Source organism: Polyodon spathula, chromosome 12 (assembly GCF_017654505.1).
Source record: "Polyodon spathula isolate WHYD16114869_AA chromosome 12, ASM1765450v1, whole genome shotgun sequence".
Lineage (NCBI taxonomy): Eukaryota > Metazoa > Chordata > Actinopteri > Acipenseriformes > Polyodontidae > Polyodon > Polyodon spathula.
The window spans coordinates 45,300,000-45,372,088 of NC_054545.1; the positions used below are offsets into that span (position 1 = coordinate 45,300,000).

Below are 72,089 nucleotides of genomic sequence, written 5' to 3' on the forward strand. Positions count from 1 at the left end.
TCTGTAAAATACTGTATAGCAGTCAATGTATGTCAGTGGGCTGCAGAGTGTGTGTATAAACATGAGGCCAGGGAAAGCCCTGCTAAAATGGGTTTTGGTTTGTTTAAAAATGAATGGTTTGTGAGGTTGCATTGTACTATGATTTAAAAAGAAATGTGTTTGCTTGGGGTTAGAAACACGATTTATTGTTACGATTTAAAATGTATTGTTTGCGTTTGTTTGAAGTGAGTGTTCTTGTTTGTTATTGTGCAGATTGTGGCCTTCGCCGAATTGATTCATTCGTTGTTAATTCGGAAACGGCAATGCGTTTATAAATACGTGTGTTTGAGGTGGGTGTTTAGAATGGTGAATGAGAGAGCTGGGAGCAAGTAAAGACAATTGCTACTCATGCTGGAAGGACCAGCACGATACTTTGTTTTGTTGGAGTTATTTTTGTTTGAGATTTGCTTTATTAAAAACTTTGTTTTGCGCTTTCAACCAGCACTACCTGTGTGTGTGTGTGTGAGTGTGTGCATGCGAGTGTGCATGCGAGCATGTACGTGCAAGTGTGCGTGCATGCATGAGAGTGTGCATGTGCGTGCGTGTGTGCGTGTGTGCGTGTCAGCTTCCTGGTCTGGGTATGTCACCTGTCAGCCACCCTGCCACATAATGCATTTCAATTAAAGCCTGTTGGAAATGGTCCCTTGGTTTGTGGGTAGGGCTTGAATGAAGCATGTAATCAGACACTTGGGTATGAAATAGCAATCCAGGCAATAAAACAAAGCAATTAAACTGAGCTGGGAACATGACCCTTGAAGATGGAAAATGCTCCAGAGGAGAGCTTGAGTCGTTGCCTGCTGGCAGAGTGGCACAAGCAGAAGATTATAATGACTGCTTGCTGGAGTCAGCGCTGAAGCTTGATGGAGGGTCTCACAGGACCAGTCCTGTTTATTCAATGCTATTAACAGGTTGGTGCGGAGCGCAAGCTTTTTTTATTAAGTCTCTTTTAATATATTGTACTTGCTAGCCTGTTAAAAAAAAAACCTGCCTTTACTACGTGCCCGTGGAGAAAGGGAGACTTTCTTAGCAGCCTCCCTCTGCGGATAACCAACCTTACCACTTCTCATCTCTCTCCTTCTCTCCAAGAAAAGAAATGAGTAAATTGGCGGGAGGAGACGTGCCAACATCACCTCGTCTCTCTTTCTCTCCAAGATTGGAGTAAATTATTAGCGACGGAGACGTGCCACGACCGCGCGTCGCCTCCTTCTCTCTAATTGAGTACATCGTCGGAAATTTGTCGCTGTGACCTGAAGTGGCAGGAGCAGAGAAAGAGAGGTTCTTACACTCATTTAATAGCCTCCCTCTGCACGGTGCTGGGCGAGCAGAGGAAGAGAGGCTCTTATACTCATTTAACAGCCTCCCTCTGCACGGTGCTAGTGGAGCAGAGAAAGAGAGGCTCTTAGACTCACTTAACAGACTCCCTCTGCAGTGTTGATGGAGCAGAGAAAGAGAGGCTCTTATACTCATTTAACAGCCTCCCTCTGCGCGGTGCTGGTGGAGCAGAGAAAGAGAGGCTCTTAGACTCACTTAACAGACTCCCTCTGCAGTGTTGATGGAGCAGAGAAAGAGAGGCTCTTATATTCATTGAACAGCCTCCCTCTGCATGGTGCTGGTGGAGCAGAGAAAGAGAGGCTTTTAGACTCATTTAACAGCCTCCCTCTGCAAGGTGTTGGCAGAGCAGAGAACAAGAGGCTTTTAGACTCATTAAACAGCCTTCCTCTGCAAGGTGTTGGCAGAGCAGAGAACGAGAGGCTCTTACACTCATTTAACAGCCTCCCTCTGCATGGTGCTGGTGGAGCAGAGAAAGAAAGGCTCTTATACTCATTTAGAAGCCTCCCTCTGCATGGTGTTGGGGGAGCAGAGGAAGAGAGGCTCTTATGCTATCTTAACAGCTATTGTACCCTATGATAAAGGCTGAATTATTCTTTACTGATGCAATCTGTAGATTAAGGATTTGGGCATGGCACCAAGCGATTATCTGCACATGATTAGATACATGTGTACATGGGGGCTGGCATCTGTTTGCCTAAGGTAGTACAGAGATATTTCTAACCACATGTAATGCTGATGGTTTTTCTTTCTTTCTCAATGTTGCATTTTACGATTGTCCCACGCAGCAGAAATCCTTACAATCTGAATAAATGGGTGCTTTTTTGAATTACAGCCTCCCGCTTAAGAAAAATGCGATTTGCTCTGGTTTATCTCATCTGATCATTTTCTTTTTAAAAACTCAAACTAACAAGGGTTTTAAACCGATGCTTCAATCCTAAAGCTGCTGGGGCGCCAGAGCCCATGTGATGAGTCTTCAATCGCTGTAATGTTTTTTTTCCACTGCATGGGCACAGACTAATGACTTCACAGCTTCCACACAGCCGCTGTGCCATCATTACTGCAGTTCCTTTGAAAGATTAAATTTATATATATATAGATGTAATACATATGGCGTGTTTAAGAGGCAGCGTATTCCCTACAGTGCCACCGAAAAATGGAGCAGGAACATAATATATTCCCTTGATATACTGTATGTCTGTATTGGGGGTAAGGGTGATGTGAAATTTCCTTTTTTTTTTTTAGTATGCAGCTGTTCACACCCATGCAGAGTACATCCGTGATGTTACAAATCTGTAAATCTATTACACACATCCTTCCCTTACATATTTACATAAACTGGCTGAGGACATTTCCATCTTCATACGATACGACTATTCCAAGGAAATCTGTTGTCTTTATATATATATATATATATATACACACACACACACACACACACATACATGCATACTGCATGCATTTTAGTTCCTGCTTGAGTCTCAAGTGCATACATTTATATTTATTATTATATTCATATTATTGAGACCGGATTTAAATAACCCACACTACCAACCAATCCTTCAACACCCCTGAGATTGCATGCTAATGAGCTGGAGAACAAATTGTGAATCATATGAAGGAGGCTTATAAGCTGTTGTGAGCGCCCATTCAAGAGCCGAGGTTATTTCAGCCCGAGGTGCCATGGCTCGAGGTAGGAGACTCATTAGCTGGAATGGCAGCATCAAATGTGGACTCGTAGATTACCAATGGCTTTTTCCAGACACTGCTATGAAAATCAATAGGGTTGTTAACAGGCAGATTGCAAGAGAAAGGGTGGTTGGGAAGGCAGTGCAATTATTCTTGAAAGAATAGTATAAATATACTTTTTTCTTATTTAAAAATAAATACAGCACTGTTTGCTTTATTAACACACTCCCTGTTACACTACATTAGGAACCTGGCAGCAGGTTTAGTTTGCTTCCAGTAAACGATTTAGCACACACTGCATAGAGCTGCAGGGTTTCCTTAAAGTGCTTTCAATGAAAAAGACACCAGCTGCATCAAAGATGGGAAATATTGTTATATTAAAGATCGCTCTGTCCAGTACAAGAAGAGGGACATTTCACACTTGATTTTTACAAAAAAAAAAAAAAAAAGAAATATTCTACAATTTAGTGTTTACTGTTTTTCATGTAAGCATTTCAATATTCAGGAACATTTCTTGTCTAAAAATTCTAGAGAAAATGATAAATTATGAATGTGACAACACTATATTTTCTGCTTTAATAAATATGATGTCTAGTTTTGTATCTTCAAAAGAGAAACAAAATAATAATGATTTTACTTGCAATAAAACCAGGCTTTGAAGAAACTGTTACGATTGCAGACCGACACCATGTTAATTGGAATTTGATAATGTTCGTCGATGCCTGAGTTTCATCTTGAGAGATGAATCCAATTATTCTTTATTTTTGCTGCGCAATTGATTTCATCCCAGGGAGCAAAACAAAGATGTGCAGCCCAAGAGAGAGGCAATAAGAAAAAAGAACAAAGTACATTCAGCTGACAAGATAAATGGACAATCACATTGCCGTGCTTTTTTTCTAAATGTATTTTTTATTTCTTTTGGGGCTGTACCTTATACTCGTTGCCTGACTGCACAGCAGCACTGCCACCTACTGGCCATTTGCAAGACTTCACCAACACAGAAGACCCTACCTATTTAATTCTGCAGCAACAACATCCGATTGAACCACCTGGAATTGATACCCCATGGCAGTGCCGTGTCAATTGTCCATTATTAGGGTTCGTCTTAATGCAGAGTTTTAAAAACTGTCCGAAGCCCACTTTGGGTGCACACGGATCTGTCTGAAGATGGCTGCGTTCCTAAATTCAATGCCGAGAAGCAACAACTGTCAAAATCGTTTCTAAACTCACCGTTGAGTGACGCGCAGCGTTGACTCAGTGAACTCACCGGATGCTTTGATTGGTTATAATAATAATCCAGCAGCGAGCACGCTGTTGGATTATTAATAGAAATAAAAAATATGTAGCGATTGTATGTGATTTTTTTTAATCCCACGGTATTGCGATATGGAAATTATCGATCTCTAACTGTGCTCGCCATCACTTCTAATTAATATAACCTTGCAAATACCCACCTAGTGGCTAAGAAGTGAACTACAGCAAACACATGATTATGCAAATACTGTAGAGTAGTAGGCAATGTGGTGTGGCAGTAACCAGCTGCCCCCTTTACAACATTAAATAATAAATGGGTTGCAAGGAACTGAAATATAATACAACCAATTGAGGGGTTCTGTGCCATTATAACTCACAAGAGCACGTGCTCTCATCAGAACACTGAATTATACAGAAAAAAAAACACAAATACAGAATTATAGTTACAACAGATTTTTAATAGTCCTGCTACAGTTTGTTAATCATACAAGATTCACAGTAGCCATTAACAGAATAAAAGTTAAGTTTTCTTGTTTGTTTTTTGAAGTTTTGCAGACAATAACCTTACCGTGTGCCCCAGTGATACGTTAAAAATGGTATGTTAGTAATAATTCCAGTTGCTATTAATCTATCAGTGGAAAATCCCAGGTGAAATGAACACTCGATGCACAAGATTTAGCTGAGGCACTATTCAAATCAGCAATTAAAAGTGCTTTGAGTTTTTAAAACCTGTTTGTTTAAAGGGAAAACAGGCCATTGTTCCACCTGCTTCAACACTTCCCCAACCAAAGAGCGAAGAAACTGTGGAACAGGGGTCACTGTCAAAGTTCAGCATGAGATCAGCTTGGTCTGGGGTTGGCATGACTGTGCCAGCAAAGATCAACTTGTGGGCTAGGCACAGACTCCACATTGGCCACCCCTGGCTATCAACCATCCACAAAGTGCATTGAACCAAAGTCCTTCAGAACAATTCCCGAGGTGAACGGAGGGATTGCAGGACTGTTTCAAGGTGGTTAGTTCCCAGGTGAGCCAGGGGGAGCCCTCCTCTGTGGTCTCTTTAAGTGCCCTCCTCCTCCTCCCCCTCTCCTTGTGCCGGGGTCAGCAGGAGCCGGCGTCGCTCTTGTTCTCTGCCTCAGGAATGGGCTCCAGCCCTGGCCGCATGCGGAGCAGGTCGGGGGAGGCAGAGCTGTCCCTGCTCAGGCCGCAGGACTGCGCTGCGTAGTGGATCTGCCGCAGGGTGTCCAGGGCTTCGTGCTTGGCATGTTTCAGCAGGTCTGCTTGGCCCTGCAGGGAAAGAGATACAAGATACTGTGCTGGGAGTAATAATGAGCTGGCTTAGATATCAGTACACCTGTCCTCAAATACCTTGTACAGCAGGACTACACTTACCACAATGCACTGGGGTGTGAGACAATGTCGTGACCTTATGTGAATGGGTGACAGTGACCCCGGACTACATCGAACTTTCGTTTCACTTGACATCGGCGACATGTATCACAGTTACCTTTGGAATAGATCTGATCCGCGAAATTTAAAGTTTCTGTAGGTTTCTATATATGAAACATCTTTTCGTGAGACAATTTCTGTTAATGTCGACATCCAAAGATATATACTTTTTGTAGAAGCCTCTGTTAAAGATATTAGTTTAATTTCATATAGCAAACAAAGCATAAGATGCAAGTAGAGGGCAAGCAGGCTATCAAAGCAGAACCAATATAAACAAACTAGAATGTCAACAATGCCTGATTCTGATGTAATTCACCTGGGGCCTGTTTCACGAACATGGTTTAAAGAGTTATCCGGCTAAATTCCAGGTTTAGATTTGAAATTCAGGCTTATGCGGTGTCACAAAACAAGATAATAATAACAACTCAGGCATAAAACAGGCCCCTGGGTTTTCACACTATCATTTAATCCAGATCGAAGTCTAGTCCACTGCTCTATTTGAGGTTGCCTGTCTTTCATAACTTTTGACACTAGGTGGCAGCATTGGAATTAAAAACAGGATACTTACTCGCAATACATAGGTATCAGAGCTGATCCCAAAACACCTAATGTGATGCTACAAGAATTTCCAGATAACTTACCCTCAAGATAAAGGGCAGCTGAATAGGGAGGAAGGTCTATAGTGATGTGATGTTTGGGGCTACATTGCTCTGATCTGTGATGTTACCTGCAGGGGTGATGTGGAGCAGTGTGCCGCAGGGGTGTGGTGGAGCGGTGTGCCGCAGGGGTGAGGTGGAGCGGTGTGCCGCAGGGGTGTGGTGGAGCGGTGTGCCGCAGGGGTGAGGTGGAGCGGTGTGCCGCAGGGGTGTGGTGGAGCGGTGTGCCGCAGGGGTGAGGTGGAGCGGTGTGCCGCAGGGGTGTGGTGGAGCGGTGTGCCGCAGGGGTGATGTGGAGCGGTGTGCCGCAGGGGCGAGGTGGAGCGGTGTGCCGCAGGGGTGTGGTGGAGCGGTGTGCCGCAGGGGTGTGGTGGAGCGGTGTGCCGCAGGGGTGTGGTGGAGCGGTGTGCCGCAGGGGTGTGGTGGAGCGGTGTGCCGCAGGGGTGTGGTGGAGCGGTGTGCCGCAGGGTTGAGGTGGAGCGGTGTGCCGCAGGGGTGAGGTGGAGCGGTGTGCCGCAGGGGTGTGGTGGAGCGGTGTGCCGCAGGGGTGTGGTGGAGCGGTGTGCCGCAGGGGTGAGGTGGAGCGGTGTGCCGCAGGGGCGAGGTGGAGCGGTGTGCCGCAGGGGCGAGGTGGAGCGGTGTGCCGCAGGGGCGAGGTGGAGCGGTGTGCCGCAGGGGTGAGGTGGAGCGGTGTGCCGCAGGGGTGTGGTGGAGCGGTGTGCCGCAGGGGCGAGGTGGAGCGGTGTGCCGCAGGGGTGTGGTGGAGCAGTGTGCCTTAGATCACTTAGGAACAGGACAACAACCTTTAACAAAGCTCCTGTTCCTTAGAAATATAATCTGATTGTACTGTATAATAGCCCTTAGAATCCATTCATTCAGGATGCAGAGCTGGAAATAACTCCTATTGCGTAGCAGATTCACCCACCCATGAACATGTGGTTTTAATATGAGCTTGATTAGCCCCAGTGCACGGATAACCAGCTCAGGTGTGTCTCTTAAATGCATAGTGAAACACCTCACAATCGCACTACACAACTGGCACCCACTCACAGTCTCTCTACAGCACAACAGTTACGTTTCCTATTTCCTTTTCTTCTATAATAGTATAATGTAAAAAAAAAAGCACAAAAAAAGAAACAGATTTTGAGAAATCGAGATCCTGAGATTTTATTTTTATATATTATAGTTCCATATCTTGAATTAACCATTTAGATTCAGTGTCGGGGTAAACTTTTGTCATATATAAATCTAAGTCATCCTCATGTATGATATTAATAGTCACTGCAAAGATTAACATCGATATATATATATATATATATATATATATATATATATATATATATATATATATATATATATAATCTAATATATACTAAATAGATATATAATTTATTATTCTCACTGAACCCATCATAATTCTGATTTTATATATATATATATATAGTATATATAATTAAGATTGTATATATATTTTTTCTGCATAATTATAATGGGCTAGTACAAAGCTATTGCATTGGAGGATTGTAATTATAATTTTATATGTATATACATTTTTTTTAAAACAAATGTCAAAAGGCAGAGATGTAATTTCCTTGTCAAAAAAAGGTAATTCTCTCCTCATACCCCAACTGAAGTGCTAATAAGAGGTGCTTCAATCACTTATAAATAGAACAATAATTCTTAATAGGCTTAGAGATCTCTATAAAAGAAATATCAGCAGATCGCATTTGTTGAAGAGCCCTTAAAATCTATGAACACAGGCTGTGATTTGAGTTCTGAATACTTTACTGAATAATAAAGGGAAAAGAACAAGGTTAGCCTTGCTGGCTGCACTAATTAGCTTTCAAGAGCAGGCTAACAGTAATGCGAATAGCCAGGCTATGAAGATGAACTACACTGCTATCCTATTTTTGCCTTTGACGTTTTTTTCTGTTTTTTTTTTAGTGTGGTAACGGGATTCGCTTCACCTTCTGAAGCCAGCGAGAAAATGTTTTTCTTTTTTACTCTCTAGGTTCTAAACATTGACCTCCACACACCACTGAGGAGAACCTAATATTCAAACATTCCCCTGGCTTTACTTCTCCCAGTCTGCTAAACCGCCACCCGAAATCCTATTTTATTACATCGTAACCCTGACTTCACTTGTTACAAATGTTTTAATGAAATGTCAGATACAGTGTTTCAGCTGCTCTCTCTCTCTCTCTCTCTCTCTCTCTCTCTCACATGAGGAGGCTACTCACGAAAGTTAGGTAAGTTAATTACTTCATGTGTGTGGCTTTCAAAATAAGAAAAGCTGTCCTTCCCTCACCTTTACCAACAAGTACCAATCAATGGCAATGAACCTGAACTTTTCTCTCACCTGGGCACTGCCACTTCTCCTGCTGAACTGCCTTAGTACGGCAGTGAAAATGTCAGCGCCCGGACGAAAGGAAAACAATCATCCAATCGCCTTTAAAACACTCGGACAGTTAACTGCCATTAAGGTGTATGCGTTGTGAAGGTGAGGGAAGGACAGCGGTTCTTGTTTTGAAATCGACACACTAATTAATAGATTTTTTAAATTTTTTGATACCTGCCGATTGAAATAATTCTTAAAGGCAATTCCAATAACAAGTATCGGCACACCTCAAGTAACTGGAACTGCCCTGGTTTATAAAACACACCTTCAATACTGTGATGTTCCAAGCAAAGCTCTCCACGGCTTTCTGCATCTTTGTTCCCTTCAGCCCCTCCTTAGCTCCTATCCTGTGCAAGTCTTCATGGAAATCCATCCCTGTGAGAAACATGAGAAATGGGCCATTAGAAATAGCAACAGAAATCTTTCGAAGGCACCATGGTGACGCTCTGACCAGTCAGTTAGACAGTGAAGACTGTCACTAAACAAACCATATGAAGCATATACAGTCCAGTCCAGATCTTCTCCAGTCCAGGTTTTTATTCCAAGCCGATAGTTCACTTAACCTGTTGAGAGGGAATTCATTAATTTAGGATCTGGTTGGCATAAAGTCCAGGAGTGGAATAGATCTTCAAGGCCAGACTTGAGTACTACTGCACTAAGGGTTTGAGAAAGACATTGAGACACCTGCCATAACATGTACCCCCCCATCTCCTTCGAAGTCTATGGCCCACAGATTCATCACCGCTTTTTGAGTTTCCTGTGAAGTCATATCCACAGTTTTGGAGATGGAAGCATCTGCCAACCAAGCGCCAGCTAAACAAGATCTTAAAACCTTGGTTAACATTCCTTTAAATTGGCATCTTTTGTTTTTGTTTTTTTTTTGTTTGTTTTTTTAATGACAGTTGAGAATTTGGTTAAATGAACTGAGACAAGCCTGCTGCTAAGTCTCAAACAAAGCAGTGTTACAAACCCTAAAGGCAAACTCTGTCTCGTTCTGGTGCTTAGGGCAAGGATGTACTGTAGATACTAATCCTGCCCATGTTCACAGTTCTTTGTGATTGTAATACAGTGGCCTTTTCATGTGGTCTGACTCATTTTCTTTGTTCCTGCTTTGAGCGCTGTGGAGCGCTAAGCAGGTCAGAACATTGGCTTCCTCCGAGTGTAAGGGGGAGAATGTTTATGAGATACACTGACATTATTTCTGCTCTAATTAATCAGCACTCATGGCAACTCTGTTTTAAATAATACACCTACTGCACTGGCTAAATGAGTAAAACGAAAATGCAGAGTGTGGAGACAGGCCAACACCAAGCATTCCGCACTGGCGTGCAGGGTGGGAATGGGCATATAGTGAACCCAATTTATGCACGAAATATAAGAAATGGCTGAAAACAAAAAAGTAGAGGAAGGTACATTTTGCATTGCTTTATATGGGGGCCAAACAATGACAACCTCATATGAGGTCATGATGCATTTGCATCTTCACGATGCCCCTGCATATAAAGACTTATTTTTATCCATCGCAGTATGAGGTCAACATGCAGGAGGTTAAAAGAACAAAGGAATCTCTCTCTCTCTCTCTCTCTCTCTCTCTCCTCTCTCTCTCTCTCTCTCTCTCTCTCTCTCTCTCTCTCTCTCTCTCTCTCTATCTCTATATATATATCTATATATATATATATATATGATATATATAGTCTATTATATATATACTATATATATATATATATAGTCAGTTTAATCCAGGTTGGGATGCTCAAATTGAAATGTGAATAACTGTGTGTTTGGGATATGTAAATACTACATCACTTATTCTACTGGCACTAGAAATTAGCCAAGACGGGATCTCAAGACGGCAGTTCTAGTACATCATATCTGCACTTACCATACCATTAAAATGTGGTGGGCTTTTCCAGCATTTGTTTTTTTTTTAAATCAGATTAGAAAAGCATTAAATATCATTATTCTCCCTGTAAAATCAATATGCTGATGAACCCTACTTCTCTCTGTCTGCGTGAGTCGATTCTACACTGAAAACGTTCTTAGAACCTGCAGTTCTAAGGTTCCATGAATTAAAAACACAACCGCTATTCTGCCATCTCTTTCCACTTAAATCTACTCTAACTTTTCATCAGTGGGATAGACTATATATAGACACTGAACTTGAGTTTTAAGCACTGACGCGCTGTGTTTAAATTTACAAAATAAACAAAATTGAAAACAAAAACCTAGCTCTCTCCGAGCACTAACTACACACTTCAGGATTGTAACTAAACAACCGGACAGGTAAGCTGCTTACCAGTTTGCAAAACAGTTTCACACACACTCTCAGCCGGGCTCCTTCCCACAGCAGAGCCCTGAGTAGACTGGTTGCTGTTCATATATACACTGCAGCTGGCAGCTATTTGCAATAATCGCCAGCTGACAGTAATTAACAAACAATTATCAATAACACAATTAATAAACACAAGCAAATTATTCCCCCCACAGGCTTGTGCCCTGTCTCACACATATATATATATATATATATATATATATATATATATATACACACACACACACACACACACACACACATACATACAATGAACAAAAATATAAAACACAACATGCAATAATTTCAAAGATTTTACTGAGTTACAGTTCATATAAGGAAATCAGTCAATTAAAATAAATTCATTAGGCTATTCACATGACTGAGAATACAGATATGCATCTGTTGGTCACAGATACCTTTAAAAAAAAAAGGTAGGGGCGTGGATCAGAAAACCAGTCAGTATCTGGTGTGAACACCAATTGCCTCATGCAGCGCGACACATCTCCTTCGCATAGAGTTGCTCAGGCTGTTGATTGAGGCCTGTGGAATGTTGTCCCACTCCTCTTCAATGGCTGTGCGAAGTTGCTGGATATTGGCGGGAATTGGAACACGGTGTCGTACACGTCGATCCAGAGCATCCCAAACATGCTCAATGGGTTACATGTCTGGTGAGTATGCAGGCCATGGAAGAACTGGGACATTTTCAGCTTCCAGGAATTGTGCACAGATCCTTGCGACATGGGGCTGTGCATTATCAACGTTGATAATGTTGTAAATAACCTTGTACATAAGCACAAAACACATTTTTTCCCCCACTGCCCGGGCACACATAGTACTACATATGAAACAGTCTGGCTTGTGAGGTTGGATTTTAGAAATAATAGAGGGGTGGCTCAGCATTGTATCATATGTGATGCAGAAATGGGCATTACAGTCTAATACACAAAAGCAACCAGAACTATATAACAATAAGAATGGCTGTATTTCCAATCGGCAGCTTTTTATGGTCCGATAGACCCCAGGATCATGACCCGCGAATGGGGGTGCCATCCCCCACAAGGCAGGGTTATGAAAACACTGCACTCGAGTCACAGGGAAAAGGACACATTGCTTCATGTGATGTGCTTTGATCTCCAGCATTTCCTTGGTAACAGGCACTTAGTGGAAGGCACACATTAACGCTGACAAGGGAGTTGGAGCCAAGAGGTGCCGGCAAAAACAAAACCAGCGTCACGATTTCCTCGCCCACCAACTCCCACAGCTGCTATTTATAGGTCCCTCTGCTTTCATAACAGTTTGCAATATAAATATGTTTCAGTATCTTTATCTGTAGCTTTATTATAACACTCCCCTGTCAAGGCATTATTGTTTCTCTTTGACGCACATAAAGATTCTGCAGCTATTGTTAAAAGAGAAAAGGATTGCTTCCTGCAGTCACGTTAAATTCTACGCTAAAATATATGCTGGTCAGCCTGTTGTCTTAAAACCTATATAATAATAATAATAATAATAATAATAATAATAATAATAATAATAATAATAATAATACCTTTCATTTTAGTTAAAAACAGATGCAATATAAATCATTGTCTTAACAGTTTTATTGCATCATAAGAAGAGTTGGCCAGTCAGTCTTCTTGCTTGGGTACTGCGTTCTATCTGAAGAAGGTTTGTTAAGAGGGTTCACTTGCAGGTCAGTCCATGCGGAAGGGACTACGCTGTGCAGAGGGTGGTCTGCCAGTCTTCCAATGCATGTCATTTTGAAGCATAAGAGTATAAGACGGCTTTGCCCAGCACCCTGGCTTTTAGTGTCACAGCAAGGTAAGGAGTTTGTTTTAGATATGAATATTGCAGTTGTCAAGCAGGTAATCTGGGGCAAGCCTGAGACACACAATACATATGCAAGTGTGTGCATGTGCAGCAGCTGTATGGACTGTATTACTCAATCAACAAATGAAGGCCCTCCAGCGTCAATAACCCATGCTTCCCAAAGCTCACATTCTTCTCAATCAATTCAATTTGACAGTGAAAAACAGCTAACAACCTCAGACAATTTCTACCGTGCAGCTCCTCTTTACCGCTGATGGAAAATCTAATCATTTCATTTTTTTCAAGAGATGAGAAAAAGACAGCACAACAGTTTCTTTACGTTTGTATTAATAATCAGCAGCACGATTGAGTGCATAGCAGTGTGTTGGCAGCAATGCATAATTAAAATTCTAAAGAAGAAATGTAGATAATGACACAGCCATGTTCCCAGCGGCAAGTCTCATTGCGTTGGAGACCAGGAGGATAGTAACAGCACATAGACAGATTCATACACATGCATCTACACAAACACAAACACGGCAACCACATACACAAACACAAACACCACAACCACATACACAAACACAAACACCACAACCACATACACACACATCCACACAAACACAAACACCACAACCACATACACACACATACACACAAACACAAACACAAACACCACCACCACATACACAAACACACACCACACACACAAACACCACAAACACAACACACACATCCACACACACACACACAAACACATACACAAACACAAACACCACAACCACATACACATACACACACATCCACACAAACACAAACACCACAACCACATACACACGCATCCACACAAACACAAACACCACAACCACATACACACACAACCACACACACACAAACACCACAACCACATACACACACATCCACACAAACACAAACACAAACACCACCTTAACCTTGTTTTTGTTTAATCCAGGGTGAATTTTGAAAAGTACACAGAATGAAAAGTTGCATTCATTCTGCCCTGGTGTTCTCCACTTATGTTATCAAAGCCAGCTAAAACAGGGTAGTGCATCGCTCCCGAATCAGAAACAAGGTCCTTAAATTTCCTGTCTGGCGAGCTATCAGCTCGGAGAAACCCCCCTAGGTGCAAGGTGTTTATATAATTCATGACAACGCTCTACCAGCAACAGCAATGCTCTTAATCATGCCTAATTTTGTTGCATCAATCAGTTATCTAAGCCAAGCTGACACAAACCTGTTCTTAGCCTCGGGGAGATTGGCTCAGCAAACTTACAGCGTTAAAGCTACACAGCCAAAGAGTGTTTGTTCAAATTCGGGCAAGGACTCAGACAACAATGAAATCCTCAAGAACTGTTGCGTAAGAAAATCCATACCAAGCCATAATGAGAGTAATACTGTAATACTTCCAGTTTAAGAGACTTGATTTAGTATCTTTACATTTGATTGATCAGATGTTCACATACAGCATCCAATGACAGGCAATTGCAAGCCAATGCAGGATCATTATAAAATCAGTACCCTTTCATTTTAATGTTAAACCACTACGCCGTTTATCTTAAACATTTACAGCATTAAAGTTTATAAAGTGCTGCAGTGGCCAGCTGGTATCATGTTTGTTCCCTTGCAGCTGCAAAACAACTGTCAATAAGGTCTGCCTTTTCATTAAGTAGAGTATGTGGAAGGTACAGTGGAAAGAATGTACTGCAGCAATGTTACCATGTGCTGCCTGTGTGTCACCAGAATTAAACCTTCAGATGAGTGGCAACCAGTGCTTTAAAATCAATTATTTTACTGCTCATTAGAGCTATAGGGTCTTATTAGTCAGTAGCAAAACTACACTCATAAATCACTCAGGTTGGGGTAACTTTGAGTCAAACAACATTTGGCCCTATTCATAAATATTATACATAAAAAAGCAACACTATCTTGGATTAAACGGTGCTTTGAAAATTTTAAATGAACTTCTAACCCTCTCTCGATAAGGGGGAGGGGGAAAGGGAGGGGGCAGGAGTGCCACCCCGGTTTAGATCCCAGACAGAGATCAAAATCTATGACAAATCATTAACAAAAGTAAAGCTAAGCACAAAAATGGAAGTATAATATGTGTAGCCCTGTAACACGTGTGTAAATTCTCACAAGATCACATTTACCACGCTTTGGTTTTATTTGCTTTCAATGAGACTCTTTCACATCTGATCCAAACCCATGCATTTCCATTGCTGGCAATGTGTGCTCTGCTTCTGGCTTGGGCTCCTCAGTGGGTAATGAACCCCGATGGGAGCGGCATGCTTCTCTGTGTGGCACGGCTACGCGCGGGGCAGTGTTTCACTTACCAGTCCTCTGAATCTGCATGATCTTGGCATAGACAGCGTCCGCAGATTCAATCAGAGTCCGGCTGGTCTGAGTCATCTGTGTGGAAACACAAAGCAAGGCTCAGGAAACGGCATTGTAAAATCACACACTTCCAGCAATAGTGCTTTCCACTTAAGCCACAATATCTCAAGGTCAGTGGGAACAATAGGGGCTATTCCTGATCTTAAAAAGAATAAATATAAGAAAATGATTCATCGTTAAAAGACTATTTGGTCCTATTACGCATCATACAAGAAGCCCATCAGGATCGTAATACATATTGTAGCGTGATCCGTACATTGCGATACGAACCGTATCGTGATCTGTATATCGTGATACGCACCGTATCGTGACCTGTATATTGTGATACACACCATATCGTGATCTGTATATAGTGACACGTACTATATCGTGACCTGCATATCGTGATACGCACCGTATCGTGACCTGTATGTATCGTTACAGCCCCACCTCTAATTAGGGTTAAATTGCTTAAGTATATTGGGAAACACGTGAACATGATGTAAAACTATGAATTTCAACACAAAGGAATTATATTTTACTTAAAAAAAAAAAAACTGAATACTGAAAACAACTGTTCTTTTCACTGGATAGAAGTATTTTAATAGCAGGTATCATTTGAAATGTGTCTACTGCCTTGGCCTTGTGGTATTTGACAAGATCAAGACCTAGATTTGGTAGAACAGAAAGCTGATCTATATTTAGCCGGGCGACGCAGTCTCATATCACAGGCTTGGAAGACAAGCTCATTTGCAAAGAGAGGAAGACGAGAGCAAACCAAAGAATCACTGTCAGGAAATGAGCGTGACAGGAAGTCCACACAAAGGTGCCTCCGCCATAGGTCAAAGCCCCTACCCTGCTTCTCTTCCTAATTTTCCTTTTCAGCAAGCTGCCAGCCTCCTAATTGGACATCATGGATCTCCAACACTTTAGACTAAAAACAACAGAAAACTAGAATAAAATCGCATAAGGAGCCCTCAGTTCTCCTTAATTTGATTAAGAATGAAGTCAGGCAGGGGAAGGGATGAGATGGGTCATTATGATTATCAGATGCCTTCCGACCAGAGCCAAAAAGAAAGTTCATGTCACGGTATATTTAAATGCCGTGCTGCAGTTAACGCACTGAACAATTATCAAAATAATTGGGAACTTTATCGAGTCTGTATTTCCCTTTGACTTCTTTTAACTGAGAGCAATTTCAATTCACACAATGAGCTGTCCGGCACATCATGCATATCTTTCAGAAATGGGAATTTTCAGGGGGGAATGTGTAAGTGTCGCAGAAATCGTGAAATCCACGACAGCCGTGAAAAAAATACATCCTTAAGTGTGAGTTCAGGAGCTGTTCTTCAGTTCCAATTGCCTGCCATTGTCATAATGTGACACAGGTAGACTGGAGTCTTTATATTAGTAAGCACCAGCAACCTATTGTGCACAGCGGTGCATTGCCGGTAAAACTAAAGGGATCTAGCATGTGTTGCATATACCAACGGCAGACATCTGCTGTAGAAGAGAAGCTCCGAAACATGTACATCTCTAGAAAAAATAACGCCTCATTTGAGTAACTGCAATCGGAATCTCTCAGAATGATGACAACACAATTAGAAGAAACTAATACCTCGTTTCCATGTTGCATGCATGGCACAGCATTTCACTGGCTGGCGGTCCTGCTCTCTCTTACCGTGTCGTAGGCTGTGAGCACCTTGCGAAGCAGCTCGGGGATTGGCCCCTGTATCTCCATAGCTGGATAGCGCCCACTGAGATTCAGAGTCACCAGCACGGTGTTGTCACTGTTCAGCAGCCAGGTGGACACAGTCAGGATGCACTGCTTCATGTTGGCAGCAGGGGTCAGGCCACACAGCTCCTTGAAGGACACCATGGCATTCTGTAAAAAAGAGGGTAGGAAAACATGGTCACGATGAGGAACAGAGGAAAAAGTTCTTAACGATTGAAACCAAAATACCATTAGGATCCTGTATGTAAGCCGACTTAGTCACTAAATACCATTATAAAAAAAAATATGATCTGAAACATCATACACCTTCATGGAAAACAGAGCTCGTATGGGGCTGCAACAGTGGTAGCAAAGGTGCCGCAGTCTGTAATCTATATTGATTAAATCTATACTGAAGTCACAGAGGTAAGCAGGTTTGAAATATAATATCAACCATGTGGGCTGTAAACAAGGTCTGCATGAAATCCCATGCACAGAAGTCTAATCCCTGGATGGATTTAGGAAACTGACACCAATGACATTGGATGCATGTGGGATACTATTAAACTACAGTCTTCGGCTTCAGTTTAGGGTTATAATACAACCCTGCAAATGACTTTGCTTTATGTATGTTACCTTGGTGCTGTGTAAGATTCAGGGCCAGCAGCTGTTGCATTATAACAAAGTTGGGTAACAAATGTAATAATACTGTATGTACCTAGGAAATAGGATCTGAAAATCAATTGAGATTGAGATTACTCTGAGCTAGGATGCAAACGAGGTACCCAGAAAAAATCCTATTAGCATGTCAATTTAATCATGAAGAAACACCCCACATAATTTAATTTACAGCCAGCATGCTATTATTTTACTGTTTGCTTTTGGAGTGCAATAAAGTATGTGGTTATGTTACATAACCATTTATCAACAAAAAGGTTCATTAAACACATTTTTAAAAGATCCGCAGCGCAAACAAAACATATCCCCACGGTTCTTTTACTAAATGAAAAAAAAAAAAAACATTGCGGCAGCATTATTTTATATAATTAATTTTAATTGTGTTTAATTTTCAGCAACATTTATGTAAGGTTTACGAGATTAGTGTTAAGACACTTAAAGCATTTTTCAAGAGACAATAAAACGAATTAATTATCTAAGCAATTACACTCAATTACTGTAGCACCATATATGGTGGCAGTGTGGTCCACTGAGTTAGGAACTTGGTTTCTGATTGCAGTTACATCAAACTTGTCATTAACATTTGTTACAAGAGCATTCTGTAGCACACTGGTTGAACTATTAAAGGGTCTACATATTAATGAAGGTATGCATGCTTTCAAAATGTGATCCATGCAGGTTACAGTAGCCCTCTTCTTGTGATACAGAGACTTATAATGAGTGTTATTTATCTCAGGTCAGAGGACCTTATTTATAATGAGTGAGAGAATCTTATTAGCAAAGAAAAAATGCTTCGTGCAAGAGGCACACGATTAAAGGTTACTAACCTTGTACATTTTTTTCTACAGTTTTATTGCATTATATACAGTAGCAAAGGGTTTTTTGTTGCATTAAATTCTCATATGGTTTTTCATTTGGTTTAATACTGTACTAGTAACCTTTTCGGTCTCTCACAGACTTCACAGCAGCTCGTAAAAAATGTATTGTAAGTGTGAAGGATACAATGCAGTTCTCAGTTAGCTGTTATCCTTCCCCCTCCACACACACACACACACACACACACACACACACACAAACTGCGTATGATGGAAATGCCAGCTGGCTGTTGGCTGCTGTAACTCTCTCCAGTGGAAGATGGAGAAATGCTGAATATTAAAAGTGTCATTCTTTTGATTCTCTTTTTGAGGCAAGAAAAAAAATCATAACAACAAAAAACTTTATGTATTCATTTATTTCCTTCTTTCTTTATTTTTTATCAGATGCATGACTTCTTATATATGGAGCTCCAGCTTGTTCCAGATCCACTGCTGTTCTTATGGGAAAATGATAGAAGTGGGATGAACATTGAATAATTTACTGCTCAGAATACATCACGCATTCAGAAACTGCAGACCAGAACAGTTGGGTTTCTTTGTTTATGAAGATCTGGGGAGGAGGCGTTGAGTAACAATAAAATGACCATCTTGTGGAAAATTAGCAGAAGCAACAGAGCTACCTTTATTGCACAGGAGAATGTTAGACACTCATCTACTGAAAATCACTTTTCTTTTCAACTGTGTTGCTTCCACCCACCTTTACACTATGCTAAAATAAAGGACATTTCCAATCAAGCACAGAAACGCTTGCATGTCTTTTTATTAATTAGTCATTGAGCAGACGCTTTTTATCCAAAGCAACTTACAGAGGCTATGTACAGGAACTATGCATCACAACTGCTGCTGCAGAGTCACTTCCAATAGGACACTGTTTGTTTCACGTCTCATCTGAAGGACGGAGCACAAGGAGGTTATTTGCTCAGGGTCACACACAGCGAGTCAGTGGCTGAGCTGGGAACCTCCTAGTAACGAGACCCTTTCTTTAACCACTGGACCACCAAATTGACTTTGAGCTTGTGAGGAAACGCCTACCTGCTAGACTAAATATGTTTACATTACCAGCTCTGTTTAATATCCTATGAAGCAGCAGAGATGAATGTCACAGCGAAAGTAAAATGATGGACACGCGTGTATTGGGAAAGCAGCACTGCATTCCAGAATGCACAATAAAAAAAGCAGAGGAGCTCCTATCAACCGCAGTTAATTTATTTTGTTTTTTTACGGAGCTGCCTGCTCTAATTGCCACTTGATTGAGTGTTTCTTAATTAATACCCTTCCATTTCTTTTATGTACGGACGCTGACAGCCAGTAAATATAAAGCCGCATCCCTGAGTGATACTGGCCTTTGTCAACGGCCTTAAAATTACTACACTGAGAAACTGTTTTGTTCCAGATTTCCACAGATATTACTCACCCCCAATTATCTTGTTCTCGACCGCAGTTGCTTTTTGTACACTGCTAATTGCCTGTTTGTTTTTCATCTGGTGTCCACATCTCTTGCTTTAGCAGATTGTACCCCAAAATACGTCCCTCCAAAATACTAAGCCCTGTTATTCTGAAACAGAATTGACACTTTCTGAATTGGAAGACAGATAGATGAATAGCTATATAACATTTGTAATCTTGATATCAGTAGTTTGAGAAGTTACTACCAACCCTACCAAGTTACTCTACCAAAACTTTGAAAAAGCATATGCATTAAAAATAGATATATAGTTATGAAACTTAATGTGGTACAATTATGCACGCAGTGACTGAAGGGGATATTAAATTATTTAACTGGCATGCTAATTTTAAGTAAAGTTATGTAGAAGTTGAAAGGATCACCTGCACGTTTTCCCGGAGATCAGTAGCCTCTCGAAGTGGCTGCGTGGCTGCTCTAAAGACCTCATCGATGACCTTGATCCCGGTAGTTCTAGTAGACGTATACTCCCGTGCTTTTCTTCCTTTCCGTACCGACAGACCCCGCTTGTGTGCTTTGCCACCTCCTCTCCGATTTGTGATAGCTATGTGGACAAACAATGTGGTGTTCGCTAGAAACTCTCCGGTCAAAGACTGGAGAGGCACATGCCTGTACCCAGGCTGGAGGCATTCGAAGGGGATGGTGTACTGTGCGATAAACTCGTCCCCTATGTAGTCATCATCCAGGACTACAAAGCGCAAAGCCGCCAGTTCCGGGAGGTTGATCTGAAACTCAAAACTCTCGTCAAAAATCGGATTGTCTCCATTCTGAGTGACGGTTTTAGTCCTTTGCTCAGTGCAGTCAGCTGGGATCCCGTGAATCTCCACGTAGATGTACGGTTCCACTACGTCTCCTTTGGCACCGGAGCCCTTAGGTTTGGGTAGGTTTTGGCCGCTAATGATTTTCATGTGGAGAAGCTGAGCAGAGACCCCAGGCAGGGAGTCCTTTGCGTTGGCACTGAAGTAGGACACCTCCTCCCTCATGATAGCTGGCCGAAGCACGTAGCCACAGTTCCCGTTTTGGCGGAACCAGCCAATGTTGAGATCCATCATCAGTCCGGGGGTCTGGTAGTTCATGGCGACGATCTGGCAGCCACATTTCCAGAAGTCCTGAGGGTTCATGTTACTGGCATCAATCCTCATCAGACTTGGGTACACCCTCGAGAGGAACCTCTTATTGTAGCTGACAAAGTCTTCCGGGTATTCGTTGGCAAACCTATTAGCATCCACCTCATTGTACGAACATATCTCCCAATATTTCTGGTATCTCTTGGACACCTCAAAATCTTTAAACTGGACGGACTTGCACAAGGAGACCAGGTCAGAAAGCTCTTTGCAGAGCCTTAGCCTTCCGCTCATCTGATCTTTATCCTCTTCTCCCAACCTTCTAGACATCTCTATCCCTTCATCTTCGTCAGTGACATCTCCTTCAGAATCGGGGTGGTTTGGGGGAAGCTTCTTCCCTTTAAGGAGGATTTTTCCTTTGAGATTATTGGGAGAGGGCAAATAATTATCTTCCAAGTCAGGCGGGTCTAGGTAGAGTTTATCCCCGAGAATCTTCTTCAAGTGTTGAGCCATGACCTTCTGTTGCTGGACTGAGCAGTGCGTCACCAAGCAAAGAATCAATGGGAACTCGGACGCTTCAAATGCATACTGATTGATCATGTCAACAACCTTGCAGAAGGCAACCTGCGATGACGCAGAGTGTCCAACATATATCAAAGGCTCGTTATCTGGCCCATCCCACACCACAAGCTCTAAGCTCCGGCATCCCATTTTCAAGGCCCGGATGTAGCCCCTTATATCCGAGGAACCCCAGAAATGGTCCTCCAAGAGGCTAGCGTTGTGGGATGAGTTGATGTAGTAGTGAGACAACGGCTGGGTCATGTCCTGGCAGACTCGCTTGTGCTGGGGATCGAAGATGTGGCACTCCGAAGAGAGGAGGTAGCGGGTGAAGCCGTCGATGGAGAGGTAGCCCCTTTCCCTGCCTTCCTTGGATGGCTCGTATTTGTTGACGATCTCCGCGCACATCTCCTCCGTCACCCCTTCCATGCCTTGCTCCACCTCCGCGAAGAGCATCAGATCTTTGCAGTCCAGATACTCCTTGTTGCTGGAGAACTGCATGAGAAGAAAGAAGATCTCTGGCCTGGTGCACAGCTCACAGTAGGCCTCAGTGAAAATCTCATTTGTGATGTCCTCTCCGTACCTACCCTGGGATTTCTGCAGCTCCTTAAATTTCAGCTCAATCCTGGAAGCCTTCATTCCTGGGTTCAGCCCTTTGATGATCTGGACAGCCCTGGACAAGACGATCTGGCCTTCTTTCTCAAAGTCAGCGACCTCAAACACAGAGGAGATCCAGGAGGTCCTGAGGCTCGTTGGGTTGGCCTCGACAGCGTGCCTCCCATAGGACACCAGATACCTCAGACCCATCACCCAAGTGTTCACGATATCCGCCGAGCTTGCTACCAAATCCAGGGATTCGTAATTCTCCCCATATATGATTGAGAAGGCGCACTCGTCAGGAAACTGATCCGAGAGGCCGTTGCTGCGGAGGACGGGGGTCTTCTTGCCAAGCCGCACCTCTTTGATGGTTTTGATCTCCAACTTGGCTTTCTCAGAGTCCTTTTTGGAGGGCTCCCATCGCAGGTACCTCATGTCCGGGTCCAGGATGAAGAAGCGGTTGTACATCCGGGAGTTGGAGCGTACTTTCTTCATCTCACAGCCCTCCACCATGAAAGACATGCAGGCCGCCGTGCTGTTGATCTTGCGGTCGCTGGGCATGGAGCTGAAGGAGACCGTCTTCTTCCGCACCTGCCTCTGACGGGACCCGTCCTGCAATGAGAAAAAAAGGATTGAGTTATTGTAACACTTCCGAAAATGACTACACAGAAACGTGCATTTTATAAAGAAAAAAAAAGTTTTACTTCTTTATAACCGCAGGTAGGAACAGAATGGTGGAAAGTTCACGCCATCCAACCATAAATACAGTTTTGTGTCAAACGCACCCTCAGACGTAATGTACTCAATGGGCTGGTGCTGCAAAGATTAAATGCAGAATATTCGTTACTGTGCTAGCCTTGCTGTGAAGTTATACATCTTACATCATGGTTCTGACAGGCTGAGTTTGAAACCTTTTTTTTTTTTTTCTTTTCAGCGCTGCCATGGCTGGGATTGACTGGCTGTGCTATAAACATTATATATATATATATATTCGGGATGACATTTTACTTTTCATTTTTTACCCCATCTTATGCCCTAAATCCATAGACTGAAAAGCAGTTTGAACCTAAGATGCGTATGCAGGAAATTGCACCTCTCTGTGTGAAACAGGTTTTACTGAAGTGCTATTGATGAGATGGATCAGATGAAGCAATCCCTGTATCAGAGGGGTCAATACCGCAAGATGCTTTATTTTGGCCACTTCCTAAAAGGTGATAGAATATGTGCAAGGCAGTGAACTGGCAACCACAAACTTCCAGCACCTTAACCACTGTGCAAAACAAGTCAGGCTCATTTGCGCAAGCGCAGAGGCACAACACTGCTGTTTATATGAGGGTTTCCAAGCGGATGCTTCTGATACATTTCAGCAGCGCTATGCAAGATTCATGAAGACCAATTCTATTCCAGCACTTTCTAGACTCACTCCTTTGAGCCACCAACAGATCTTTATTAAATACTAAAACAAAATCCAGAAGTAACAAATTCTGACTAGTGAGCTGTGCGCTCTAGCTCTATCGTACAAGACTGTAGTCATCAACCTGGACCCCGAATCGCTTAACTACATGCACAATGTAAGGAGGAGATTAGTAATTTATGATTACAGCATTTTGGTACTATAACAGAATACATTCAGCACTATATAATTGCATTGCAAATAGTCCACTACCTTTCTGCATACAAACTCAATCATTCAAACCACATGCAATGGGGTTACAATACAGCCTCTTCCCAGCGTGCTCCAGTGATCTCTTAGAGAGAGAAAGAACTAGAGGGGAATCAATTTATTCAGGCTGCTCAGCATCCCAGAATGCCAGCAAAAAAAAAAAACTACACCTTATAGTCAGGTGTTATTCAGCCAGCATTTATTATGAATTTATTATGAATTTATTATGAAATATTTAAAAGTGTTCGCTCATTTTGTTATCTAGACGTGTTCATTTTTAGCCCGTTTTACACGTCAACGCGCTCAAGCTCACTTCCTGTGCAGCAGTTATTAGGACCCCACCTAGAGAGGAAGCGCGAGGCTAAAGTGGGGTTGTAACACCACAGGAAGTTAACTTTTGAATCAAAGTGAATGTAACACCAAATCAAAATAGGAAAGGAGTTTTCTCAAGCTAAGAAAATCGCACTGGCTATCAGTCTTGTAAGACATGAGAGACAAAGACTGCTTCCATTTTGAGTAAAGAAAAAAAAAAACAGTAGTCAAGCTTTCTCTTGCGTGTTTGACGCCCAGATAACAGGAAGCAGTTTTCACATCAAGGCAAATCCAGCAGCTGTCATTTCAATTTGCTGTTTCATACCAGGGCAGATGTTAAAAGCAGAACAAAGCAGCACGCCTAGCGAGGTTCCAACAGAAACTGACCATATTTGGAAAAATATACACTGTACTTGGAGCAGCAAGAAGATCAACACTTCAGCGGTTTTCAGTTGTGTCGCCCAATTCATTCTCTACGTTTAGTGTAGCAAGTGCAGCAGCATCTATGGTATTCATAACATCGTGGTATTCCCCTCTTATAAACAGGTGCTAATAAGTGAAGAACTAGCACCTCATAAAAAACACAATATAAATTCTTCCCCAGCTAGTTAGTAGAGTACAGTAAGTCATGCAAAGGTTTGTGAAGAGCATACACAAGGTACAACTCACAGCCATCTAAGTGAAGCACAGAAATCTTCCGCCTATTGCCTTGGTCAGTACTGCACATGGAGTCTGAAGATGGAAGACAAATGAAAAATCTACCCACTGCCAACAAAGCAAGCTCCAGGGCCTACGTGCAAATTCCCTGAAGCTCCCAGATACGATGACCCCTGAGTTACACTGGCTGAGTTCAGGGTACATGTGCTAGACCACAGTCTCCCGAAGAGGCTATTGTTTCTACAGTCCCGGCAAGGCTCTGATGTCAACAGGCCAGATGTCTGGAGCCAGATGCTTTTCCTGATACCAATTTGTGAAGAGCCAGGATACAACAGATCACGCCTGGGGAAGCAAGGCTTCCTGCTTGGAGGGGGAGGGGTGCAGAGAAAAGAGAGCAGACACCCAACCAGGATCCTATAGAAAAGTTTACAAAGTTCAGGCACAGTACACAAGTGTGGTTCATGGTAGCACTAATGATAAACCAAGGTAGTGTAATGCACCACATTGCACTCAGCATGGGGAAATCATGGTAAACTTCCAAATGAATATTTGCCATTTTAGTTTTCTGCTGAAATCAGAGATTATGATGTGCTGCAAACTGTACCGTCATGTCAGTACATGAATTCAAATTAACAGCTGTTATATAGGAAGCCTGTGTGCACCTAAAGCCTTGCACATTTAATATATGAGGCAATTCAAGAGAAGTATTGCAAAAGAGAATAATCCAGTTATGGTCATGCGATGCGCTAACCATCACCTACAAATGTGCTTAACTAAATCATTATTAAGAACAAGTTCAGAGATCAAGGAGACACCCTCTCACACACCCACGAAAAGAAACAGGCAGCTAAAAATAACACTTCTGGAATCAAGTGTGCTCATTTCCTTCACCTCAAAGATCCCACCTACCCAACAAAGAGCATTCTCCTTATAGCTGTCAACGCCCCAAACCACAAAGTGTTATCTGCCCCCTCACTGCCACACCATTTCCATTCTGGTTTAGTTTCACTTTCTGAAACATCTCTGAAGTTGCAACACAGAATACCTCACAAACCCAACCCCCATCCCGACTTTACTCTACCTCATTGACATCCATTTACATCCCAATTAGATTCCAAATAGGGAGCATCTGGGCTGTTTCCTCAATTACAAACAAAAGGATTCTTAATCTTGGATAGGAAGAGAGTGGGAAGATGATGGGAGAGGGTATTCCGCTCAGCAGATGGAACAGGACTTATTCAAAGGAGGAACAGACACTTTGATCTCATTAGCCATGTTGGTTTATAAGCTATTTTAACTGATTCTGGATGCACGCACACACACACACACACACACACTCCTTGGCACCAGATGTTGTGTTTGTGTAACAGGGGTGAGGCTGGGCGTGAACGGGCTCGCCCGCATTTGTGCTTTTAACCTCACCTCATCTCGCTGACAGGGAGACAGGACAGAATCCGTAACGGCAGTGCATCACACATCACCACCTGTTACACTTATGGATCAGAGAAAGGGAGACTCATATAGTCTCTTAGCAGCCTGTGTGTCGGTGGAGCTGAGGAAGAGAGGCTGGGATACTCATTTACAGCAGCGCCCTAAGTCTGCCCCACTACCTTCACAATAGTCATTTTATTATAACAAATCAGACAGAGAGACAGTAATGAAACAAAATGCTAAACAGTCATGTCATAGGCAGCTCAATTTTTTTTTTTTAAATGGACTCCAAAAAACATTGCAGCAGCCTCCAAATGTCGTCATGAATTCCAAATAAGCAATTACTTAATTAGGTTGTAACAGCATGGCTATACGTAACCTTAATATTTGCAATACTATAGTATAATAAATGCACAACAAGTGAAATTAAATTAAAAGTCAAGGAAGACGTAGCCACAAATAGCTTAGCTAACTCTGGTGTCTGCAGTGCTCAAAAGACTGACGCTATTGTCTGAGCAAAATATGATCAAGATACTGTACAGAGGCTTGATACTCATAGCTACTGACCTCAAATTACTTTCATTAGAGCAACTGTGGTTCTAAAATTAATTAGAAACAATGCTAGGCCCTACATTCAATCTCTAAATGTCCCATTGCACTGGAGATGTTGTGGAGCAAAGATCTCTTAGAACTCTACATCAGTCGACCCAATTAAAAATCAGAACTCATGCAAACATAGTTCAATAAAAGCTAGATTCAAGAACAGGCATACAATTCAATATTAATAAATGCGCATACCACGCATGGACCAGGAACAGTTTTGTTATGAGAAGAATCAGTCCTGCACTTCCTCATGCTATGCAAATTAAGGATTAAGGACTGCGCTCAGGCAAAAAAGGACAAGCGTGGAGGGGAGCGAGACAGGAGAGCACAGCGTCCTCCAAAAATAGGACTCCTCAGGGTCCCACGTGTGCAGGGCAATGGCAGCAAGATAAAACCTCAAACAAGCGGGGACTCTGGAGCATGCTGTTAACCTGATACCTCATTCATCACAATTCAATAGAACACCACAGGACTTTTTTTTCATTTATTGTGAACCTTTTCTGCCAAGTCCCATTATTAATATCCTCACCCCTCTGTGTTGGCAGGCAACATTCTTAGTCACCCAAGGCAACATTCAGGACCCATTTTCGGTCAATCAAAATGAATATATTTCAATATCCCGTAGTATATAAAAGCCAAGTTGCTAGGGAAAACTGATTTATAATACTGAATATATTCAGAGGAAACCATCAAACATAATGTGGACTAAAAGGTGATTCAGTTCACTTCTTGTAAATCAAGCCTTCCTGCATCATCAGGTTTTATTGCCTGGCTGAAATATGTTTTATGCTCTTTTTATTTAAAAAGCCCTCCACACTCATAGATTTAAATAATAAAACATGTTTCATGCTGAATTAAATTCTATCAATCTGGGTTTATTGGTTTCCTTTTTTAGGCATGAGGTCTTTATTTTCTATCATGCTCTTTATAGACCAATCTAAATCTATTCTTAGTTTCCAATCCTGGAATGCACAGTCACTTAATCGTCACTGCCAATGCATTCTCTCCCTCAAATGGACCCCATACTGTGGTTCACTTATAACGGCTTTCACTTCACCCGCACGCTTCACAAGACCCATTAACGCTGAGCCACAAAACTGAATACATGTGGATTTCCTTGTGCTGTTGCTGCCTGCCTGCACTCTCTGGACAAACAGGTTTGCAAAAGTGACAAATCCCTCGACTGTTTTGTCAAGATTAAAAGAGGACTCCGGGAAATCTCTAGGGTTACGTTTCGAAAGTTAATAATCTTCACGTATTTCTCCATTGAGCTTCTGTGCACATAAGGTGAGCAGAAATCTGTACAAATACCTCATGCACAGTAAAGGTGCATTCCAAATCCTTCGGCTGCTATATAGTGCTGGCGGACAAAAGGGTACCGGATAACCCTTGGCAATTATGCAATGCAGCTGATAACCTTTTCAGTCTTCTCAAGACTGCTGTAAGTTATGCAATTCACTATTAGGATTCACGGTGCCGTTTACAGTATGCTGCCCCAGTGTTGCTGTTATCCACTGGGCTTATGGAACTGACAGCAATCGTGTTGCTAGGCACATGCCCCCCCCCCCCCCCCCCCCAAAAAAAAACAACACTTTTTCATCTCCATGGAAACAGTTGAGGCGGAGGACGGATTTAAAACTTCCGAGATAATGAGTGGACAATATGTATGTGTACACGTACTGATGACATGGATCCCTGTTGTTTTCATGCCTTATAAAAAAGAAAGTGAATCATACAGACAGCGGTGGCACATTTCCTGTTTCTAGCACAGATCCCAGTCAAAATACCCAAATTTGAAGATACTGACTTGTGGTTGCCCTGAAGAATTATTATTTTTTTTTTTTTAAACTTCTGTTTAGCTTCTAGAGTGGCAGCAGAGCTTGATACATTTATACTGAAAAGCACAGCAGGCAGGAGCAGTGGCGACTGGATGACAAGCAGGTTTCAAGATGGAATGCAAAACATAAAGATGAGTGCACAGAAGGAAAAACTATGCAGCAATGCAGCAAGCAGGCCCAGTGCAATGGCAGTTTAATGTAAGATGGTTCAACAAAGACTGGCGGGCTGCAGCTTTAAGAAGCTGACTGTACGCAAATTACATTACAGAGTACAATTAGCAGAAAGCGCAGCTCGCTGGGATGCAAGATGGAGGATTAACTGTTTAAAGCCAGCAAATGCCAATCACCAGACCTCAAGCCTGAAGCATTAGTGTTGCACAATTATATACCACTATAGCTTGTGCGTCTTCCACAAACACCTCATCCCTCTTGTTTACATTGACTCAGCTACCCGAATCTCAGAAACCATAGCAACCGTATTCAGTAAACACAAACCACTGAGGTGGAAATTACTGAAGCCTGAAAAACAGTCAACAGTATTTTTTTTCAACCCAATTATATCTTGAATTATTATTGTTTCCCTATAGTGTTATAAGGAAGCTTTTTAAAATGGGAAAGCTGTTGTAACACACATGTTCATCTGCAGCATGTGTGATCTGCGTTTGTCCAGTCTGGTGTATATTGTTGCTTATATTGTAAATAACTGCTTATGGGTCTTGAATCGAAAAAAAAACCCCACCTGAACAGCGACAGAAACAAACCTTTTTCCTGGAGTCATGGAGATGGCACCAGGAATGTGGAGACAGCAAGTGCAGCACGCTGCAGTAGTCCTCCAGAGAGCTGGGCAGGAGTGCAGTAAGATCTGAGGAAGTGACAGATGTTCTGTGGCAGCTTTCCAGCAACTTGGAGGAGAAACAATAACTCTGCAGGCAACAGACAGCTTACAGTCTTACCCACTAGTGAGACATCTCTGCAACTCACTGGGAAGCAAGAGCTTACCGAAAACTGACAATGGGTGTTGCAGTTAAGGGCACAGCCTCTGCACACCTAATACAACAAACACAGATCGCAGACACATGGCTTGAGGTTTTGGACTGGTGAGTATTTCAAGCAAGAGAAGTCTATGAAGCATTTCAGTCACGATCGGACATGCAACTTCAAAATCAGCATTATTATAGCTTGCATCATTAAGACCTAGGCTTCATCAGAACTTGGATTTGCAATTCCAAAATGACTGCATCCCTATTCTTAGTCTATTTTAATTATTTCTATTTGGTCCACAGACCACCTCTATTGTTGCCAGTGCCGGATTCCCAGTCTGGCCCATTCTCACCACTTGAACGAAAGGAAGCCCCTGGGAACTGACGACCCCGAGGACCACACGACTGCATCTTAACCACAGTGCAAAAGAGCCAGGCTCATCTGAATTCGTGGTTTTAGAGCTTTTAACCTCCTCTCACCTCACTGACAGGGAACACGACAACACTGCCCGTTACACAAGCATCTTTTACTGAAAAAAAATGCATATACATATTAGATTAGTTTAGCGGTCTGTTATTTTGAGCAGGTTTATCTTTCCTAGATCTGTACACACGGCTGCACTGCTGAAAGAGTTAAAGGGACAGTACATATTTCAGTATAACAGAGAGAGTATCCCAGCAAAGTATTTTAACTGAACAAATGCACCCTAACTAAAGAGCCCTCTGGAGAAAGCAGCCTGAGGACTGTACTGTACCTCCCACATTCAGGTTTTTCAAAAAAGGAGACCGATTCTTGTAGATGGGGGCCTTTTTGCATTGCAGCACTGCAGACTGCTGTGCGACTATCATTTCCCACATGATGCTGTTAATCTGGTTCCACAGCAACCAAATTAGCACTGTCCGATGAACCTGATCCAATAAAACAAAAACAGATGGAAAAAAACGCATACCAAAAGAAAACAGCCTGTTTATAAGCCCCCTTGTGATTATATTGTTCTGTGCGTGGCTTACAGAGGGATTTCCTGAAAGACTATGGATATGAAATGCTGCACAGACTCCAGCTCAACCTTATATACAATAATCTAGCACATGATTCTGTACAGAAGAGCCTTAGCACGTCACTATTAGTGATGACTTTTTTTTAACAGGATTGATCATTCGTTTGTTGTTGTCTGTAGCAGAAAAACGACTAGTGTATTTTGAGAAGTGAAAGCATGTTTAGCACGCAGCTGGTACAGCAGACCAGATGTACGTCTGTGATGCTGGAACTCACTTTCACAGTAGACACAAATAACCCTCTTTCTATCCAATGAACGTCCCATTCACAAGTCCTTCAGTTTGAGTGCTTTGCTGCATAATGCGGTTCCGTGACTAATTTTCTATTCAAACGATGACTACACTCATTCAGTCCTGGCATGCACTAAAATGGTGATGCTGGAAATGAATTCCGGTATGCTATGAGGGACAAGACAGGTGCGCGATTAACGTGCGTTAAAAAACCCAAAAAAACAATTATCTCCCAATATATAGATATAGAAATAGAACCTCCTCCCACAGAAATCCAGGCTTGGAGAAAACTGGACTGCAACTCCCATTCAAAATCAACATCCACAGCAATATATTAAAAGCTTATATTTTATTTATTCATACCAAGATCAATAAGTACACTCATATAGAAACATGGAGCACTTTTACATTGGTACACATCAATAAATAAGCTTTTAATATATTGCCGTGGCATTGATTTTAAAAACTTATCATAATAGCTATATATTATATTATATAAGTTATAATATATATATATATTCTAGATATATATATATGATATATATATATATGGGTATTTGTTAATTCCCCAGGTAGTGTTGCCATGTGTTTTATCAGAACTAGCTGAAGGAGGTAATGAAATGTATACTAGCTAGCACTCTATTTTTGCTGCTCACAGAATCGTTGCCCTTGAAGGACCTCAGTGAAAATAGATTCTTGGGAGTCTGTATTACAGCAGAGGTTATTTGTTACAAGTGACTTTTCCACAAAACATGTTCGTACAAAGAGACACTGATACAATAAACACATCCCTTCCTATCACAACTGGTAACGAATCCCCACCAGAGCAACCCTAACGTCACGATATGATACGCATCGCGTAATGCAGGTCGCGATATGATATGAAACAATACACAGGTCTTTGTGTAAATATGTTGATTTTTTTTAACCCTTTCAGTCCTGAATTATTTTTGTCAAGCTGAAGAATGCAAAATTAAATTATATAAATTCAAAAAGGTGCTCCTTTATTGAGCATACATTAAAAAAAATTACATATATTTAAACTCAGAATGTGTAAGATAAGGTGGGAGTTTGAGTACCCATCCAGGACTAGAAGGGTTCAATTAAAACTCTAACCGTTAACAACAGCCAACAGCCAGTTCAACAGCCAGTTCCACAAGAAAAAAAAACTCTAACCGTTAACAACAGCCAGTTCCACAAGAAAAAAAAACTCTAACCGTTAACAACAGCCAGTTCCACAAGAAAAAAAAACTCTAACCGTTAACAACAGCCAGTTCCACAAGACAAAAAAACTCTAACCGTTAACAACAGCCAGTTCCACAAGAAAAAAAAAACTCTAACCGTTAACAACAGCCAGTTCCACAAGAAAAAAAAACTCTAACCGTTAACAACAGCCAGTTCCACAAGAAAAAAAAACTCTAACCGTTAACAACAGCCAGTCCCACAAGAAAAAAAAACTCTAACCGTTAACAACAGCCAGTCCCACAAGAAAAAAAAACTCTAACCGTTAACAACAGCCAGTTCCACAAGAAAAAAAAACTCTAACCGTTAACACAGCCAGTTCCACAAGAAAAAAAAACTCTAACCGTTAACAACAGCCAGTTCCACAAGAAAAAAAAACTCTAACCGTTAACAACAGCCAGTTCCACAAGAAAAAAAAACTCTAACCGTTAACAACAGCCAGTTCCCAAAAAAAAAACTCTAACCGTTAACAACAGCCAGTTCCACAAGAAAAAAAAACTCTAACCGTTAACAACAGCCAGTTCCACAAGAAAAAAAAAACTCTAACCGTTAACAACAGCCAGTTCCACAAGACAAAAAAACTCTAACCGTTAACAACAGCCAGTTCCACAAGAAAAAAAAACTCTAACCGTTAACAACAGCCAGTTCCACAAGAAAAAAAAACTCTAACCGTTAACAACAGCCAGTTCCACAAGAAAAAAAAACTCTAACCGTTAACAACAGCCAGTTCCACAAGAAAAAAAAACTCTAACCGTTAACAACAGCCAGTTCCACAAGAAAAAAAAACTCTAACCGTTAACAACAGCCAGTTCCACAAGAAAAAAAAACTCTAACCGTTAACAACAGCCAGTTCCACAAGACAAAAAAACTCTAACCGTTAACAGCAGCCAGTTCCACAAGAAAAAAAAAACTCTAACCGTTAACAACAGCCAGTTCCACAAGAAAAAAAACTCTAACCGTTAACAACAGCCAGTTCCACAAGACAAAAAAACTCTAACCGTTAACAACAGCCAGTTCCACAAGACAAAAAAAACTTTTGCAATGCGATTGCAAAGAAAGAAAAACAAAATAAAAATCGCCTGGAAAAAGAAATCTCTGCTCAAAGCATATTGAACCTACAGGATGAGAGAGATGAAGCCCTGTCAGTTAATGAGATGGCAAGGGCTGTAACCCTCATGCTGACTCACTAACAAAAGTAATTCTTTCCAGCTGTAGAATACAGAGCCAGCCAAACATATTAAAATAAAGCAGAAGGAACTGGGGCAGTTAGGCATAGGAGCGCGACAACAAGTTCAAGATCATCCCAAACAACTGGATTTACTGTAAAAACCTTTGTATAAGTCTATTTTCTAGGTATTTTTAGCGGGTCCTAAAAAGAGGGGATTGACTTATACACTAGTGGGACCTATAGGCTTTTTCCTGAAATTGTTGTCTCAAAAAGGGGAGGGCGACTTATACAGCTGTGAGACTTATACACTGTTTTTTACGGTAGATGCTCAGACTGAGGTGGCTATTGAAGATGAATGGGTTTATGTCATGCTTCACACACCATGCACAATTCTGGCACAGTGCATGGGTGCATTATTGGCCAAGGAGGTGCAGCATTGTCGGGTGAACTTGCCCTGTACTGATTCTTAATTAAACTACTAGGCACTGATCCAGCCTTCCGGATTACCAGGGTATACCAGGAGAGCGTGTTCAGGGTACAGTCTGACAGAAAGCTAACTGTAGAGGAGATTTCACAGCCCTGCTCGAAAGTAATCAGATCTGTTACAAGATTTTAAACAGCGATATGGTAAACAGGGGTGGAAATCGGGTAGCAGGACAAATCCCATTTCTTAGTTTCTAGGTTAGAGAGGGAGTGCTGATCTGATAAAGTATGCTTAGGACTGCACAATGCAAACGACAGAGCTGCACTCTGCAAATGTGTGTTCCTGACACATATACCAGATATAAAATACAAAAAAAACCCTTATATTAACATACTTAATCTGTTTTTATATGTGTATATGTTTAAAAGGTAAGAAACGTTTAACATTTAGCTACATTTAAAGGTTTAAACTCCTTGTGCAATGCTGAACATTGCTCAAAATGTGGTACCCAAAACCGCTATTGTTAATACCAAAAAAAAACAAAAAAAAAACAGACAGACAGAAGATCTCTGCATTAGCACAGTAGCAACTTGTTCAGCAAAAGCGTTGCTGAGGATTGAAACAAATATAGCGTTATCTGGATTTTCAGAAACGACTAGGAGGAAAATCACTATCACTGCAATCTTATTTGGCAGAACAGCCATCCCTTGCTATTGTACTGTACCGGTCAGATAGTGGCTTGAAAACAGAGCTGTACCGAGTAGGAGAGGACAACAACCATGAAGCAAGCTGGCATGGGAAGCAGCAGCCTTCAGTACATGAAAATGTCTAGCCACGTTCCTCATAACAGTGGCTGGGGGCCACAAGCGACCCCTGGGGGACCCCCGGCCCTGCTATCTCCCAGTAAACTGCTTATGTCCCAGTATGCCTAGTTTCCCACCCTCCCCAGTTCACTAGGGCATCCTACATTTTAACAGGGCTACAGATCTGTGTTTGAGGTTACAGCAGCGAAGGCAAAATTATTCCAATGACTTTTGAAATAGGAAAGAAAAGAGAACAGTAATTTAAATGGATGGTGAATATTGCCCTGTACCTCCTATGTAGTAAAAGGACCACTGGATCTCTTCTGGCTCAGTTGTTCAATGAACTGAATGCTCTGTCTATACTCCCCCACAGAAGCACTTTAGTAGTAAATATGAAACAAAACTTAAATTCAGTGGCAAATGTTTTTGAAAATGTTTTGTTCATTGCATTTACCAAATTTCTTTTTACATTTCTAAATGTAGCTATCAAGTGTTTAATTAGTTACGGCTAAAAGTAAATATGTAAAACCCTAATTATATGGGTCAGTTGCCTTTGCCAGGTGCCAGCGATGGGTCCTTGAATCTTTCCTTGAAAAACGTGCAATGGACAGTTCCTGTGATTGCACAGTGGACCTGAAACCCTGTCAAGACTCTGCGAGGATTGCAATGATGTAGCCCGCTTCGCTGCTAAGCTTTGAGAACTGCTCCACTTTCACTTCCTGCCACAGCTGAGGCGATTCTTTTCACCACCAGGACCCGCCTGTGCTCTTCTTTGATGACGTTGCTGAAAACTGATCTCACTGGCAGCTCGAAAGGGGCATGAGTCAGACTAGGCTGGGGTTGGAGGTTCTTTCCTCTTATTACTAAAAAAAACAAAGCTGGGCCCCGATGAGACTGTTTCAGTATGATTCTTTACCGGAACACAAAGTGACAGCAGGCGTCAGCACCACGCTCAAGGGGGGAGTTCAAAGAAACAGCACCGGCCCCAGTCTTACTCGTTACTTGCTTACTGCTGAACAATTGCATATTGCCTTGTAGGACAAATTGGGGCCCATTTTGCGCCAGCCCAAACATGGAAAGTTCTTCCTGGTAGTATAGCTGTCTATTATTAAACACTGTTCTTACAAACACTGTTGTACAATCTGAACTTGACTGCTAGAAAACACTGATTGTATATTACTCACTCCACTGTGGGCAGGACCCACTCTGGAAGACTGCGGGACCTCAAATTAAATAGAAAATACATTTACAGTGGCTTCTCCAGATATCTAATCAGATCTGCAGCTAGGAGCCGAGTGAGATCAGGAAAACAGATCACTTGTGTCAAGCACTTCTCACCGAGCGCTGTTCCAGTCCTGTGGAATTCTAGGGTTTTATGGTGCTCTTAAAGACACAGTGCTGTAGGTCTTCATCTGATTTTAATTTGGGGCTGATCAGACTCAAGAGCAAATTAATTAATCATACCGCTAAACCTCTTGCATTCAAACAGATGGTTTGTATAACCAGCTGTTTGGATAAAGAGGACTTTTAAAAGCTACTGTTATCCTCTATTGTAGACACCTCAATGGAAAATGCATGTGTGAACTGAAGCAGTGATATCTGAATTACCAGGCAAAGTCTGAATCCTACTATAAAATGGACGGCTCTGTGTCAGCTATATCCTTTAATCCAATCTCATAGCTTGCTTTTTTTTTTTTTTTTTTTTTTTAATTTAGAGTGACCAATTATTATTTATTTAAATTTTTTCGCCCAATTTGTAATGTTTAATTATCAGCACAGCACTGACGTTCTGAGGGCGTGTGAGCGTCCTCCGATCTCACAAGCCTCAAGTCAGAATTGCTTTTACGCCAAGCAAACCCAGAGAACAGAGATCAGCCCTGCCTCTTATCCACTCTGAATGTGCTCAGCGTCTGGCCAGTAGGGTTCGCTGTTGCGCAATGAGGAGAATAAGTCCCTGACGGTTTCCCATCCCCCACTCCGGAAGCGTCAGAGCCAATGCGACACCCCCTTCGAAGTCCCCAGCAAAGTTCGGCCTCTTTGCTCAGCCCGGACACGAACTGGCGCCGTCCAAGCTGTGTGACTCACCCTGTGCTCCCTGCAGCAGCTCTTTAGCTGGGTGAGCCACTCTGAGATCCCTATCTCATAGCTTTCTTAGCTAATAATCTAATTGACCACAGACCAAGAATAACCAGCTCTTGACAATTGCTGTCCTCGTTTTTATTGGTTGCACTTTGATTTTTAGTCGCTGTCCTCTAACAGCACAGGTGTTAAGGTATTGACTTGCTGCTGTAATTTCAAACACAGAGTCACAACAAGAGACTACGTCAAGCTGACACAAGGTTCATCCGGTGCCTTCATCAGAGTTGTATAAAAGGATCAATCTGCCAGTGCTTAGATCATTAAAAAGCCTCTCATTGATATTGGTTTTCCAGTTGAGAATTTAAAGTGATTGTAGCCAACAAAACATTGCTGTGCTGCTTACCTGTTTGTCACTTCATTCTCAAATGTGCAGTTTTTAAAGAAATGTTACGGAACGCATATTCATTTTGAAATGTTACATACATGAAGTTAAAGTTCTTAGTTTTGCACACCTTACTCTCAGGAAATCTGTTTCACTTTGCCCTTCCTAGGCCATTTCACCTCAGCATTGTCTTCCGGGTTAAGGCATGTTACTGGCTAACAGCATGTCAGTCAATAGGGGAAGCAGCTGGTTTGTTAATTACAGGAATGATGCCATTGAAGGGGTGGGGACTGTTTTACCCTCCAGGTAAAATGACCCAGAGTGCACCACTGTCACATCTTACAAACAGAGATTTACACGAGCACAGCACCACGTGTTTTAAAACAGTAAAAACTGCACATTTGAGATCGATATAACCAACTGAAGTTCACAACAGGTACACTTTATTTTTTTTATTGCTATTACAACTTTATTATGGATGAGACATAAACATAATAAGAAGCAGCAGGCCTGCCCAGCAGAAATCGAAAAACAAAAAGAAGCCTCCTGTGATCCTTGTCTAGTAATTAAAATGTTTGCTTGTTGCTTTTTCTTGTCCAACATGAATTATGGATTTTTCGCTTGAGATTAATTAAATTGCGGCAACAAGCGACTGCAGCTGCAGCAAGGACTGGAATCAGAGAAGAAGCGTTTAGTGTTAAAAGGAAAATCACAGGAGGTGATGGCATTATTTCAAATTGCACTGCAATATTTCCATTACACTGTAAGCCAGACACACCCTATGGTAGCTACCATTTCATATTTTCTACATGCAAATCTGAGATTGTGAGGACAGAAATCCATCCATCACATCCTGTTTAACAAGCTCTCACATCATACACTACAACCTGGTGCTGGCACTGCTTGTGTGATGCTAGAATGAAACCCTGTGCTAACTCAACACTAGACAACGTGGCAAACAAGCCTTAAACGATCCAGTGACGAAAAAGCAAATCCGGCCATCCATCAAAGCAAATGTGAAAAGAGCAAGAGCTTTATCCAGGACTGCAGGGTTATTTGCAATCCATTTTCAGCCAATTGAGACAGGGGTTTGTTTTCTTACATTTGGCAAAACTTTTAACATTCAGCAGTCTCAACACGGGTTATACCCTTAAAACTTCTCAAGCATAGCAAAGTGCAATGAAGCATAGTGAAAGCACGTTAGAGCATAGGCTTATCATTGTAAAGAACAGCGAGGTGTGGTAAAGCATATTAATTAACATGGCAAACCAGGGTGAACTCTGATAAATGCATGGTATAACCATTGGAAAACTGCAAGAAATACCATGCAAAAATACAGTGGTAACCTTTTACAAGGACAAACCAAGCAAAACATCTTGGCCATTCAGCATGTACTGTATATGTCACTGTGAAACACTGAGGTCTCTTAAAAATATCTGCATATGCTGCATTATCGCAAAAGAAACACAAAAAAATTCAAGATTCTTAGCTCAATAAAACGAGGACCTCAATCTAATAAAAGTTAAAGGATTGAAAAGAATCCGATTTAAAAGCACTCTTTAAGATTCTGTGAGCATTCATTCAAAATCTACTGACCTTGAAGAATGACATAAAACAAAAACAAAAAATGTTTAATTTAAAAACCAAGCGGATTAAACAATGTCCCATCAGGGTCATCTCCGTGTGCGGACCGTTTCTTAACTGGAGTCTACTTGCCTTTCAGGTGACTCGAGTATCGTTACTTTCAGGATCCCAGAACAGTTGGCCGACAGTCCATTCAACCCTTTACTAAGTTTTCTCCATAGGAAAATGAAAGAAGTGACATTTCCCCTCCTCATTTCCTTCAGGCAGGATAGACATCTACTTCGTTCTCTGATCGCACGTGAACTGCATACAGGGGCTACATGTGCTACAGTGAATACTCGCCATTCATCTCTGCAGGACGCTGGTCAGCTTCCTGGACCAGGCAGAAGGAATCAGTACTCAGGTCTACATCAAAGCAGCTGTGGCAGATGAAACCCTTCCTGAGTACTGACTGCTTTCATGAGTTTGCTGTACAGCAGAAATTGTAGAACCAAATTCTAATCAGGCTTGGAACACAAATTGATCATGGTGCTATTATTGTGGGCAACAAAAGCGGTACAGCTTAATTTGAAAAAAGCTTGATCCTTCAAAATAGGAAGAGCTGCTAATGAGGGAGAAAGTCACAATACAAAACAGGATTTAAGATATTTTTTAGCCAATAAATCGATTGCGAACTAAACTGTTTAAAGTTCAGAATACTGTATTGCACTTGTGAACAAAACATAACTGAATCACGTATAAAAGTAATAGAAAGTACAGCAACGTGTAATCAAACATGGAATATCAAAACATGAAATCAAACCACTGTTACCGAAAACGGTCAAAACAGGCAAATGAGTGATTGTCTAATTTAACTGATGACTTTAATAGGCCACACATGCAATTACAGAGCCACGCATGGATGCTTAATTAAAACACAAAGTGGTCTAACATTTTCACAGACGACAGCCTATAGTTTCTATATCACTGATTACTGAGAGGAAACTGAAATTTCATGCAGGTAGGTATATAAATCTTGAGGTGTTCTGATACATGTGAACACCTCTATATATAGTAATCACAATTGGACGAGTCGTTTTCTCCAGGATTGTGAATGTGATAATGTAGTCCTAATGACAGGAAACACTTCCAGCTTTTTTACAGCAGGTTCAAAGCTATTAGATTTCTAGGAGATATTTATAAACTGCATTGGATCACAAATCCGATCAGATCAGAAACAATAGATTAGAAATGTGATGAGGAAGAAACTTTAATGCAGTTCGATTAAATGTGGCTTTAAGATGCTCGTGTTCCTACCAGCCTAGCCCTTAATAAGAATGCATGGTAAGTAACATGCAGTGCAAAGCACAGAATTCTAGACACAAGCTCGCTTAGGGAGCTGTTTATGTAACAGAGGCCATGTAAGCATGATGTTCACAAATAAGTAAAGCACACACTTGAGCAGGAATGTCGAATATGCACATCTACATGTTTATAGAACATCACACTGGGTGCTGCACAGTGCAACCCCTTGTATTTTACAACAACCCATAATATACACTACAGTAAGAACAGAACAGCTCACCCTAATGTGGTGTAATTTGATTCTGATACATGCCATCTCTTACAAGCAACCTGACTAAGACATCTCAAAAGGATGCATTGAATCAATATGGAGGTCAGCCACAGTATGTTATTTATATATTTAACTTTGCACTGTGGTGACAGTGATGTACGATCAGTTGTGTGTGTGTGTGTGTGTGTGTGTGTGTGTGGGGGGGGGGGTTGTGAGTTACATGCAAGTAAGAAGACCTTTGGAAGGAATAGGGCCTTGAACAGGATTCTGCCTGTAACCTTGCACAGTACTTTAGAAATGAGCGACTGAGGCAGTGTGCAAGGTCCCACAGCTAGCCCCCCTCCACAGATTGCAAAGTATATATTAAGTTATGTGCAGAACCCTCTTACTGTTTACAGCAGGCAGACCTGGGGGGTAATTCCACTCCTGGTCTTTGTTCCAACCCTGTTCTGAATGGTTTTACTGAACCAATTACACCTCCAGCCAGAACCTGAAGTAGTGAATTATCTCATTTTACCTGTTAAACCTGAAGTGGAATGGTACTCGAGGACCGTGATTGGCCACTCCTGGTTTACAGTATTCACCGTCCTTACTGTCGCTGCCTCTGGAACACAATGGTGATTGTTTTAATGGTCGGTAATCAACTGGGAGGCTGATCTGGATGAGAAACCTTTCATCCACCAATCAATAAACCCCATTCGAGGGACCTGGCATTGACTGGAAATCTCAGAACTTTCATCCACCAATTAGGAAGCTCCACTAGAGGACTAACACACTGAAAAAAACATTCACTATCACTTCAGTTTAAATGGTTTAAGTGGGTAAACAGCTCACGTATCGTTGTTTACACCTTCCCTAGAAATTTCCTTCAAATTCACATTTTTTTGCATGACTTTAGCTAAAACAGTAATTGAAGTATATCATTAGTGAGCTGCAAAGAGTCCTGCTTCATTCGACAGTTAAATGCAACTCAATAGTTCCATTAAGGTGTTCTTCCTCTGGTTAGCCCATGAATGATATTATTAAATGTCAGACTGGACTGCCTGCAACTACATCACGTCAACAGGGTGAGCCGAGGATAAAACCCACAGAAATACTTTGAGAGGCGGGAGCAATTACTGCCAGCTAAATATGACTGCATTCTGTTTGCAAGAGTCTGTGAATACACCTAAGCAAAATGCAGCCAGATTCCATTCTTGCAGACCTTTCAAACATCCGGCAGCAAATCGAGCACAAAGACCACTTTCCTTTTAGCACGTTAACACAATCAACATAGAAACGCTTAGCCTTGCTGTACTGGGCAGGCTCTGAGCAGCCACAAGCAATACCAATATCTATCCTAATTACCACAGAAACTAAACTGGCTGTTAGTGCTAGTGTAACAGGGTGGGGCTGGGAGCGAACCAGCGACCCCACACACTGCAAGCGAGCGTCTTAACCACAATGCAAAAGAGACAGGCTTTAGAGCTTTAAACCAGTTTAAATTCAGTTTGGAAAAAGACAGTCTAAGAAGTAGCGCAGTGTTTAAATACAGCTAAGGAACAACACCTCACTCCAGCGAGCACATTTCAAAGCATACAGGGCTGACGCAAGCCAAAGCTAAAGCCATTTCAGTCTCCTATTCAAAATTCATACTTCATTAACACGCACACAGGGGATTCTCTTTACTCAACTGTAACCCAGAAAGGATGATGCAAGCCCAATGATTATACCTCTTCTGCACAATGCCAGCAGCACAGCCTATGCTGAATATGCTTGAGGGTTAAATTAAAAGTATGCTTTGTATAGAATGTAACCCACACCACTTGCTGTTCTAGCCCTATAGGTGTGCATCAGCAGCTGCGCTGTATGTGTATGTATTTATTTTGTTTGAAGTGTTGGGCAGGTGCTTTTGCTGAAGCCATGCACATTGTTTCGAAGCAGGGTGGACTGTACACTGTGCTCTGCAGAGCACCAATGCAGTATCTTTTAGTGCTAGGTTTTTGGTGTTCGAATGTTTTTTCAAAACTGCTATTCTGAGATATACAAAACCTGCATCCCCCTGTTGCAAGCAAAGTTTTTTTGTTTCTACCCCTAATTTACAGTCTATTCTGCGTTCCAACAATATGGGACAGGCGGTTCTATAATGAAAGGTGGCCACGAGCACTATGGGGATGTTTTGCTACCAAAAAGTTACACGACACCCCACGGCCACACACCCAAGGAAGTTCTAGAACAAGTTCATTTACCATGACGTATTGTAGGGTTCTTAATTTACAGTACGCATTGGATACGTATGTGTATATATATATATATATATATATATATATATATATATATATATATATATATATATATATATAGAGAGAGAGAGAGAGAGAGAGAGAGAGAGAGAGAGAGAGAGAGAGAGAGAGAGAGAGAGAGTCGTCTTTGTGAGTCTGGTTTTAGCACATTACAGTTTCGCTGTTTATGCAACTAATGCGGCTAAATTGCACGGTTCAGTAATTAGCGATTGAAGACATTAGTGGATTACTAGATTAGAGGTAGCTTGAAAGTCTGAAGCATTATTGTTTTTTTTTCATAATTACATATGCTTCGTATTACATTTGGCTACTGGCAATGGACACTGGTTTTGACTTGCTTGAGACTTTGTATTGACTGGACCACTTCTTAGAATTGCGCTATAATTTAACATAGTTCTGACAATAACTATAACGCTGACAACTGTGCGGCTTTGTTTGTAGTACAATACAGAACGAACTTGTCGATGCATGTCTCGACTTTATTTTATTCAATGCCGGTAACGTTCATGATATTAGCTGACTCGTTTTCGACTGACAGTTTGCAGAAATAAAGTCAGCTAATCAGAAGTCTGAACGAAAGTAAAATAAAAAATAAAACTCGAACCTTCATGATGCTGCTCCGAAGGTTAGCCGGATTCCTTTCCGCAGAATTGTCCCGGCTACTGCTGCTGTTGCTCCCGGAATGGGGGCTCCCATCCTCCTTACATCTCCCGTTGGAGACCACAGGCTCCGCTCCTCCGGCACCCTGCCCGGTCGCCACCGCCGCCGCCGCAACCTCCAACAACGCCCGGGTAGAAGACAGATGATGCGGATCGTTGCTGTACCCAGGCAGTTCGGATGAATCTGTTGCCAATACAGCGGCTGGATTTAGCATCGACACCGATCCAGGTTCGATCGCCCGTCCCTCCGCCATCATCCAAACATCACAAAACAGCACAAACCATCCTGTGTTGAAGAAGTATTCACCTTAGAAAAAACAAAAGGGAATGCACGGTTTAAAAAAGCGAACGAATGGATTTCGATGCAGATACACAAAAGCATGCACGCTTGTGTGCGAATGCTTGCCTGCGCTAACTGAAAGCAGATGAGATTGCTGCTTATCGTGGTCCGATCAGCAGAGCTGTTCGCTTTAGTTCTGCTCCACAATATGCATAACAGATTTCTCCCCGCTGGATTTCCTGGCAAAAGAAATGACCATCGGGTCTAATCCCTCCTTTCTGGCTCGGTGCCCCCCCCCTCATCAAATGCATATAGCACAAGATTTTGCAGCTTCTGTTAGGAGCGCTGTTAGCTTGTCAGTCTAAACAGAATGGGATTTTCTTATTCCCACACGCGTTTCCCCAAACTGCAGCTATCTTTACAGCTCGACTCTACTTTCCCGACCGCAGCACTGGGCGGATACGAAATAGTTACAAACGCATACAAAATAATACATTTTAAAAATATAATAGCCAGAAATGCATTGTTGTTTAGATAAGCACTCTCTGCACGGTCTTCAGAAAATACGCGCTGTAGGACTATGTTCTTTTTCTGTTAAGGGCTGTAATTTAAGGATAATTCAGAAACATGTTTCAGCTGTAGAGACTCATACTTGTATTCTCATATGTCAAAGCACCAGATAATCTTTATAAATACTGTTTAATTAGTGCCACATTCTGTTTATTATAACGTTATGTATATGAATTATATTTATTTCATGTTTTGATACATTTTCTAGTCGCTATTTAAAGAACACAATATATTGTAATGACTCAGCATTCAATAAAACATAATTCTAATTGAACCAAATTGTTCTGGGGTACATTTCAGATAGGGTATGTTTATTTTCCCTGTCAGTTGAGTCTTCGAATCATTCTGTTATCCCTGTCACTAAAAACTATAAGAGAAAAGCAGAAAAGCAGAATCAGAAAATAACCATAAATGCGCACAATACAGGCATTCCCTATGCAAACTCGTTAAACAAACCAGAGTCAAACTATGCCTCCCAAACGCTAAAGACACAATGGCAAACATCAATTCAACTCAACAGCAGCATTATGTTATTATTAAATATTTAAATCAATAGTGTACATAGCAAAACATGCTTATAACGCCGCATCTCGGATCTATAATTTAGCAATCATACGCATTTAAAATGCCCGAGGCATATTTCAGTTTTTTTAAATATATTTTATAAGACCGTTTGTTTAAAGTCATTTTAGTTTTCAAAACTAAAGTTAGTTTGAGACATTTGTACATACGCGAAGGCAGCTTCTCGTACATTAATGCAATATTAACCTCTGAGGAAAATGTGTTCTGGTTTTCTACAATATCATTTAGACAACTAGAGGGATGTGCAACGCAGACGTTGAAGAAATGAATCCTTGCAGAGACCGTGTATAGAAATGAACCCTTGCAGAGACCGTGTATAGAAATGAACCCTTGCAGAGAGGTGTTATAAATGACCCTTACAGAGACCGTGTATAGAAATGACCCTTACAGAGATTGTGTATAGAAATGACCCTTGCAGAGACCGTGTATAGAAATGAACCCTTGCAGAGACTGTGTATAGAAATGAACCCTTGCAGAGACGTGTTATAAATGACCCTTACAGAGATTGTGTGTAGAAATGAACCCTTGCAGAGACCGTGTATAGAAATGACCCTTACAGAGTTTGTGTATAGAAATGACCCTTGCAGAGACCGTGTATAGATATGAACCCTTGCAGAGACTGTGTATAGAAATGAACCCTTGCAGAGACGTGTTATAAATGACCCTTACAGAGATTGTGTGTAGAAATGAACCCTTGCAGAGACCATGTATAGAAATGACCCTTGCAGAGACCATGTTATAAATGACCCTTACAGAGACCGTGTATAGAAATGACCCTTGCAGAGATTGTGTGTAGAAATTACCCTTGCAGAGACCGTGTATAGAAATTAACCCTTGCATAGACCGTGTATAGAAATGACCCTTACAGAGATTGTGTGTAGAAATGACCCTTGCAGAGACCGTGTATAGAAATTAACCCTTGCATAGACCGTGTATAGAAATGACCCTTACAGAGATTGTGTGTAGAAATGACCCTTGCAGAGACCGTGTATAGAAATTAACCCTTGCATAGACCGTGTATAGAAATGACCCTTACAGAGATTGTGTGTAGAAATGACCCTTGCAGAGACCGTGTATAGAAATTAACCCTTGCATAGACCGTGTATAGAAATGACCCTTACAGAGATTGTGTGTAGAAATGAACCCTTGCAGAGACCGTAGTCCGCAGTCTGCGTTCAAATGGTACTCTGCTAACAACGGCAATGTCAAATTAGATCAGCGAAATACACTTATCGATGGGTTAATGTGTTGCTTGGTGAGATTATAGCACCCTCTTGTGGTCGTATCTTGATACATCTTCACAAGCAGACACAATTCCCCTTGCAACAAACAAACAAACAAACAAACAAACAAACAAAAACAAGCAGCGCTCGCGATAATTATACAAGTGCAACAACAAGTAAATAACACACTAACTCAAATATAAATAAAACGTAATTAGCGAAATAATTCAAAATAAACTGCGCACCATATTCACATGAAATACTCAAGTGAATCAAAAAAAGAAAAACACACGTAAATCAGTCCGTTACACACGCACACGCACGCGTACTCTAAACACAACCATACACGTGTGTGAAGTGTGCAGTTGATGTTAATTATTCTTATTATTTTGTAACTTAAGTATAACTGCTTATAAATGGCTTTACCTGAAGGTATCAACCAAACAGAGCAGGGGTTGTTCTGCTATGCGGGCCAGCATGCAATCTCACACTCCTTTTCAAATAAGAACGCCTAACTTTGTATGCCTCTTAAAACGGTTATATTTTCCAAAGACTTGAGTTTAAAACGTGTTATTGCTAACGGAAAGTCTATACCGCTGTCATAGCTCACGGTTAGGACAAGAAATGTCTTATAAAATAAATAAATAAATAAATAAATATTATTATATAAATGCCTCTATTGTGACTGTACCTTGCATTATTTCCTCATGCCTATATTGAGACTGTACCTTGCATTATTTCCTCATGCCTATATTGAGACTGTACCTTGCATTATTTCCTCATGCCTATATTGAGACTGTACCTTGCATTATTTCCACATGCCTATATTGAGACTGTACCTTGCATTATTTCCTCATGCCTATATTGTGACTGTACCTTGCATTATTTCCTCATGCCTATATTGAGACTGTACCTTGCATTATTTCCACATGCCTATATTGAGACTGTACCTTGCATTATTTCCTCATGCCTATATTGTGACTGTACCTTGCATTATTTCCTCATGCCTATATTGTGACTGTACCTTGCATTATTTCCACATGCCTATATTGAGACTTTACCTTGCATTATTTCCTCATGCCTATATTGTGACTGTACCTTGCATTATTTCCACATGCCTCTATTGTGACTGTACCTTGCATTATTTCCACATGCCTCTATTGAGACTGTACCTTGCATTATTTCCTCATGCCTATATTGTGACTGTACCTTGCATTATTTCCACATGCCTCTATTGAGACTGTACCTTGCATTATCGTGAGATGTGCTTACTGTAAACACATAACTGTGTAAGGTTGAGCAAGGGCCTGTGCGGATACAAGACGTCACTGCTGTTTGGCATTTGTGATGATGAGCAGGCTTTTTAACATTGCAGTACTTTCCAACAGCAGGCACAAATCAAACACCTGGATTATAAAAATGCACAGTTCCCCTCCGCTAGGATCTGGCCTGGATGAGCTGCGCCGGCTCCATCCTGCACAGCACGCCACTGCGCAGCTCCTGGAAAGCCCCGCCCCCGCCCCGCACCAGCTGCACTCTCATTGGTCCGATGCTCCCCTTCAGTGTGAATGATTTATCCATGGCCGAGTCCTCCTGGAGACAACGATGGAGCTGCAGAGAAACACCGGAGAGGCAACGAGGCTTCAGTTCCGCAAGAACCGTCCATGCATTATAATAGAGCCGCAGGAACAATTTAACAAGCGGCTTGTAAAAGCATTGCCCCCAAGACTTCAAGGGATAACGTTTTCTTGAATGTTTATTTTAGTGTGTGTTTCTCAGTTGCTGTTTCAGATTTATTTGCCATGTTTACTACTAATCCAGGTTCCAAAAACAGGAAGTGAGATGGGGAAGTATATTAGTTCAATGCAATGCAGCCTGTGCAACACTGATATGCTTCCCCACATTAGCTTCCTATATATATATATATATATATATATATATATATATATATATATATATATATATATATATATATACACAATAACTTTTTATTAACAGATAATAGATGTAAGACTACTGCCCTGTGAAGTGGAAATGAGGCTCCCATTGCATAGCAGTTTAATCCATTCCTGGTTTTACCATGACTTTAATAATAAGACACTCCTGAGCTTGTTACCTGCACACACTGTGGCTAATCAAGCCCGTATTAACACTTGGCATGAGTTAAACTGCTGTGCAACTGGAGTCTTATTACCATCCCTCCAGAGGGCTACAGCCTCTGAAAGGTCGACAGTGCGAGATATAAAATAGAGGAAGGATTCAGGGCACTGATTGTGGAACCCAACCATCTTCACAACATCTCCAACAGGATACCTGGAAATGAGAGACAGCTTGTCATTGCAGTACACAACTGATTGTGAAAAAATAAAACTGTCAATCTCTTGAGAATGCTGACATCTAGTGGCAAGAAGCTAAAAAAAACATTGAAGTGTCTATTAAAATAAAAGGACCTGCCTGTAGAGTGCATACATTTGGAAATAAGCAATTAGTATTCGGAAACAAAGAAAGACAAAAAAAGACAGGAACAGACAAACAGACCTTTTCCCGCATGACACCCAGATGATATAAAAAATACTATGTAGAACAAATCTGTTTTCTCTCGCACCTGCTTAGTGATGCCCAGCTATGGGTTAACTGCCCTGCCTTATGTCCTCCACCAGGTCCTGCCAGCACTCCTGAACAGCAGGGAAGGAGGAGGAAGGATTTAATTGATGCACCAGGATTTTTCCCCCCGATCCCACCAACTCCACAGATGGATTCGACTTTAAGTTATAGATTTCAAAAGTTGCACTTGGTTGAGTGTTTTAGAAGAGGTACCAAACAGATTCAAGCAAGGATGTTAAATTATGTTTAACTTCCAGACCAGTTAAACCTCATTAGATGTACTGCAGAGATTGAAATAAGACTCCCATTGCATAGCAGTTTCATCCTTTCCAGATTTTCATACAAGCTTGGTTAGCCACATCGTACAGGTAACAAGCTCAGGGGTGTTCCATTAAACTCACAGTAAATCCAGGAATATATCAAACTACTGTGCAATGGGAGACACTTATTTTCATTCTTGTGCTACATTAATGTAGATGAAACTTCACATTTACAGAATGTATGTGTGCATGGAAAATATTTTGAATATAAATTGAATATACAACCTTACCCTGCACACATCCAACTGTAAAAAACATTGACATTTCTAAACTTTCTTTTTTTTCCCTGCAATATTAGATAGATAGATAGATAGATAGATAGATAGATAGATAGATAGATAGATAGATAGATAGATAGATAGATATTTGAAATGGCTCTTTAAGAACTCTCAAAGCCAGTACCTGCAGGGCAGCAAAGGCGTAGAGGACAGAAGCAAAGTTAGCCTCCAGGGGTCTTTGAGGGCAAAGAGGAGGTGGATGTAGAGCATTTTGGGCTCCGTGGGGATCTGGAAAGCAGGGGCCGGTGTGGAGCAGAGGTTCAGCATGTCGTGCAAGGAGTTGGGGGTCGAGGAGTTGGGGTCGATTGGGATGCCAGCTTTGGTTGCAGAAGAACATGGCTGTTTTCTGCATGCTTGAGATTTTAGATTTTAGGTAGGCTTGAGGTCACATTTGCTTGTACTTGCCTCTTTTATGTTCACTATCGTGTTGCATTTGAAATATTTACATATTCGGAAATAACATAAAAAAAAAAAAAAAAAAAAAACAAGTGGAAAACCAAAAATGAATCCACTATAAAACAGAGGAGCAGTGATAATCATAATAACAGGTAAAGAAAATAGGATTGTAACGCATTGCTTATCACCTCTTTAATTCAGTAACACACTGTTCCTCATCCATTTGGTTTACCAATAGAAACATTCTAGAAGTAAGATTTAATATTTCAAGGAATAAATTATTGTTTCACATAGGATGGCAGACCAGTACGAGACAAATCCATTACAAACAGTGCTACTGTGTAACAAGTTCAAATACATCGTAGGCCAGTGTTCCATTATTTCCTTTTTAACATCATTATAACACAAATTTGTTTTGGCAGTAAATATAAGCACTTTTTTTTGGATACCAGCAACAAATAAGAGCTTTAATTACAAAGAGACCTTATGAGATTAATGCAGAACTGTGTTACCATGAGGCTGAGGTGCTTAAAAGATCAGGTCACTCCCAACATGAATTCAGTATGTTTATTGAGCGAAAGCAGCAACAGAGCCTCTCCATACAGTAGGTATATTTGCCTCATGGCTTCCAGATGTCTTCAGATAGCAAGGGTGGATTGAAACAGAAGAAATGTTGCAGACAACTAAAAGTGGGTTCTTCTTCCTCTTTGTAGCATCTGTGGGATGAACTTGGATGCCCCCTGCTTACCGCAACGACCTTGTCATAGGCTGTAATGATTTAACACATCACATGTCATAACTACAGTAGACGCAAGAAATGTTTGTCAGGATTATCAATTTTCTTTACAGGATGGAGAATGATCGTCAGGAGTGAAGTGTACTCGATGTCTAAACCCTGCACAGACCTTTACTCTGTGCCTTGAGACAGTTCAGTGTTTCTGTTTTTCTATAAAAATTATCAAAGGGATTGCTTATCTCCAAATAAATACGTTTTTTTCCCCCCTTGGAGACCGGTAACTGGTTCACACATTCAAGCATATTGGAGCTGTTGTGCATCAGCCTGCAGGAAGTGTGCCTGAAGCGCTGCTCTTTCTGCTTCAGTTTAAGAGGCCCTCATGTTTAAGAAGTTCACAAGTCAGCAATAAATAAATATTTGATAAGGTCTACAGAGAATGAAACTAAGACACAGTTCAACAGCGAGTGACCTGTTTTTCACATTGGTGCATGAAATATGGAAGTGTCAGAAAAATGACTTGCTTTCAATTAAAAAGTACCGTGTTTACTTGTAGCCTTTCTTCAAGTTAGCAATTTTGCAAGAGGCCATCTATATACAATATTTCGAAACGATGAGAAATAACAAACAAGAATATTCTTTTTTTTATTTAAAAAAATAAGCCTTTTATAAGAAGGCCTTGTCACCATTACATGTTGAAATTGGGGACACTTTATATTGTAGCCTTTTTATGAGTCTCGCATTCAACAGGAATCAGTATACTGTTAGATGCAATTTGCTTCTCTTCCAGAAGGTGGCGCTATTGAATTCTGTGTTTTTATTTGGTCGCTGACAGGTTGATGATTAATGAGCTATAATCCTTTGCCCTGGTTGGAGAATACCCCAAAAGGAAATGATATGCAGGAGTTTACTTCTTGGCAGCATGTAGATTTGGAACTGGAAAAAATAAACTGAAAACACAAATACAAATGCATCTGAAGAGGCAAAGCAATCAAACCAGGACACGTTTGACTTGCTAGTTAGGGTTTTAAACACCTTGCCATTGAATATTTAAAAAAAACAAACAAACAAACAAACAAAAAACATTTCCTTGCATCTTTCATTGCTTAAGGTTTCAAATGAGCAGTTTTCAAAGAAACACACTTTATTGTAGCCATGCCTTTAGGAAGTCTGTTACTGGCTTGAGTTGTTCCAACACAACAGTGTCAAGGTTTGCTATTGGCTGAAAGCATTAGGGGAAGCTGCTGGTTGGTTAGTTACAGGAAAGACGATGCTCATGGGGTGGGACAATTTCACTCTCCAGGTCAAATGAGCAAGGGAGTGCAGCATTATCATAAAACATGGATCTGCAAACACAGACCTCATTAACCAAGCGTAGAACCAGAGATTTCTAAAATGAAAATACATAAGAAATCTTCCAATACTGCACATTGGAGACAGTATGAGAGAATGAACGTGCCCAGCAGACAACGTTATTATTATTTTTGCTTTGTATGATACAATCACTTTAAGGTGACCTCAGCAGTAACTTCGGACATTTGAACATTTCACAAAACTGAATATATTAAAAAGTCAAACAACATGGGATTCTGATATCTTAAGGAGTCATTCTGCATCTGTCTGCAATAGTGCTGCTATAGCATTCCAAGAAAAAAAAAAGTTACCTAAAACGTTTGTGGATAGGCACTGTTGTACTTCAATGCTAATCAAACTTGTATCACATGTTTTAAATGGTACAGCAGCTTAATAACCTTTCAACAAAATAAACAGCACTATTCAAAATGGTTTTTTTGACATCACCTTACCTGATATTTTATTACTTCAATGCCATATCAAGAATGTATTGAAAAACAATGTCAGAATTGCAAGTCATATATAAATTGGTACTCTATACACACTACCTGCATCTGTGTCACAGTACATAAGAACTGTGATCAGACAAGCATCCTGCAATTACAGATTTTTATAAAACCAAAACACACAAAACATATCAAAATGTACGGTAGATGGGGAAAAAAAAAAAAAAAAAAAAAAAAACTTTTGCGGTTTAATTTTGTATCACAATCATTTCACAAAGTAAAAATCCAACTCTTATGTAGCAGACAACATACTTCTTTCTGATGTGACCTTTACATTCTTTCTATATGGCATTTAAAAAAATGCAATTCAGAAATAGGGGCTTGATGGCTTTTTGCGTGTGTCATGACTAGCACACTGCAACAGATACACATGGTACTAAAATAGAAATCTTTAAAAAATATTAAATATACATTTTTTTAATCTTTATTATTATTATTATTATTATTATATTATTATAATTTCCTAACACTGCACATTACAATCCCCCACCAAACGGTAATCTGCAAATTCAGTCACATTCCTGAGACCTTTATGGCTTGTTCGTGATAACCCGAACAAAATCAGGAATTCATTTTGGTGCTCGTTCACTTGTTTTGATGGTGACGCTTCATTCTGCCACGTCAAGCAGGTCAAACAGTTGTCTCGCATACGTACTGTGACTGTAACATATTTAAGAAACATGTTGAACACAGGGCAGCAATTGAGTTAGTAGGGGCGGGGGGGGGGGGGGGAGGTTGAGGGGTCGGTCAGCAGGTCCCTTTAGAGATGCCTGTACTGGATTTTCAACCCTGCTTCACAGTGTCGAGTCAACTAAATGCATTGTGAGTGAAAACATGCCACCACGAAGCTGCATTTAGCAAACGTGTCTCTTTCAGTCCATTTGGGTGATAGGCGCTACACTTCCTGTGTAGCTTAAAAACACACTCCAAACATTACTTTAAAACACACAAACATTGAAACATCTTTAACTAATATCAAAACAACAAAACCTTACGTCAACTTAATAAAGAAAACAATGTTTCATTTGGTTTTGTTTTTTTTTTTTTTTAGGTAAAGGGCAGTGAAATCAAATATCTGCAGTAAACAACTTCAGGTCGAATGAACTGGTTTTTTTTTTGTACAGTAGGTTCTCTCTCTCTCTCTCTCTCTCTCTCTCTCTCTCTCTCTAAAATCCAAAACAGCAAAGCAATAAGAATAAAGCAGGCGAATAACATTTACAATATAATAAGCTATATATCTCCCTGTAGTATTAACTGCAGCGTTATTTGTTTTGCAAGCAAATAACGAGACTTTTCCACCAAAAAAAAAAAAAAAAAAAATGCATTGCATTGCATGAGTGTGCTCAAAAAAAAAACAAAAAAAAAAAAAGGATTAACATTTCAAATTGTTTTAAAATAAAAAAAAAAAAATGGAATTAAACCATCAGAAAATCTATCTGGTTTTCTTTAGGAGAGGCTATGGGGTCACGACTGGTTGTTTCCGATCCACTGACTTTCCATTGGTCTACGCAGCAGCTCTTCCACATGTCTCGCTACATCCATTGTGTCATCCAGGTCAAAATCCCCATCTCCATCCAGCATTGAATCAGCGCTAGGGAATGAGATTAAAGGGATTCATTTAGTTTGTCACGCTGTCTGCCCTCCAGGGGTTTGTAGTGGGTGTTCTATTCAGACTACAAAGTCTTGTAGATGGCAGTGCCCCATTTATTAACACAGTAATAAAAGGGAATCAATCACGACAAAAAACTTACATCTAGATTGAATACGAGATCCTGTTAGCAAAAATCCTCTGTTACCTTATTTGACCCAAAACATCTTGTTTTATACTACAGCTCTGGCCAAAAGTTGTGCAAAATCACCCTATAGAATTAACACACTTTGCATCATAAAGTTGAATGAAACCTGCTGAACAGTGTAACATAGCTGTTTGTAGTTTTCCCATATACTTAACGAAAAACTGACCAATTTAAAAAATGTGACCTTTCGAAATCTAACATGAAATACTACTGTACTACTATGAGGCTGCTGGTAGACTTGCAAAATCATTTTGTAGTTTCTTTGATTGCATGATGTTAAATAAAAGATCTAAATGAATGTTCATATAGTTTATTTATTTATTTTAAAATTATGTCTCAATCCTAAAATTCTAGGTGATGCAAAACTTTTGGCCACAGCTGTACTGATACTGTTTTAATGGTAAAGGCAGGTGTACAGATGTTTCTAGTGCCTTCTGTAGTGCACTAAATAGGGAACTGAAGACATTGTTTAAAAAGAATATTCCACTCATGAAAAATAAAAAAAAAACAGTTTCAACTGCCGGTTAGGGAGTTAGATTTGTAAGTTCGAAAATGAATAAGATGTCAAGCAGAAGATCCCAACCAGATGGATAAGCTGGAGTGTAGCGCAGCACTTGTGGGGTGTTTCAGAGACTCTTAAGGCAGGATTACCTACCTTGGCGGATACATTCCATATGCGTGTGAATGGCTTACAGCAGGTGACGAAGCGTGATCCATGAATGCTTGATTTCCACCTGTAGAATCTGAAGAGGCTGTGGCAAACCTAGAGAAAAAAAAAAAAAAAGTAGTATGGCTTTTCCACAGCTGGTCACTGTCTGGTGTAAACATAATATATGTGGCATGTGTATAATTCACTCAGTCACATTACACAAATGCAGGATATTGAAGCAGGAACACATCCAATTAAAACGGTAATGGGCAATTGGCATTTTAAAAGTACAGGGATAATGGCAGATCCTAATTCGAATGCACTGGGTAGACAATTGCATTTTCAACACCGACCCTGAAGACAATCCTAACAGAATTAATGCCCCTGTTGAAACACAGCCTGGAGCGCCAAATACAAAGGCAACAACGGAGAGAGAAAGGAATACAGCAGAGGCAATTACAGAGGGAAGCAGCTGATGTATGTTAATGAAACTCAAAGGCCATTGCCTCACGGAGCAGCTAATGACTATCTACTCTAAAAAAGAAGGGGCTTTAATAGGAGACACCATCTTCACAGCTCAGACGGTATTGGTGATCCTAAAAGTATACTGAATGAGAAAAGGCTGCTATAGCAACCCTTTTTGAAATCAGAACTAAAGAAATGCGTGCACTGCTTCAGTTACTCATCCTCAAGCTGAAGAAAATCAGTCTGCTGCTATAGAGGTCGATGCAATTTGCAAAGCGAGTTGAAACCATGGAAAAGTTCGGGCTGGACAAAAATGCATTCTGTGCTGCTCAAATACAGGAATAGGCTTTGTCATAGTAAGTCATAGTGGAACGATAGACTAGACTGAATTCAGACTCCCAGTCTTCCAGCTAATGAACAAGTGCATTGTTTCAGTTTATTTAAACCTGTCAGGAATTGAAGAGGTGCTGGGTCAACTCACTCTGGTACTACTTGTTTGATCTGTGGCTTTACGTATCCATCCACTGCTTTAGCTGCAAGGGAAAGAATAAGTGTCATTTAAAAGAATACGGCTGTGACAAAAAATTAGCCTTGACCACATCTGGAGCTTTGAATTATGAACTTGGAGGTTCTGACAACAGAAAAGAAACAGAACTAGGCTTACACAGAGGAGGGGTGTAGTATTTTGAGAAAACTTCATCTTTCGGTCTGTCGGGATACAGAAACAGCAGGTGGTTCAGATCACTAATGCGGTCAGCTAAAGATCGGATAGAGAAATCTTTGGTTGTGTACGGCATTAAATTCCAGACCATCCTCTCCCCTGGAAATAAAAAACAAAAACATCACAATAATAAATCAGGCGCTATACTGTATCAATTAAAACCAGCATTACACTCAAAAGGTAAAGTGATTTTCAGGAGGTCCCCGGTTCTAATCCCGGCTCAGCCGCTGACTCTCTGTGTGTGACCCTGAGCAGGTCACTACACCTCCTTGTGCTCCGTCCTTCAGATGAGACGTAAAACAACCGAGGTCCTATTGGAAGAGACTCTGCAACAGCAGTTGTGATGCATAATTCACCTCCTAGTCTCTAAGTCGCTTTGGATAAAAGCATCTGCCAATGACCAATTAGGAGGCTGTGTGGTCCAGTGGTCCCCGGTTCAAATCCCAGCACACTTACTGACTCACTGTGACCCTGGAGCAAGTCACTTAACCTCCTTGTGCTGCGTCTTTGGGGTGAGACGTTGTTGTAAGTGACTCTGCAGCTGATGCATAGTTCACACGCCCTAGTCTCTGTAAGTCACCCTGGATAAAGGCGTCCGCTAAATAAACAATAATAATAATAATAATAATAATAATAATAATATTAATAATAAAGCAAAGAACAAGTCATTTCACGAAAGCTCCAGCATCAAAAATATCATCATCTTTTTGTTTTTTGGCCACACATTTTTAAACAGCCCACATAAAAAAAGAACAAAAAAAAAACAAAGCTATTTTTAACAACTGCTATCTGATGTGCGTTCCTTGGAAGAAAACAATAGTGTTTGACAAGTCAAGCAAATACCGTAAGCCAAACCTACCGGCTTTATTGGGATTGTCCGCCACCCAGGCAATCGTTATGCCTCCAATCTCTGAGTCGCTGAAGCGCAGCAGAAACGTGCCGTTCGGCTTCGACATGAGCATGTCCTGCGCCTGCTGCTTGTTCACAAACCCCAGGATAGCCCTGCATCAGAGACAAAGTGAGGGGTCACCTTTTAATGTGTGAAGATGTAGTTTTAGTGCACTGGTCTGCACCAAGACTCCCCCTGTCCAGCAAGAGGTAAGAGGCAATTTTACTGACTTGTCTTTCTGCTGTTATCATTTATGTTGAGTGATTCTGTTGATCCAATATTTACTTTTTATTATTGATCTGTCTCTGAGCTTGTCTTGCCGAATTGACTGAACAGCCTGCTCCCTCTCTCTATATATGGACAGTAAGCTTGGCCAGCAGGGGTTAAAAATTAAAGTGTCGCATGGTTTGAATGGAACAAGGAAGTCTGCTAAATCAAATAATTCTCCTACCCATCGTTCCAATGAGGCTTCAGGTGCTTTTTTGTGAGCTCCATAACACCATCAAACCACTGCCAAAATGTGAAGTTCCGGCCAGGTAAACTTTCCTATATTAAAAAAACAATAATATTCAGAGTTATTTAACAGATCTTACTTGTGTTATCAGACATACACAGATTTGACTTTACACATGAAATATACATCTGCTGGGTAAAAAAAAAAAAAATACTGAAGATTTTTATTTACTAAAATGAATCTGTATGTTTATGGTACCAAAATAGAGCTTTAGAAAGAAGATGGGTTTGAGAGCTCCTATTTTTTTTTCTCTTAAATCAGCAGGATATGATGACAGCCAGATTCTAAAGTAGAATACGTCAGATTTGATGGCGGTGATATTTCAGTCCGTTGTTTTTATGTGCTGTAACCGCCTCCCTTCGTCGACACATCGGAAAGCCTCACCCTATTGAACTGTGACCAGGTCATGGTCAAGCTGCGGTACTCCTCCGGGTTGATGCTGGAGCTGCTGAAAGCTTTCTGTGCCAGGAACACCAGATTCTCCTCCGACAGGCCCCTGCTACTCTGCATTTCTGCCTTGAGCTTCATGTTGAGAGCCTCACAGAGCTGCGGCCAAAGCACTTTGTCAGGAACTGAGAACGGCACCCTTCCCTGCAGAGCGACAAAGGAGAGGCTGTAGCAAGATCTAGAGTCAACACTTCAAAATGAAGCGTGGGGCTTTTTTTTTTTTTTTTTTGGAAGAGCTCAGTATAGGAGACTTGGCAGTCCAGCGGTTGAAGAAAGAGGCTTGCTACCAGGAGGTTCCAGTTTGAATCCCAGCTCAGCCACTGACTCACTGTGTGTGACCCTGAGCGAGTCACTTAACCTCCTTGTGCGCCATCCTTCAAACGAGATCCTACTGTAAGTGACAGTTGTGATGCATTGTTCACCCCCTAAGTGAAGTGATAAAAGCATCTGCTATATGACTAATTAACCTGTGCTACAAAGACACTGTTCATATTGAAAAAGGTATGATCTTCGCACATTGTAAAAGCACGTGGAACTCCATGCACAGTTATATCAAAACTGGTTCCATTAAAAGGGTATGCTATAAAAGTGTATTAAATGTATACTACAAGATAAAGTCTTCACTATGTCAAGAAACCTTTATCTTGTTTAGGATACCTTTAAGGAATATCCTAGTTCCAAAATACTCGGCCGAGTGCTCCTCATGACTCCTCCTCATGAAATATTTATTTATTTGGCAGATGCCTTTATCCAAGGTGACTTACAGGTGTTACAGGGTTACAGTGCAACATTAATATTTAAACACAGTATAGTTTACAGTGGGTGCAAATATTGCTACTAAATACAATATGAACAACAATGCAACAAGTAAGGATTACAAGTTACATCTACAATGGCATATTAGTAGTGCAATATGTAAGTATATAATCAAATAAATAAATGCGAAAAATGAAAGATAAATGAAAATTATTTTCTGACATATGCTGTAAAAGTGCAAGAGGTGACCACTGCTAAAGCTATTTTGCAGTAGTCATTTATTTCTAGTTTTGGAAAAAAAAAATAAAAAAAACCCCAACAAATTCAACAAAAAAAGGAATCTCACTGGCTCAGCAAATGCATTATCCCAGAGAACCGTGGCAGTGGCATTGTTGTCTTGGCTTCCATGAACTATCACTACTACAGGGAGTGATAACGTCTGGAGAGAGAAAGGAATCAGGTCGTGAACACGGAGAAATGTTTTATGCATGCACACCACACAAATCAGTAGATTTCCTGACTCCTGATTAGTAATTACTGTTTCACCAAGTTATAAAAGTATTCAGGGTTAATATTTTGTTTTCATGCATAATAAATATGTGTCAAATATATTATTACACTATATATAAAATCAGAAATTACTTCTACATACTTGAGTCTTATTCCCCCCAGCAACCCCAAACAAGCCACTCCAACCCGTACCTTTACTTGAAACATTAGTTCATTTCCACCGACGCTAAACTGTGACTCGAACAGGATTGTGAACTTCTCTTCTGTTACCGACTCTGCCCCTCGCCGATCTGAGCGCTTGATCCTTTTTAAGGACTGACAAAGAAGCGAAAAACAGCTTGAAAACACAGAAATATACCATTGCAGACACCCATCTTCACTTCTGGATAAAAGTGGTCTCCCGCGCACAAGTGTCCCCCAATCACGTGCAATTTAAAAATTCTACTCCAGTTGAATCTGTTTACGCCACAGGTACACACACAAGTTTCCTCTGGCCTATCAAAATGCATGCCTTTACTTCAGCCTGAGATCTCAAACAAGCAGGCTCCTGCAACTACAAGCAGAGGTTTGAAGGGTTCCAAAGGCAAATCTGTTATTGTAACCCAAAACTCACAACTCACCATGTTTCTAAAGTGGGCACTCAGGGTTCCTGTGGCTTGGTGATATTCCATTACACAGTTATTGTTTAGGATCTCTCCACTACTGTCACTGAAACAAAGGAGTGGACATCAGCTTTGATCTGAATGAACACAGGAATAGCAACAAGGGTGATGCACACTGCAGCATATCAGCCATGCCTATATGTAACAACAGAAGTTTCCGAGCACAGGTGGGAAATAAAAAAGGAAATCCTTACTTCCTGGTGTTCTCTTTTTTCAAGAGGGTCTTGGCTTGCTGCTCGCTGATTATCGTGGCTTTCACCTGAGGCGGGTTCATGTGGACATTCAACTTCCCCCCAACCAGCAAGCGCACTGTAGCGGCAAACTTCGTCTGCGTTTTCAACACCTGGGGGGGCTGCTTCTCAATAATAAAGGTGCTGTTCCAACACAAGCACACCATAACATTACATTCCTGACGAGAACACGCTGTAGAAATGTGTACCATTACACAGATGTACACCAGTATCTCCCAGCATATCTAATAGCATACTCTTAAAAGTATGTCACTCGTACATACACATAGGGAAATAAGGCATTCCAGGTTTTACTATGCGTTTCATAAGCCACAGTGTACAGGTAACTAGATGTGTATTACTGAGTGCTTATTCAATGGGCCAGAGCACATATTTCATACAACTATCAGTATTTTGTTCAGATCAAGAGTGAGAAAGACGAACAAACTTAAGCATGCATGCTATGCAAGTTCCCAACCACTCTGCATTGCACTGGATCCTCACTCTCTCTCTGTGAAACAGAAACTCAGAAGGCAGTACAAACCTTGTCACGAGCGCGGATATAATGTCTGTGATATGCTTGTTGAGATCGGTGAGTAACTCTTCTATTGGGCCTGGAATGGGCAGCTGCTGTCGGAGATGTTCTGCTCTCCTGATCTGCTGTCGGTTCTGCCAGTTTATCTCTGCCAGTTTCTCACACCTAACAGAGGAAGCCAGATCAAGGACAAGAGGAATGAGCCTGAGCATTGTGCATTCTCATACGGACACGTCTGCTTTAAACATCTTTAAAAAACTACAGATGTGAAGTCTGAAGCTGAGGGAACATGAAGTCACTTTCTCAGGAACAGAGGCTTGAAACCTGGTTCCAGGAGACCTTCTGAGCCTCCAGGATCTCCGTCCCCTGAATTTCCATGTTGGTCCCCTATCCGATTATGAAGCAAGCCCAGCCTTGCGCAGCCCCCCCTCCCTGAGATACCCACCAGGACTGCACCACATCCAGGCCTCCCTCAGGAGGTCCCCCGTTGCCTGACAGCTGCTGCCGCCGCTTCCACTGGATGAGCTCGTCGTCCAGGATGATGGTCTGCTGCTTGTGGAGCAACTGCAGTGTCTTCTGGTGCTTCTCAGCTAGATCCTGCGCCACGAGAACCAAGACAAAATATCAAAACGTGATCCAAAACGTACTGCTGAAGCTTGTAGCGAGGGTCTTCGACTTACTGAATTTTAAATAGTTACATGTTTGAAATGTACATGAGACAAAACTTACAAAGTTACGCTTTTAAATATTGCATTTGGTGTCCTTTAAAGACCCCACACACAGTACTTACCAGTCTGTATTTCTGTAGTGTATTAGCTTCCCTCGTTAACCAGGCCTCCACAGTGGCTCTTTTGGTCTGCAGAGCGGGTTCTCTCAAGAGACGGTCAGCGGGTGGGAGATTAGTCAGGCTGGACAGCTGAGCTGGGGAGCAGAGGCAAGCACAGAGTCACTCAGTGGGTAACGTCCAGGGGGCATGGGGGGGGAAACGAATCCCTTAACCTTGAGGTCTGGAGTGCTCCTGGTTTTAGAGGGATCGCTAAATAATGAGCCGATTTGGTTCAATTGGTTCAGTGCACCCATGATTTGAGGTATTGATCCAGCTTTTACTTCCCGAGGACAACAAACACACATTTTTTTTTCTGATGTATATTTCTTTTGGAGAATGAAATTTAAAATCTGCCTCCTGCATTCTTTTGCATTGGACAGTCATTAGGTAGTAAAAGAAACTTGAATTCAATGACAAACGTTTCAATTAGAATCTTTTTCACCGTCTTCATGGAAACCTGCTGAATGGGCTGTAGGCTGAAGACGGAAAAGGTGGCAGCGCCATTTTGATAAGAGAACCAGATGAGATTTACAGACTGGTATCATGCAGCGGATGGCGTATTTGACGACACTGAAAAAGACTTTGGAATTGAATTTAGTATTTCTAATCCAGCACTCCACAAAGCGTAACAGTTAAGGGTTAACGGTCATTAGGTATTTGGAGACTCTGAGTTCTGCAATCCCACAATCCTAACAGAGACTGACAAGAGTACCCATTGAAACCGATTTCATATTGATATGCTTGTGTGACGTAGATAAAGACGACTTTTGAAACACCTGAATAAAGTCAGTCCTGGATGTCAGATGGAAACGTGGCACTAGGCTCCCAGTTCTGGAGTATGCGCTCCCAATCTGCTATTGGATGAAGCAAAAAGGCAGCTCACAGTCACCAATATGCCACACTTCCATCACTGGCACCAGAAACACAGGCACATTACTGGCACGGCTTTCCTCATGCGATACTACACTAGATCTTGTGGGTGAAAAGGACGGGAAAAAAGGGGGAGACGTTACTCCATTCGAATCCTTCACTCCGATAAAGAGAACTCCCCAGCGTGTGTGTCGCTCACCCTGTATGCGCAAGCTCTCCTGGTACTGGATGATGAAGTACTCCTGGTTGTGCTGCAGCTTGCGCAGGTCATTCTCAGTGTCCTGGGTCATCATACGCAGCTCCTCGAAGGACTGGTTGATCTGGAGGTGCTTCTGAGACATGCTGTCTAGCAAGCCTCCACCAGGGGAGCTAGACTGAAAACACAGGGGAAAAAGTGCTGCTTTTATGGTTTTCATTGACAAATCAACAGTTTCCTGTGGATTCATTAATCAACAACACACCTACCCTGCACTCCCCTGCTCTTTAAAACCACACAGCCACTTTTAGGTAGAAGATTTGTAGAATGAATCAATCAAAAGATCAACGGGGGTGATGTCACACAAATGCTTTTTTTTTTTTTTTTTAAAACACAAATGGACTCAGCATTCAGTGCTACTGAAAGATTCTCGACACCAATTAGCTGAAACGTCATCTTTTGTTGAATCAGTTGATCTGTCTTAAGCTAAAATGGCCCAGGTTTTTGTTTTTCCAACCACAATAGTAATATCACCCAGTATGTTAGTCGCTTCTGGTTGTACTGATAATTAAAAATGTGTTCTTCCAAAACCATAATTTAAATATTGTACCTTACATACAAGAAATCAGAACAAAAACTGTATGAATAAAAAAAATACTTACATCAGTTGCTTCCCGCACAAGTCTCTGCTCGGTGTACAGAATGTGTTTTATACATCTAACCAGCTCCAATGGACATCGGTCATAGGTGCTCTAGAAAAACAAGCTGGCCTCAATCAAACACAGCGAAAGACCGTAAATCTGACAGCCGCCAGATCAGAACCGTGCCAACTCAAACAACAAACACCTTTGTTAACCTGTCACTTAGCTTGCAGTACCCTGTGCAGGTTTTACTGAGCATGGACTGAGGAAAATAATGTAAAACAAATGCATCTCTAAACAAGGCATTGCTTACATGTGAAGTGATCCACTGAGGTCAGCCAAATTCTTACTGTGCTGCTTTCTACAAGAGGAAATATCATGCTAGCAATATTAGTCTGATATCTATGCCAATGAATGTAGCTCACCTACAAGCTAGTATTGGTCATAATAAAGCCTGTAAAACACTTAGAGCTAATAAATTAAGGTTGAGAGTGAACATACTGGTGGTTTTGCTTTACTTAAAAATGACTGCACTGTTCATGCAAATACATCTTTTTAATTGGGAGTTAAGATATTTGGAAGGACTCTGACTGTGCAGGCTCATCGACCATGTCTCGAAAGGGATTCCTGTTAATACTAGTGCTGAGTAACGAACCTTCAGTTGACTGGCGTAGTGCCCTAGTTTGATTTTCAGTAGAAAACCATCCTCCCCAACTTGATGTTCGGCTTTGTTTTGCAGCTCCTGCACCAAACTCTCCAGCAGACGTTTTGCTCGAAATTCTTCCTGGGGGTTTTCCAGATCGATCGAGTCCCTGTAAAATGTAACTAAGCATGTTAGTAGCATGTTAGTAGCATGCAGACAAACACGCACATCCCAGGCCAAAAAACCACAGCTGTCAGCATTTGCAAAAAAAACAAAATGACTATGACCTAGAGATTCTTTATGTATTTAGTACAATCAATATGGCGCAGTTTAACCTCCAAAAACATACACCCAATAGAGATGCAGTCTGAACAGGTTTTGTGGACTACTGGGGACTAGATTGACCATTAAACCCACTCCATTTGTGGCCCGAGCAGCCAGATTTGCACCCAGATCAGTTCCTAGCTCACTCGTAATTTCCACTGTTACGTACCATGTCTGACCCTCAATCCACTGCGAGAGGTAATGACGAACTTCTATGGGAAAGTGCTGGCCATACAGAGACTGCATCTGGTGCAAGGCCTCCCCCTGCAGCTGCTGGGCTTGGATCCACACTGCCATCTTCTGCACCCGAGAGGAGAGAGGGGACAAGAGAAACAATCCGAAAATAAAGGATGAGTGACACTGCACTGCAGCAGCATGACAGCGACCAACACAGATCTTTACCGTGAAAATACACAACATCAACTAACTAAAGGAGGGTTAAGACTGCAAGTTATGAACCTCAAAGCCCGTACAACCCAAACTAACCCTTAACATAGGTTTAAAAAAAAAATATCATCATCATCATAATAATAATAATAATAATAATAATAAACATTTTATTTAGACTATCTCTGTTACTGGGTAGTGGTCCGAGCAATTTGGTTATAGCCAAATATAGAATCTTAATGAACCTTACTCTCCCTATACTGTATCTACATACCTCCTTTGAATATATACCAAGCATCAAAAGAAACATCACTATCATAACACATTTATTTTTGAAAAAAAAGGTATATAAAATGACAGGCATTGACAACATTTTTTTGGTTTCTTTTTAATCACTTGATCGCTCATCCTTGCCCACGACACGCTTGAGTGACTATGACTGAAGCATATGCACTTAATCACCTAATTAGTGAGACAGTTGATTGGACACTGGATATGGAGTGATTTCAGCTGTTGAGTTGCAAGCTTGAATGAAAGCAATAAAGAAAATCACAGAAAAAAAAAAAAAACAATACGCCACGCCTGTCAAGAGAGCAGCGCTTTCGAGCGATCGGCATGTTGGATGCTGGACTAGGGCAGTACACTGTGGCTCGCCGTCCTGGGTGCTCACAGCCAGCGATTTCAAACCTGGCGAGACGGTATAACCAGACACACTCTGTCAATGACAGGCCACGAACTGGGAGCCCAAGAGTCACAACACCTGCCCGAGAGCGACAGATCATTCTGCATCATCTTCATGATGTCAATTGTTAATCAGCAATACAAAGTCACTGCACCTGCTCTAAAACACAGTTTGTCTTTTTTCAATAAATCTAGTAAATTTTATCCAAATATAAGTGATACCTTTCTTTTGATGCTTAGTATAGTTTTCACCTCCCACCCAAAGAATCTGGTCCTCTCGCCTTCTACTGTGACCCTTCTACAATGGGACACTCCAAAACACAAGCAATACAGCCAGCACAGGTAAATAAAGGGCAAGGCTCTGAAAACCGTTTCCCTATATAACCCCATTAAAGTTACACAACGTGAGATTTAAAAGCTACATTACAGTTCCATAGGGAGTATTTTGTGTATTTACACACAATCCAAGTACTTTCTTGCTACTGCAGTTTTATAACGTATAACAATTAAACAATTCACCTCTGCAAACGCAGGCAGGAAAAACGAGTTTCGTCTTTGTTAAGACCTATGGACAGGCAAATGTATTTATTTTCATAGGTCTTTACATGGAAAACAGGTTTCCACAGACCTTAGCACCAGGACCTTAGCAAGAGTTACGAACCCTGTATCTTCCAAACTGCACTCTGACATCACAGGATGCAGGGCTGCTGGTTATTCCCAGGGTCAACAAAAGCAACACGGGAGGAGGGAGGGTTTTATCTTGCAGAGCTCCTAAATCATGGAATGCTCGGCCTTTGTTTGTCAGGGAAGCTGGGACTGTTTTCAAGTCAAGACTAAAAACACACTTTTATAAAATGGCTTTCTTATCTCAGTGGGTTTTAATGTAGCTTTAAAAAATTGCTGCTTTTGTATTATGTGTACACTGTTATTTAAATCTGCTATTTAAATGGTCTGACTGGGTCAGTTGTATTTGTGACACGCTATACAAATGTATTGTGGTTTGTTCTTTTTTTCTGCCATGTACTGTACAGTGCTTTGCGATACTTTTGTATAAAAGCGGTATATAAATGCAATAAATAAAGTTTAAACAGTGTAGTATTTCACTAGACGTTAAACCTAAAATCGACCTGTTTAATGTGGATTTAGCACTGAATTTCACTTTTAGTTAAAAAAGTTTCATCATTTATAGCATCCTGCTGCATTGTATCCCTCCAATTAAATACTGAATGTGATTATCAACGTCAAATTTGAATTAAAACAAATGCAAATATTAAGGTGACTACAAATACTTAATAAAGTCAACTTTGGCATTGGAAATGTGCATGACAGTTTACACAAAATGTTTCAACATTTAATCTATCAAACTTGGATTTACATCTTTAAAATATGGCAACCGCTTAATGTTAAATAAACATTTAAAATATATGTGTTGGTGGTCAATGATTTGCAATGAAAGTATACCCTATTGAAAGTATACCATTTTACAGCATTCAGATGCATTTCCATAGCATTCATTTTGACACAACAATTAACACATCTGTTATATGGAAGAAATATGACTGCACACAGTTACAGTCTTGTGATTTCCAATTGCTCAACAGCAGATTATCAATGCCAAATACTGCAATACTGAACTTGGGCTCCAATTGTCCCAGCAAACATCTACTTTTTTGGATTTGTGTAAAGCCTTAAGTAATTTGAGTTCTGGTTTGTTGTCGACCACATAACTAGTCACATTATGACAGCAAGAAACCCAGTCCAAATCTGAAGTAGTAGCAGCAGCAAATATTTCATTCAGCCTCTTAATAAACACAGACAGGCAACCAGTCTCAAAAGTGAGGAACCTGGAGGCATTTTATTCACCATGCTTATTTCTTTGAAGTGGAAGCTGAGAGTGCAAGATCGTTTCAGCCTCTAAATCTCCCAAAATAAACTTCCCTAGATGATTGTTTAATATTAACTCAAAACTCTTCATTTTGATAGAAAATAATTCTGATATTACGATTCGGTACCCCGCAATAGGACCTGGGTTTTACATTCCCTCCTAAGGATCCGGAGCACAAGCAGGTGAAGTGACTTGCTCAGGGCCTCAGTGAGTCAGTGGCTGAGCCAGGATTTGAACCCAGAACCACCTGGTAGCAAGCCCTTTTCTTAAACCACTGGACCACCAAACCTAAATTAGCACAAAAAAAACCAATAACTGGAGAGCACTGTTCTTAAATCTCCAACCATTTCTGGCAAGTTGAAAAGGTATAGGCCACTGTGCAGTGGAACTCTGCACACAGCAGAACCGCTGCAGTTGAGATCTTGTGTCAAGTGCAAAACAAAACAGCCAACAAGAACAGCCTGTAAAGCATGTATTCATTAGCCATGAATTGCTGGCAATTGGTGGTCACATTGATGACAATATGCTGTAGAAGCCTCCAGTGCGGCACATATTGGATGAGTGCTGCGATACAGCAGTACCTCTTAAGTTTCACTGTTCTGTGCATACTTTTCCCTTGCATGTTCAGAACCAGGTTACAACAATATAAAGTCTTCAATCTACCTTCTGCACCAGTCCTCAAACAGCTTAATGATGGCAAGGAGAATATAAAATGTTACAACATGTACTGTAAGCAGTCTCTCCACATGGAGAAATGCCACGTTAACCATTTAAGTGTAATGTTTGGATGAAATATCTACAAATGAGAGGACGATCTCAGCTGCTACAGTACTAGTGCTATAGTTCAAGCTTTCTTTTCCCAAGTCCCCATGGCAGTATAACCCAGTCCTATTGCAGATGGCCTCTGCCTTACTGTGAATGACACAAAACAGAAGGCTGACTGCAATCTAACCCACAGACATCAAGCAGCAGGCTTTGTTACGCTACAGCTAAAAACAAACCTCATAAAAAAAAAACACAATGCATCTTTTGGAAAGATTGCTCAAGCTTGTGTGAATTTGCGAAACAGCAGTCAAAAGACAAGAGTAGAAAAAAAAACCTTCCACTTTACTGATTCAAATACTGCCCTGGCGCGCCTCTCTTTTTTCGAAACCCAACCAGAGGCTCCAATGGACAGCCACGAAGTGCAGATGTTTACAGCTCGCGTTGCAGCAACGGTTTTGTTTTCAGGCACAACTTCCTGAACGAATGGCGAGCGGCTAAGCGTTCAGGAGTTGGCAATGGTGGCACTGAATCGGGGGCGCTCGCAAGCACAGGAAACAGGTAGGCAGGGATCAGCTTCCTTGCGGGAAGTCAGCTGCTTCAGCCAGCCCAAACACAAGCAGCAGTAACCACTATACCAGCTTCCTTCCACCCACTTGATCAAACATGCGCTGGTGCAGACTGCGTTTCCAGTCAGCAGCTGTCGTAGTTTTGTTTATTGTAGCTATTTTCAGGTCTTTAAGGACTAATAAATAGGAGACCACGATGATGAAGTATCAGAAAGTAAGCAGATTTTGACCATTAAAAATAATCACGCTGTCCCATTAAAAGATCCCGTTGAAATGTCACCAATGAAGAGGATTAGAATTTCTTACCTCTGATCTGAAGTCTCTGTTACCATGTAAATGCAGGAGGTTCTTTTGGAGATTAACACGACAAACCTAAAAACAAAGAAAAATGTATATTACAAATCAATGGCATACTTCTACAGGTCATGGCAAAATTGGAAGCCAGCAAAGCACTTGTACAGCAATCTCTCATTCTCCAGATTCACATGACCAGAAGTCAGCATAGATCACTTTGATTTTCAGTTGATCAATTATCAAAAATAAAAAGGGGACGTCACACACAGCTCTGACAGCACCAATGACATGCCAGCCTATAGCCAATGCCACACTCCTTTACCTTTTCATGGGCACGAACTTAAAACTATACAGAAATCGTTCAGAAATCTATAAACTCTGGGTTTAATCCAAAGACTTTGGAGCAAACCACACACGTATATTTTCAGCCTGGAATCGGCAAACCACAGATCGTGTACTGTACTGTGACTCATTACCCAGCAGAGACCAATATAGAGAAATTAACTCCAACCAACATGCATTACAGCAGTTGTCTATGAGGCTGAAAATCTACGTTTGAATCTATTTGCCAGGGGAAAAAGCTGACTAGTATTTACAGTCACCTTTACATTTTACTCTTGTATGTGAACTGAACTGTACACTGGTCTTCACATACATTCAATTACAGTGGTTTACAATCCAGCAACATGCTGAACAGTATAACAAATACATGCAACAGTTAATTTTCAGTGAAACACTATTTTGATGTGTTTATATGTTGTTTAAAAAAAAAAAAAAAAACTGTACATATTACAGTTCATTAATGAGTTGAATCAACATCTGCCAAAGGCTATAACTTTGTGATGCACTTTATAGTGGTACTGAACCCCTCATAACTTTACCAAGCCCAGACATCTACTGTACAGCAGTTCACTTGCATGAGGTCACTATCTCCCTCCAATCAGCGCAGTGCTGCGGTGAAAGCAGGAAGCCGGAAGAGCTCTCCTCTAGCTCCACCAAACACAAATGAGAGACGTGCTGTGCTGCAGATGTGCTGTTATTAGCTTTTCTGAGTCATACCAACACTAGAAATGCCTTCTCAGCAACTTGCTGTAGAGTATGAATGAGAGAGCTGGCTTTAAAAAAAAATCAATGGCACTTTCCTTATACGGGCCGACTTTTTCAATCTGCCTTTAATGACTCTTTAGAACCCTCTTGACTTTTTTTTTGTGTGTGTTCAATCAGACCGCTTAAAAAGATTTTTTTTGCCTGCAACTTGCTGTTCTACATGATTTCTGTGACGCTTTTTTTATGAAAGCCTGTGACATGAATTTGTATACAGCATAACAAAACGGTGGGGAAACAGTTCACACACACACACAATTCGTTCCCTCAGAGATCCGCGAGCATAGTTACTTGCGTGCCCACTGTGACGTCCATTCTTAAATATGTGATGGCTTCGGGCTATAAAGATGCTTTCACGTCATACTGGTGACCTCTGAATCTAGGATATTTTGAAAAAACTAGACACAAGAGCATTTGTGTCTCAGCCCTTAATTCCATTTATTCTTGGGGAAGCTGTGACGTGGACACATGGCAGATTGGTAGAGAGCCGAGATCACTACAACACATTTCACAACCCCCACTATGGACACGTCCGATGGATGAGACTAACTACAGACATAACTTTTAACCACAGCATCCCAGGGGTAAAAACACGTCACATCTGATTTCCCTTCAATGCAGCAGCTGCTCCAGTTCCTTATTCCTAACACAGATCACTGTTAATTCTTCTCTGTTGCTCTGCGTGTTTACTGTGCACCAGAGCTACTTTCAAAGCTACAAATTCTAGATAAAAGATAAAGAACAGACAACAAACACAATGCTGTATGTTCACAGCCTCTAACCTTTTCAGACTACGGTCACTAAAAAAAGATAATCCTCTTTAAATCTATACATACTGCAATGGAAAGACCAATTTTTTTTGGGGGGGGGGGGGGGGGGGGGGGGGGGGGGGGGGTGGTATTTATTCTAACAAAGTGCATGTATGTTAAGTAAAACAGTGATGTTAAAGTGATCCTTTGAGGATTGGGAAAGAATGGTTTTAAACCTGCATGCTAACATGACATTGCTTCTGCAAGTCCCTGCTTGCAATCCATGGTCATGCTCTGCACGGAAGGAATTAGACCCAGTTGGCAGTGATGAACCATAGGGGCCAGTTTTCAGTTGCCAGTGACTTTGATTGAGAGATCCGACACTTGAAGCTTTTACAGCTCTCCTCACCTTTACAACTGCGTGCCAATCAATGGCAACAACCACTGACTGAATACCGTCGCGCATCTGACTGTGGTGGCACCAGAGTAAGAATGGATGTTTAAAAAAACAAATAAATGAATCCTGTTTTAAATCCCATTATACGCTGCTGAAATATATGACTGTATTTCACACAATTACTGTTTTGAGATTCAGCTTTTATTAGGGAGCGCCCCTAAATCCCTTGTTGTCATTTTCATCTGGAACAGACGCTCTCCTGGATGTAAACAAACCACTCTTTTACTCTGCGCCTGTCTGTATAGCCATGGCAATGCAACCGCCTTGAGCTGCGCGGAAGGCTCCCCCCTCACGCCCCCCAGCCAATCAGGACTTCGCCATCAGCTCCAGATTTCTTATTTATTCATTTATTTTTTTATATAAACAGTTGGGGCAGATACACGACAGATTACTGTACTTCTTAAAGGCAATTATGAGTATGACTGTCAGCACAGCCCTACAAGACAGAATACTCTTGGTATCTTCTCTGGATTTACTTGGAGGTTTATTGCCATGTTTGTTCACTTGGCGTGTGTGTGTGTGTAACACAGAGGCGTGCTTGGAATTACCCGTCTTTTTAAGGGGGTGGGGTAAAACCAAACAAGCCCTGTTGAAAGCGAATAAATCCTGTCCTTTTGTCTGCATGCTAAACCGTTTAGTGCTGCATGAACAGATCATCTCACTGTTCTATAACAACAATGAACAGGTGAATGCTAGATGTTATGAAGCATTACGATACAAACAGGATGAAATTGACCTACAGCATATACTTACATCTGCAGTCACAAACATTACAGCAAAACATGCTCTGTTCTTTCTTATTAATCATTAGCACCTTTGACAAGAATGGGATTAGTCTGATATGCCTGCGTTTACACCCCCAAACTTTTACAAGAGAATCAATGCAAGGAGCCAACACAAGTAAGCAAAATATATTTCAAACAGGTTTCAGGACCGTCTTGTATCTTGAGGATTTATAATCGTCTTTCCAAATCGTCGGAGCGCGTCTAAAAAGCAGGCCTTCCCAGCAACAAAGGGTTCAGGTTAAAAGTGTCCACCAAAACATCTCTGTGCAAAACACTTGGTTCCCACTGAAATACAGGAACTGCAGGGCAGAGGAAAATCTTTTCAGTACAGCCTGTGCTTAATAATAAAAAATAAATGGTTTTGGAAAAACTTCACCATGGGGACGGACGTATAAGACCCATTGCAGAGCGGTCTGATCCATTCCTTGTTTTACTAGGAGTTTAATAGGACACACCAGTGCTTTGATGTTAATGATAGTCAACACTCGGATATTCATCACCAATACACGTCAGTGACGTTTTACCTCCCTTGTATTAAGAATCAATCCCCATTTATATATATATATATATATATATATATATATATATATATATATATATATATATATATATATATATATATATATATATACACACACACACACACACACACACACACACACACACACAAAC

The 72,089-nt window shown here is 41.1% G+C and overlaps 2 protein-coding genes across 6 annotated transcripts in view; both read right to left on the reverse strand.

Annotated features, from left to right (window-relative positions):
- Positions 1-4,748: 4,748 nt before the first annotated feature.
- Positions 4,749-44,201, reverse strand: si:ch211-210g13.5 (inactive phospholipase C-like protein 2). 4 transcript variants are annotated; one of them, XM_041265474.1, is made up of 6 exons: positions 43,171-44,198; positions 20,423-22,888; positions 17,010-17,213; positions 15,289-15,364; positions 9,077-9,186; positions 4,749-5,595 (listed from the first exon to the last, which is right to left on the reverse strand). In XM_041265474.1, the coding sequence occupies exons 1-6, from the start codon at positions 43,480-43,482 to the stop codon at positions 5,410-5,412; spliced, it is 3,354 nt and encodes a 1,117-aa protein (XP_041121408.1). In that variant the 5' UTR covers positions 43,483-44,198; the 3' UTR covers positions 4,749-5,409. The 4 variants fall into 4 exon arrangements, with proteins under 4 accessions (XP_041121408.1, XP_041121409.1, XP_041121410.1 ...); XM_041265475.1 differs by lacking the exon at positions 43,171-44,198 and adding an exon at positions 40,802-40,884; XM_041265476.1 differs by lacking the exon at positions 43,171-44,198 and adding an exon at positions 22,981-23,057.
- A 9,207-nt stretch (positions 44,202-53,408) lies between these two features.
- Positions 53,409-72,089, reverse strand: part of LOC121324059 (signal transducer and activator of transcription 5B-like) — a 36,900-nt gene continuing 18,219 nt past the window's right edge. For both annotated transcript variants that reach the window (XM_041265479.1, XM_041265478.1), the window contains exons 2-20: positions 68,335-68,400; positions 63,914-64,044; positions 63,433-63,589; positions 62,799-62,888; positions 62,140-62,314; positions 61,035-61,165; positions 60,690-60,841; positions 60,254-60,409; positions 59,674-59,853; positions 59,438-59,525; positions 59,010-59,132; positions 58,654-58,746; positions 57,489-57,695; positions 57,042-57,136; positions 56,561-56,703; positions 55,645-55,800; positions 55,462-55,513; positions 54,522-54,629; positions 53,409-53,661 (exon numbers count right to left, since the gene is read on the reverse strand). In XM_041265479.1, coding sequence (XP_041121413.1) covers positions 53,535-53,661; positions 54,522-54,629; positions 55,462-55,513; positions 55,645-55,800; positions 56,561-56,703; positions 57,042-57,136; positions 57,489-57,695; positions 58,654-58,746; positions 59,010-59,132; positions 59,438-59,525; positions 59,674-59,853; positions 60,254-60,409; positions 60,690-60,841; positions 61,035-61,165; positions 62,140-62,314; positions 62,799-62,888; positions 63,433-63,589; positions 63,914-64,041 — 2,361 coding nt within the window. In that variant the 5' untranslated portion in view covers positions 64,042-64,044; positions 68,335-68,400 and the 3' untranslated portion in view covers positions 53,409-53,534. The remainder of the gene's footprint in view (positions 53,662-54,521; positions 54,630-55,461; positions 55,514-55,644; positions 55,801-56,560; positions 56,704-57,041; positions 57,137-57,488; positions 57,696-58,653; positions 58,747-59,009; positions 59,133-59,437; positions 59,526-59,673; positions 59,854-60,253; positions 60,410-60,689; positions 60,842-61,034; positions 61,166-62,139; positions 62,315-62,798; positions 62,889-63,432; positions 63,590-63,913; positions 64,045-68,334; positions 68,401-72,089) is intronic.

Excerpts from the sequence above, each read along its gene's own strand:
- si:ch211-210g13.5 (XM_041265474.1), bottom strand. The coding sequence starts at position 43,482 with ATGATGGCGGAGGGACGGGCGATCGAACCTGGATCGGTGTCGATGCTA. Across the intron at positions 15,365-17,009 it reads TGCTCACAGCCTACGACACG|ATGACTCAGACCAGCCGGAC; the intron begins GTAAGAGAGAGC and ends GTTTCCACACAG. Across the intron at positions 9,187-15,288 it reads CATGCAGATTCAGAGGACTG|GGATGGATTTCCATGAAGAC; the intron begins GTAAGTGAAACA and ends TGTTTCTCACAG.